This window comes from Chrysoperla carnea, chromosome 1, assembly GCF_905475395.1.
Source record: "Chrysoperla carnea chromosome 1, inChrCarn1.1, whole genome shotgun sequence".
Lineage (NCBI taxonomy): Eukaryota > Metazoa > Arthropoda > Insecta > Neuroptera > Chrysopidae > Chrysoperla > Chrysoperla carnea.
In genome coordinates this window covers 71,336,474-71,396,545 of record NC_058337.1, presented here as the reverse complement: position 1 = coordinate 71,396,545, position 60,072 = coordinate 71,336,474, and the positions used below count along the sequence as shown (strand labels likewise).

General features: G+C 29.1%; 4 protein-coding genes across 4 annotated transcripts in view; 2 read left to right on the top strand and 2 right to left on the bottom strand.

Annotated features, from left to right (window-relative positions):
* Positions 1–5,012: 5,012 nt before the first annotated feature.
* LOC123290682 (cadherin-23) lies at positions 5,013–18,029 on the top strand. Its single transcript, XM_044870947.1, has 14 exons — positions 5,013–5,019; positions 6,893–7,036; positions 7,393–7,817; positions 8,808–9,023; positions 9,199–11,826; positions 12,736–13,033; positions 13,096–13,619; positions 13,682–13,802; positions 13,859–14,031; positions 14,117–14,334; positions 14,395–14,548; positions 16,291–16,481; positions 16,544–16,798; positions 17,906–18,029. The coding sequence occupies exons 1-14, from the start codon at positions 5,013–5,015 to the stop codon at positions 17,997–17,999; spliced, it is 5,448 nt and encodes a 1,815-aa protein (XP_044726882.1). The 3' UTR covers positions 18,000–18,029.
* Positions 18,030–19,522: 1,493 nt separating this feature from the next.
* On the bottom strand, positions 19,523–22,242 carry LOC123290673 (leucine-rich repeat-containing protein 27-like). The gene is made up of 3 exons (XM_044870938.1): positions 21,954–22,242; positions 21,265–21,600; positions 19,523–20,232 (listed from the first exon to the last, which is right to left on the bottom strand). Exons 1-3 carry the CDS (start codon positions 22,240–22,242, stop codon positions 19,523–19,525), a joined length of 1,335 nt encoding a protein of 444 aa, XP_044726873.1.
* Positions 22,243–24,356: 2,114 nt separating this feature from the next.
* LOC123290664 (transmembrane protein 145-like) lies at positions 24,357–33,503 on the top strand (the record flags this gene model as incomplete). The annotated part of the gene is given in 11 exon segments (XM_044870927.1): positions 24,357–24,425; positions 24,489–24,638; positions 26,394–26,460; positions 27,917–28,050; positions 28,504–28,588; positions 29,066–29,287; positions 31,037–31,209; positions 31,277–31,408; positions 31,541–31,702; positions 32,590–33,177; positions 33,417–33,503. Coding segments are annotated over 11 exon segments (1,869 nt in total), but the record flags the coding sequence as incomplete, so codon positions are not given.
* A 10,434-nt stretch (positions 33,504–43,937) lies between these two features.
* LOC123290655 (elongation of very long chain fatty acids protein AAEL008004-like) overlaps positions 43,938–60,072 on the bottom strand; it is a 19,817-nt gene continuing 3,682 nt past the window's right edge. Inside the window, exons 2-7 of the mRNA XM_044870918.1 lie at positions 53,538–53,651; positions 47,861–47,924; positions 47,603–47,793; positions 44,829–44,909; positions 44,448–44,747; positions 43,938–44,114 (exon numbers count right to left, since the gene is read on the bottom strand). Coding sequence (XP_044726853.1) covers positions 43,938–44,114; positions 44,448–44,747; positions 44,829–44,909; positions 47,603–47,793; positions 47,861–47,924; positions 53,538–53,600 — 876 coding nt within the window. The 5' untranslated portion in view covers positions 53,601–53,651. The remainder of the gene's footprint in view (positions 44,115–44,447; positions 44,748–44,828; positions 44,910–47,602; positions 47,794–47,860; positions 47,925–53,537; positions 53,652–60,072) is intronic.

Here is a 60,072-nt window from a genome sequence, read left to right as displayed (position 1 = left end):
TCACGAAGGCGTGTATTATTACAATGTTTGAAATTTGACCGTTCCTTAATAATCTGAATTTTCCTAATCTTACTTTAGCGAATTTTTTATTTACTTATCAAGGACTACTTCATTTCTTAGAAATCCATGACCTTAGAGTTAGATTTGTTTCATTTTGAGGTAAATAATTTATGTATTCGCACTTTATAGAATCGTTCCCAAAATTCCCTTGCGTAAGTGGACAACCTATGCCTTTATTTATAATTTTCATATCCAAGTAACGGAAGCAAACAAAAAAGCGTTAGAATTGTTGACATTAACAACAAATGTCACTTAAAAATCTAGTTTTACACAAAATTATAAACAAAAAGCCAATTTTCTTTGTGGTTCAAAATTTAAAGACAAATTTCAACTACTTCAAACAAATATTTCAACATTTTCATGAAATAGAAAACATAAAGAGCGCTTAAATATTATCAAAATGGGTTGTTGTCGCGGTACTACTTATTGCGCAATGCCTTGTTGTGTCGTTCAAACCTGTGTTCCATGTTATGTGCCTTGCGTTATGCAATGTTGTGTGCAGTATTGTACTCCATGTTATACTCCATGCGGACCCTGTGGACCTTGTGGACCATGCTGTTGAAGAGGTCAACGATCGATCTTGTCTCAAATGATCGATAAGAATAAAATGATGGAAGAGCACTTTTATTAGGGAAATTATGTATTTATTTTTCATTTCATTGAAAATGGGAGTTCCACTTTTTTCTATATATATTTTTGTTTTTTTGTAACTTTGTAACTTTGTGATCGTGTAATTTATTATTTTGATTAAAAAAAATAAAATTGTAAAACTGTGAAAAATGCAATAAAGAAAACATTGAGACTAAATTATGTTTCCAATTTTGCTATGTGATTAAAATTGTGTATATATTTTTCTATAGGGATAGATAAAAGGGGGCTCAGGTCCACGATCTTAGCAAATCCAAGACTACAAATATATAAATAGGTCATTAAGAATATCCTGCCCAAAATATTCCTCAATGTCTGGATACCTGTTTAAAAAAAAAAAACAAAAAAAAAAACAAGGGTTCCGCACCAAATCCGTATTTATTTATATTTAATCAAAAGTCAGGCTTTTTTTTTTCTCAGGCTCAACACTATCTCTGTATCTTTCATTTAAATCAGGTCAGGTCATAGTTTAGGCGTGATTGCGTAACACATGGACAGACAGACAGACGGAGTTATTTTCGCATTTATTGATTTGTTTATTACATAATGTATTGCTTAATGTGTACATTATTTAATAAAAACTCCATACTTAACTAACATTACTTATGGATTAAGAGTCAGGCCAAAAAAAATTCGTTGAATTTACTAAAGCTGATCATTTGAGGATTGGTTATAGTAGTTGTGTACACACACAAACTGCGGCCAGTCAAGCGAACGATAGAACATGGCTTGGAACAGGGTTAGAAATATGCTATCCAAACGGTTGTTTCCGTGGTATTTATTTATTTAAAGCTGAAAATTGTTATACAGATTGTATATATTATATATAAAAATAACAGTTACAACAGTCAGTCAGTTAAATGTTACAACAGGGTTGGTCAGTCAACCCTTACGTCACATATAAAAGCGATCGTATTTTCAATAATTTCATTTTCTTCAATTGTGTTTAATAAAATATTACATTTACCAAATTATGATCTCAAAGGCAAAAAAAAAAACTAAAAAAGGGAAGGTTTGGGCATCTAATTTAAGACCCACCTAACGCGCAGCCTCAAAAGTTCTAGGGTTTCGTTAATTAACGCTATGTATACATCGAATGTCGTGAAGCAATAGTACTTAGTAATAAGGAAAAGTGTGTTTACTTATTTTGAATCAACTCTTATTAATGTTAAATGAATTTATATTAGGCTTATGGTAGTACATACTAAATTATAATAAATAATAAAAAATAATTTTATTATTAGTAAAACAAAAAAAGTATTAAGTTTTTTTATTTGATCTCAAAATTTTTCGAACTTGCGTTCATTCTCAAGAGATTCAATCAGAAAAACTTGTAGTCATACTACATAAAATCTAACTAGGTAATAATAAAATTATTTTTTATTATTTTAATTACATACTTATTAATGTATTTAGTAAGATTTTACTCTGCCTAGGAAGAGTCAAGAAAAGTCTTTTAGTAAGATTTGACTCTTCCTAGGAAGAGTAAACTCTTACTAAATACATTAATAAGAGTTGATTCAAAATAAGTAAACACACTTTTCCTAGGAAGAGGTAACTATGCTTGCTATGGATTAGTAAAAGTTGATTCTCTTTGTTTTTTTTCGTTGTTCTGGGACGGAAACGAGGCCTTATCAATACCTTAATGTATACTATTATTTGTTGAAGTAAATAGTAGTATACATTTCTATTAGTTTATTAGATTTTTTATAGTAAGGATATATGGACACCACTAAAATTAGATACCATGATATACAATGCATAAAATGTTTGTATATATGTTACAGGTAAAGTTGATTGTTAGTAAGAGTTTACTCTGCCTAGGAAGAGGCAAGAAGAGTCTGTTAGTAAGAGTTGACTCCTCTTAGGCAGAGTAAACTGTTACTAACAATCAACTTTTCCTGTAACATATATACAAAGATTCCATGCATTGTATAGCATGGTATCTAATTTTAACCCCAACTTTATAACGCTTACAAATATTGATGATACAAAACTTTGGTATATATGTTCATAAAATCACCTAATTAGTCTATTTCTGTGTGTCCTGCTGGCCGTCTGTCCATCCGCCCGTCACCACGATAACTGAAGAACTATGTCTATTGTCTCACGTTGATTCGAGGTCGCTGATCACGAACCCGAGGTCAAAAAGCAACTGAGGATGAATGCAACTCCATGTAAACTATCCCTAAAAGTGGCAAAGTAAAGAAAACGAAAAAAATATCGCTTTTTGGGGTGTTTTTAATGGGGTTGTGACCATAATCAATTGATTTTTGACCTGGGATTCATGATCAGCGATCCCAAAACCCCCGAAAGCACCTGAGATGAGATTTAGAATTTTTTTAGCTCTGTTACTATTTGGAGTACTTTGGGTGTGGGAAAACTACCCTGATTTTCTTATTTTTCATAGTAATGCAAGGATTAGTGGTCATGAATATTCCTGAAGGTCTAAGGAACACGTACAAACAAAAATTATGGAAATAGGTGCTGTTCAGTAGCTTTTCCACATTTTATGGTATTTCCCGGCTTAATTACTTGATTATAAGTGTGCTTTTGTCAACAAAATGCATATGGCTAGCGTTTAAATTACACAATTGTTTATTTATATATGTGATATAAAGACGTACAGTTAATTAATTTTTAGCCTACATATCTTCATATGGATCTAGTATATTATTTACTTTCATATTTGAAGTCAAATGGTATATTACTTCAAAAAAATGTTCACATAAAATAGTTCTTCAGGTAAAACAAACACATATTGTATGCGCATGTAAATTCAGACAAATATATATTTAACTAAATGTAAAATGCCTGCTACCTATGTATGTCAGTTGCAAATTGCAATCCAGAAATATAAAGTTGCAGTGGCCAAAAAATCCTCATATTGCAGCTCATCACTGCGGTAAAAATTGACAAACAAAACAATAAGTTTACGAAAAACATAGTTTAAAAAAATCATTTTCATTTAGTGTGGTAAAAGGAAAAAATCGGTTTCTCCAGTCAATTGTAAAATAAAATCTTACTTATTTTTAATTCAAAGTAATTTTCGAAGTTTGAACTTCCTTGAACATTTTTTTATGTGCATTTAGTCTATTCAAAAATATTTCTGGGTTTCTCATGAGACACTTATTCTCATTTACACATAAACAAGCAGACAATGTATATATTATAACAACTAAATAAGCGTATATCTTTGTTATACAAGTTTCCACCGTTTACGCCATTGTTTAAAAAAAGTTATATTAGTCATGTATTTTCCATGAGAGACCAAAGGCTCTAAAGATTCTTTCTACTGGAAGTTACTTTGTGAGTAATATTTTTATGAAAGTAATTCAACTTAACATTTGTCTAGTTGTATAATTATTTGCTTAAATGTATATAGCCTACGACGTATGCACAATCCATGTGAATTGTTTATTCTCAAAGGTGTGTTGTAAATTGTTTATAATTATTATACTCGTGCTCATACAATAATCAACCAACCTAATATATCTGTCTGTACATTAATAGCTCTTACTTAAATAATTAATTAATAAATTGGGACTGAATTAACTCGACTAATCTAGTAATATTCTTGGGCAATTCCAAGTTTATTCACAATAACGGAGATTTACTTGCCTTCTTGACACCAAAGAAAGCTTCGACCTGACTTCGGTCTTCAGAATCACTAGAGTTTGCTTTACTCGCAGTACAGTAAAGATACTGAGGATTAGAGCCCTGCGGTAATTGGAGATTCGTTACATTCGTAATATAGTGTTTAGTCTTAAACGTACAAATGGTATCAATACTCATAACATCGACAGATTTTGGAATTTGAATTTGTCGATAGCAGGCACTAGAAACGCGATGCCCCCGCATTGTATATGTGAGTGATTCTTTTAAAGTATCATTTATTTAAACTGAGTTAGCCGGCCAAAATTTGCTCGCTCACCTTTTTTTAATATACGTAATCCGCCGAGGTCCTCCATTTGTCAATTATTAGCCCTTTCAACAAAACTTTTGCTGTTTTAGGCATGGACCTACTCTGCATACCAGTAAATCCACTTAAGTCAGACTCATAGGAGAGGGGATAAACAAGATGCCTTAGATGTAGGCTTGGATATCTAGACGTATATACTTAGACAAAGATACATAGGCATAGATGTGTAGGTGCAAAGTGCAGGAAGGGGGTCAAGGAGATTTGTCCTTAGACAGCTCTAAGCTTCATTAGCTTACCTTTGGCTTTCAGCAATTGCCTTAGAGCTTTATTCACTTGAAAATTTAAATCTTCATTGGAGGAAATTCTTGTTATTAAAACGACAATGAGAAGTACGAGAAAAATTTAATTATACTCTTTCTCCTTTTTCTCTCTCATTTTAGACCATCATTTTTTTTACCATCAACAACAAAAGAAAAAGGATTCAGAGATTTTTATTTGCTGATGTTTAATTCACATTTAGGTATTCAAGTCATATAAAAAAAATTCGAAATACCTCCATATTTTCTTTAATTATTCTGTCGGGTAAATTAGATTGGTGGAGCCATCAGTAGAAATCAAATAGGCCAGTTATTGAACAGAACCAGTTCAATTAGAGCATCAATTATTAGACAGAATTTTTGGAAACTAATTATTAAAAAAAAAAAAGACTTTCATTTAAAACTTATTGATTTTACCTTCCTTAGCGTTTGTCAGATTAATTAATTTATTTGATCTATTTTACAATTTCTTCCCTGTTTGTTCGGTACAGATCTGACATTTCCCGACATATATATACATAAGATTTTTAATTGAAAAGTAAATTTAAAAATAATTTTCAATTATGGTGGAAGCGCGGGGAAGAATAAAAAAAATAGATCATATTACAATTAATATAATTGTATTATTCTCTAGTTTAATATTAATTTACTTTTTTCCCAGCTCTTCCACCATATTTTGATGTTAATTTCTTAGTTGAAATAAAAATTCTTAAAGAATTCGTTTTATGTAACTTTTGAAATATAATAACTTTTAAAGATATCTTTTTCAGGGTCTGCTTCTTTATTTACCAATTGACTGTACACCTCTATACAGAATAGATACCTTGTTAACAGTTATGCAGGTAACATGGAATATGTATACGAGCAAAAATTAAGCATGTCTTCGTCAGCGCAGCGAGTGTTTTACCTTTCTCTTACTTACCTTTGTAATCATATAATACAAGAATTATTTAATAACTGTGAATGTATAATATAATAGAATCTCATGTAAATGGTGTACAAATTCTTTATACCTACTTAAGTGCAATATGTAAATAATTAAATAAATATATCTAATAACTAATTAACGTTTATTAATTTATAAATTTAAATCGATTATGCAAAATATTCAATCAACAATTTCATATTTTTTTAACTGTGACCTTTCAAAGAAATTTTATGTGTTACTGAATCATTATGTTAATGTGTTAATTCTGTGAAAGAAACCACAAAGTTACTTAATGAAAAAAATAAGTTTCCTAAGCGAAATTATTTTTGATATTTAGTACTAAAAATGTTGAAATAAAAGTACTTAGATCAAATTTATTATGTTTTTAAATGTTTTTATTGTCGGTTAATTTTTGAATGAACGAATATGAAAATTTTATAAATTTTTTGTGTCGCAAAAATGAGCAAAGTTTTAACATAGCTTCAAGAAGTGAAAAGAAATAATAAAGGTAAAAAAAAACATTTTATTTATTTCGTGAAACTATATTAAGCTCAGTTTTAACAGTTTTCATCTGTTTGAGGGTCAATTATTTAATGAATATTTTATAAAAAGTGATTCAGTTTCTTTGCCTATAAGCTAACAAATTTATTTGCACCTACAATGGGAGTTATACCTTAGTCCTGGATATTTGCTATTGAAAATTAAAAAATCATTTGGTTTACTTCCTCACCTAAATGTTATGTACAGAATGCTTCAATCATGTTGAACATTTTTAATAGTAATAAGACGTAAAAACAATTCTATCAATCAGGAAGCATACCTACTGTATTTCGGGAGGAAGATCAGTTTTCAACTTTATCAGGAAATCATTGTGAATGTACATAAAACATAGGCAATGCTATTCATTTTTTGAAATTTTCTTTGAATGTATTTCACATAAGTTATCTTCTAACTTTAGGATTATAAACCTTTTTATTTTTAGCAAAATGTTCATAAATACAAGAAAGATTTATATAAATGTAATTTTGTTATTAAATTTATTACAAACATGGGGTCAACTAATAAATCGTGCCCCACATTTTGTACCTGGAATTGGCGATATGTCCAAATTTAGTTTAAAAGAAAATACACCAGTTGGGACACCTGTATATCAATTAAAAGGTATGTATAAATTTTTGAGGAGTGCATGGGTATTATTTGCGGATATTTATGTTTTCTGGTTAGACCTAGGGCTTATCTTCACCCTCATTCACTGAGTTGAATGGTTGTTGGAGTTCAAATATTTTGAACGAAGAATACAGACCAGGATTGGGAGTAAAGGCACCCTATCTAGTGTATCTTTAAGTGTTATTTCCAAAAATAATCCATTTACCGATACACTTTTAAGCGACTGAAAAGGCGATGAACTTCATAATTAATTTTCCGTTATTAACTTTGGAAACTATAATATCGATATATGACCAATTTAGATCAATTTATTTTTTAATTATTATTAAACAATAAATAAATTTTAATAGGTATGGATCCTGAAAATAGTCAATTACATTATTCTATCAGTGGTCAACAATTTATCGTGGATCGTTATACTGGTGTTGTCACATTAAAACAACCCCTTGATCGTGAACAACAAGATTTAATTGAAGTAATTATATCGATTACGGATGAGGGTATTGCAGGCTCAGAACCTAATACTGTTAGTTTACGACGTGAAATAACGATTTTGGATGAAAATGATAATCCACCGGTGTTTCACAATCGTCCATATCATGCAAATATTAGTGAAGATGCAATTGTTGGTTCTACAGTGATTACAGATTCAGAAATAATTGTTACTGATGATGATGAAGGATTAAATGCGGATATTACAATCTCTTGTTATCAAAGTAATGATGTACAAACAGATAGTGAAATTTGTAGTACTTTCCGAATTTATACCGAAAAGGTAATTCATATTATGTATTATAAAATGTCAAGAAAAGAGGAGTAATGGTTTAGATCGTATTAACACTTGCTTGAAAAATTGTTTATTGTCACGTTTAAACGTAAAAATTTGTTGTCACGTTTATACCATTAAAATATACTCTCATATTTTTCTTTTAAACGATTTTTCACACACTTTCCCCCTATGAACTATTTTATTTATTAGTTGATAGCTTTATTTATTTGGCCTATTAAGCTAACACAAAAATAGCGAAGTTGCATGTTTTTTTATTTTAATTTTTTTTTTTCGAAAGATTAGTAAATATTATTAAAAAAAATTTATTTTAAATTGATTTTTCATGTTATTTTCACATCGCACAGAGAAGATAATATAACATGAATAATGATAAATGGTTTGTTTCTCAGCTGGCTTTCACAATATTTTTTTTTACAAAATTAGCACTAAATATGCTAAATATATTGATTTTTGATTATAATACATTTTTCCTTTTTTTGTGTGCAGAAATTTTTATTTGATGCTTTAATTAAAGCATCACTTAGCTTAAGCTTATAAGCTGGCATACATACTCATATTTTCATTTCACGAAAATGAAAACAATAAATTTATTTTGATGCACTAAATCAGCACTAAATGTGGTTGAATTTAATTAACTGTTCGATTTTATTTATGTGCCGAAATTGTGGTGCTGGCTTAATAGACCTTAGTTTTTTTGATAAAATAACTCAATTAAAGATATTAAAATATGGTGGAAGCTCAGGAACAAAAAAGTAATATTTAATCTTAAAATGTTGTCACTTTTGTATTGTTTTCTGGTTTACATTTTTCCTGTGATTTTCACCTCGCCAACTCCTCGAAGAATAATTTTCAGGTACAAGATTATTACCAAATAGACAAACAGGCGGACAAAGAAGAATGCCAGTTTTTATTTAAATACATATAGTGAGGGTGTTTGCAGATTTTGTAAACGTTTCTATTTTTATTCTTTTCTAGATTCCCGAGGGCTATAAAGCTCAAATAACATTATCACGCCCATTGGATTATGAAACTCGTTCAACGTACTTGTTAACCCTTATGGCAATGGATAGCGGAAGTAAGCCTTTAAAAACATTTGCAAATCTTGTCATTGACGTGATAGATGTTCAAGACCAACCACCAATATTTCTGAATGCACCATATAGTGCAACGATTCCTGAAAACACAGCAGAGGTAATAGGCGTTTAAGCAAAAAATGTGGCGTTTGGTTGACTTTTTAAGTTGGGATTGTTTTTTTCATGTTGTGAATATTATATTATACTCATAAGTTTTCTCAAACTTAAGCCTCACATTTTGCTATCGCACTGTTGTTCCTTCTCATATTATAATCGTAAATTTAATTTTTAAGGGCACATCTATATTAAATATTCGCGCTAAAGATGGTGATATTGGAAATCCACGACCTTTGCTTCTAACTATCGAAGATGATAAATTAGGATATTTTACATTGGAAAGTACTCCACAATCCGCGTATAGTTCTGATTTGGAGTATTATGGTGTGTTAAAAACTTCTGATCAATTATTAGACCGTGAACATCCAGATATTTTACAGAATGGTGGCATTTATACTTTTACGATCAAAGCAACTGAGCTCATAAATAATGAATTGCCTGCTGATTTTACAACAACGCAAATTACAATTGTCATTACCGATGTGGATGATCAAATTCCAACATTCAATCAGGATTTTTATGAGATAAATGTCTCCGAGGATATTTCGAACGATACTCCATTACCAGGATTAAACATGTATGTTATTGACGAAGATATTGGAGTTAATAGTCGTTACACATTGGAATTAAGAAATTTAAATTCATCCAATTCCAATTTATTTGATATTGCACCAAAGTTTGGCGAAGGGCGCACTCCAATTGTAATAAAAGTTACAGACTCATCGCTGTTAGATTATGACGTAGATGATATTTCGCTAAGAACATACCAATTTGAAGTAGTTGCATTAGTAAATGGAACTAGTATGTCGTCTGCAACGGTTATCGTTCATTTAACTGATGCAAACGACAACGCTCCCGTATTCGAACAGAATTCCTATCGATTACATGTTGCAGAAAATTCTGTACAAGGCTTAAAAATATCGGATATCACAGCTACGGACAAAGATAGTGGTGATTATGGAAAAATTGCATATTTTTTACGTGGATTTGGATCGAAAAAATTTAGTACAAATGAAAAAACTGGTGGAATTTATGTAAAAGAGCTCTTGGATTACGAGCAACAAAAAAGCTATTCTTTAACATTAGAAGCAATCGATGGTGGGGGTAAAGTTAGCTCGGTGAATATATTTATTGAAATTGATGATATTAACGATAATGCTCCAATTTTTGAGCAACGTGAATATCAAAGGACCATTCGTGAAGGTGCTACTAGTTTCGAGCCTCAATTATTTGTACGTGCTAATGATGTTGACGGACCAGATCAAGGCGGTGGTAAAATATTCTATTCGATTGTTTCTACAAATAGTATTTCGGAAAACTTAAATGAAAGTAATGTTTTTTCTATTGACTCAAATACTGGGGAGATTAAAATTGAACGTCCCGTACATTCTATGGATACACCTAGAGGACAATATGATTTAATTGTGCGAGCAACCGATGGAGGTGTACCGCCGATGTCAAATGACACCCGTGTAGCAATTCGTGTTGGTATTGCTGGAAATCAAAGGCCAATATTTAAAGGAAACTACAATCCACTGAATATCCCTCTATTACCTGGCACAGGTTTAATGCATTATAAAGCAACGATTAAAGAAACAGCGGGTCCAAATACAAATGTAACTACTGTTCAAGCTACCGATCCAGATGGTTTGGATAATTTATTAAATTATTTTATAGCTGGTGGACATAAAGATAATTTCGTAATAGATTCTAAATCTGGATTAATTACAACTTCATCATATTCGAATTTAGATTTGGAAACAAATCCGAAATTATATAATGTTATTGTTTATGCTGTGGATAATGGTTTACCCGTCCACGAAACCGCTACATCCACGGTGTTTATTAATGTCAGTGATGTAAATAATAAGCCTCCAATGTTTAATGCTACTAACACAACCGCATATGTTTCTGAGAGAGCTCCCATGAATTCCTTTGTGATTAATATTCGTGCATTTGATCCCGATGAAAGTGCGGAATTAAAATACTCAATTGTTGAACCCATTAAGGCGAAAGATAAGACTGGTGTGGCTGCTAAAATGTCTTCAAAATACGATTATAAGCATGCGTTTAAAATCAATGAAAACGGAGACATTTTAGTGAATAATAGTCTAAGCTACAATAGTGCGGCTGTAATAATTTTAACAATTCGGGCAGAAGACTTAAATGCTGAAATTGATCCAGAAAAACAAGTGGCATATACTGAAGTTACAATATTTATTCAAGCGTACTCCGATAATAATCCATATTTTGTGATAAACGCGAATAAATATGAAAAAAATGCTCCAATTCAACAAACTAATTACGATCCAACAACGCAAACAGTTCATTTGCACATTCTGGAAGAGCAGCCTATTGGATATAAAATATTAAATTTGGAAGCCATAGATCCATTAACGGAAGAAAATGTGTCTACTTTTCAACTAATACATTCGGGGACGGATTTGTTTACAGTCTTGCAAAATGGAGAAATTATTTTGACGAAACGTTTGGATTATGAGGCGCTGGATGAGAAATTATTATATCTAGTCGTAAAAGCGATTTCAGTCGATAACCAACGTAGCTCTGAATTGAAAATTTATATACATGTCAAAGATATTAATGACAATGCACCGATTTTTGAACAGAAACAATATAAAGTAAGTGTACGTGAATCGTCAAGGTATCCAGAACAAATTTTGCAAGTAGCTGCTACAGATTTAGATGACCCAAACGATGATTCTGGTTATGGAACTATTAAATACTCATTGAGTGGAGAAAATAGTAATTATTTTGTTATTGATTCGCGTACTGGAATTATTCAGGTAAGAATAATAGTGGCTAAATGTAAGAATAATAGTGGTAAGAATAATAGTGGCTAAGTGGCATTCTCAAAATTCTGCTCATTCTTAGTAATGAACATTTTCAAGTGCAAATAAAAATTTGAGCATTATGAAACAAGGTAGTTGCTTAAATCATAGATTTGTGAGTATTGGTACAAATATAATTCCATTTACTTGTAAGATCTTAGATCCATAAACTCTAAGTCTCTCTTTGTGAATACTTATATCCAAAGATAGTTAGAGAGATGTACATATGATTTACTGATGGTCATGGTAACCGTCTGCTGAGCCTTAAATATGATAGTAGGTAATGTTCCAAGTCGCCCTGTAAGGTTCCTCGAATTTCTATGTGTCATATTACCCTCCCCCCCAGGGGAAGGTTTGAAAAACTGTCACTAAGTTACGGTTCTGGAAACTGTCTGCTTGTTTGATAATTCATTAGATGTGATTCTGAACAGTCATCCTGCAAAGTTTGAGCTCAACAAGTCGTCCCATTCCCGAATTATGCCAAAAAAGCCGAAAATGTCGTTACGCGGTAAAAAAATTTGAAGTGATGGTTCTGGAAACTGTAAAACTTGTTTGGTTGTGTTGAGGGTGTCAAAAGGATCAGGAAAATATGTCTGACAGAAAAGCAAGTGGTCAGGGATTTTTTTTGGCAGCACATTGAAAAACACGAATTATTCCCTGGGGGGGATATGACACATAGAAATTCGAGGAACCTTACAGGGCGACTTGGAACATTACCTACTATCATATTTAAGGCTTAGCAGACGGTTACCATGACCATCAGTAAATCATATGTGCATCTCTCTAACTAAGACTTTTTGAGCAGAATAATTATTTTCAATGTATCATTTGTTATTATTATCCATATTCCATATCCTTTTTTAGCTCTCACCAAATTTAACATTAGATAGAGAACGGCAATCTGTTCTACGATTTACTGTAATTGCATCAGACTCACCAAGGGATAGACCTAGTGAAGCTCAACGCACTACAGCCGAAATCATTGTAGATGTTTTGGATGTAAATGATAACGCTCCTCAATTTACAATGAAATCCTACATTGCAGTCGCTGCCGAAAATGTTATTGTTGGCACAAGCGTAATTAATTTAACTGCTACGGATCCAGATGAAGGCTTGGGTGGGGAAGTTTTCTACGAAATTTTAGATGAGCATGAAGTCAAAGGTAATACAAAGTTTTGTTTAACTTTCCAGAAAACTTTAATTTGTTTTACGAAAACATTTTAGGATTGTTCCAAATTGATAGTCGAACGGGAGAGCTAACCACAAAAAATGCTTTAACTGGCAAAGGACGTACTGAGCCCTATTTAATGACCATACGGGCACAAGATGAAGGTGGTCTGTACACTGATACTGATTTAACTTTGTATATTGGGGATATTAGCTCCAACGATGGTGTTCCTACATTTATACGCCCCACAAACGATCAGATTGCCTACATTAGTGAGAATTCAACAATAGGATCGCCAGTATTTCAAGTGGTTGCAACCGATCCGGATGATCCTTCTTTACCATCTGGAAAGCTAGAATACAAACTTTTAAATGATGGTGTTGACTATTTGGCATTTAAAATTGATCCAAACTCTGGATTAATTACAACTCGGGTATTATTAGATCGCGAAAAAAAGGAATTTTATTCTTTGGTATTGGTAGTTCAAGATAAAGGAGATCCACCTCAACAAACAACACGTGTCTTACAAGTCCAAGTTACTGACGTTGATGATCATAAGCCTCATTTCATTCGTGGAATCGTAAGTCATTCTTGTGCAGACTTTTTAGAGTCTCAGTAATAACTATTCTTTATGGATTTTAGGATGACACACCCTTAACGTTTTCAATTGAAGAAGAGGTAGCAAATGAGACAATAGTTGGAACCATAATAGCAGAAGATCAAGATATTGGAGAAAATGGCGAAATCGATTACATTATTATATGTAAGTTAATATTTATTTGAAGATAGTTTATTTTTTCACACTTAAATAATTTTTAGCTGGTAATGAACATGAATGGTTTGGAATTGAGCGTACCAATGATAGTAAAGGAATAATTCGAACAATTCGACGAATTGATCGTGAGGAACATGCACAATTTTTATTAACGATTAAGTGTTTTAAAGCCTCAACTCGTCAATCTCAAACTACTCGTAAGCTGTATAATCGATTGGTATGACAAAATCCTTTTTTTTTGGAGTTTTTACTTTTTTACAGCACGGCTGATCAATGACAATAATTAATTTTTTTGATTGCAGGATCCATCTGAAATTCAAGTTCTTATAAAAGTAATCGATATCGATGATAATCGTCCAATGTTTGTAAAAGATAATGTAACAATAGGTGTACGATTGAATGTACCAGTTGATACGTCAATTTTAAATTTGGAAGCAAATGATATTGATCCAGATGCGTTACCAATTCAGTATGATATTCTAATGGCTAATTTTACTCCATTAATTGATTTTGGCGACAAGTTAGTTAAAATTTACTTTATTTAAGTCGAATGCAATGATTAAAGAGAATTGTTTTTTAGATTGAACGCAAGCGATGTATTCAGGTTGGATGAAAATACTGGTGATTTACGTACTGTCAAAAGTTTAGTGAATTATGTTGATGGCGTTTTTACATTGATTGTTCGAGCAAACAATTCTATTTTGGTAGATCACTATACGAATACAACAGTACAGGTACATTTTAATATAAATTTAGGCCTCTTACCTTTGGTGGGCAGTTTTAAACATCTTAATTTAATTCAAAATTGTTGAGACATATAAGAAAGATAGACACATATATTGTGTGAATTATTTTCTTTTGAAGTCTTTATTAAACATCATTTTATTCAATCAAATTCACTTCACTTCTTTTGAAGGTATGAGAAAACAATTTTTAGTTTTTCTTGAACATTCATTGATATATAGTGAGAAATCAAATATGCCATCCGTAGTGAAGCAAAACTTCGAACTAAGTCGAGTATTTTAAACCCATTTCTCCAAAATCAAGAAAGCTAAAGTACAATAGATTTTCATTGGCTTCAAAATAATTTGATCAAATGCATTTGATACTCTTCTAAATATTTACTTTGTTCTAATATAACTCTATATAACAATTTTTGACTTAATAAAGCAGTAATTTTCTCTGTATTTGGCTTCATAAAAATGGGCTTGATTTTTATAATTTATGACAATGTTTCAGTCTTATTTTCTTCGAAAATATAGACATATTAAATACAGGCCTTTTAAAAGCTATTTTATAAAAGACTTTCTAGTATTTCTATATCCCTTTTTATTTTTTCCCCGTTTTTAATGCTCTGCCTCTAGAGACCCATTAATTCTAATTTTTATCAGTATCAGTAGAGTTGAATTAGTCTCAATAAAGTTCGTTTTAGGTTTATCAATTTCCTAGCACCATACCCGCTTTTGTATAGCGAAATATGTGTGTCGCGATTTTTAAGGCTTTACGTACCTCTACAGCCCCACCAAACTGAGTTGTAGGATCCAAAATTTTTATGTCAAAAGTAGGTAGTGTAGGGTCAAAAAGTTCTAGAAAATATTTTCAAAAATTTCGAAATTTTCGCAAGTATTTTCTGGAATTTTTTTTTGTTTTTCTAAAATCTTTCACAAAATTCCTAGTTGTAGTTAACCTGAAAATTTTCACCACACTTATTTTATAGTTTTGGAGAATATAGACACCAATATTTTTTGGCTAAGTTTCGCCCTCACGTTTAAACAGTGATGTTCAAGAAAGAATAATTCAAATATAAGTTGTTAATTTTTTTATAAGGAATAACTTCTACATTTAAACTTTGGTTTATCTCTAACGGTTTACAAGATGGATACTTTTTTATTTGATTGAATGAGCCAAAAAAATTCTATTAAAATTTTCATATTTCGATCAATTTTGAAGGTAGAAAGGCGGAAAAAAACGAAAATGTGCATAAATACTTCAACTAGAACTTTTGTTTGAACTCATTTTTTTAATTTAATGCATAGTTTTTTGTAATTTGCAAAAAACTGACTTAAATCCCCCAATTACCCCCCAAAAATGGAGGTTAGGCTTGCCCCAAAGAGGTCAACTTTTTTTTTACGAAATTTTTACAATCTAATAAATAACTGCGGATTTTAAAGATGCATTAATTTTTCTCCTTTATCATGATATTTTATTTAATTTTGTTGTAATGTAGTAACAGTGATGGAGCTCTGTAGCTTACGTGTTTTTAGACTTTAAAGCAAAGGAGGGGTTAGTTCGACCGCTATGCGTGTCTAACTGTTTGTGGCACCATAGAGATCTTCGGGTAAACCGATTTGAATGCGTTTTTTTTTGTTTGAAATGTAGCTTGATAGTGTTCTTAGCAATGTTTCAAGAAAATCAGAGGAGAGGGTTACGAGTTTTTTAAATTTTGTAAATTTCACTTGTTTTTAATTATTTTTAGATATATATTGTACGAGACAGAGATATGTTAAAGTTTATTTTTATAAAGCCACCTGCAGAAGTTCGTAAAACTCTTCGTAAATTTGAAATGGATGTTCAAAATGTTTTAGAAGATCCACAAATTAAATTACATGTATACGATACACAATTCAACTTAAAGCGTGATAACAGTTTAGATTTTAGTAGTACAAGGTATGTTAAATTATCTAATTCTATTAAATCTGGCATAATTATTTTTGAATTTTTCTTTGCAGTTCGTGTTTCCAACTAATTGGACCAACACCAATGTCAACCAATGAAATGATGAATATACTAAACAATGAAAAAATTAAAGATAAATTAGATACAGTTTATCGAGACTATAATATTGTTAAAGTAGATACGTGTTCTCAAAAAAGTTTACTACGAACCGAGGCGACACGTGTCCAACTTTGGGTATTAATTATTGCTACATTTATTGGCATTGCAGCATTTATAGCAAGTTGTACATTATGTTGCTTGCATCGAAGGTATACTTTTTTCTCTAGTTAAAAGTAATGATTGGTAACTCAAAAAAAAAAAAAAAAACAAAGACTTCTTTCTCAACTTTCTTCTTTCTTCAACTCTTCTTTTTACTTTTTTCTCAACAAAGAGTATTTATTAATATAAGTGTTGAATCGTCTACCTCACTGTTTGTATATGACAAAACCGTTAGATCAAGTTGAAAAGTGCTTAAGCAATTAAATAATTATAATAAATACATGTAATAACTCTCTATATAGTTGCGAGTGTTACTCCATATAATAGCTCTTTATACTTTAGACTAACATTTTCCATTCTTTGTTTTTCCATCCTCTGGAATGGAGACAATTATAGTTAGTAGGAAAATGAAAGATTTGGGTGCGTATTTTCTCGCTTTTGTCTTGTATGGAGCTGAAAATTATTTCAATTCAAAATTATAATAGCATATAACTAAATTAGTTTTTCAACTTAATTAGGCCATTTATTTATAGTTGTGAGTTTTTTCCATCACTTCAGTAAAATCGGTAAAAAAAATCGCAAACCGGATTGATTCGTTATAATTCGGGTTTCTCCGTAGATACACTGTGTTTTCAATGACAGATGCCAGATATTATTGATATACAATTTGTAACTAACATTACCTATCCAGAACATGTAAAGTAAATTTAAGATACTATTCTTTTTCATGAATTAATGTATCTTGACACTTAAACATATGTAACCTAAAAACATATTATAAAAAAAGTTTGAAATTTCGCTCTTGGCCTTGCGCAAATCGTCGGTGTTTTGAAAAATATAAAACGAGTTTTTGATATTTTAGCCAATCGGAAACCCTGGAAATATTCGATCATTCTCATCAAAACTAGTAATCTTTTTAGCATTCTTCGAGACAGAACTAAAAAAAATGGAGAATCTTGACCTGGCATTATTTCACGATTTGTTAGTCTGACTTTCAAGCTTAATTATTTACATACTTGCAATACAAGAGAAAAGAGTGATCCACTCTAAGAGGCTGCGCAATCAAAGAGTTTTAAAAAGCAAAAATTTTGAGTTAACAGTTCAACTATAATAAATTGATTCCCATAGACTGATATTATTTTGTATTTGTTTTCTAGGTATAAACTTGCCGTAAAACGATCATTTATTAAAAAGGAACAATTAAATACAGCAAGAATGTATCCAAGTACCGCAACAATTTATGCAAACTAAACAAAATTGAAATTGTGATTTTTAATTTGAAAAAGGATATATATTTTTTATAAAAAATTTTTAATATATATATATTTTGTAATTATTTATTTTTGGGCATAAAATGTCCCTGCCTTATTTTGAGTGCTATGTAAACTACTGATTGTTAGTGCTAAAAAAATTTAGTGGTGTGTCAACAGCTTCCGTGGCATGATATTCTTCCAAAATTGTATTTTTTGTTTTATTCTGTGTTCACGGAAGGTCTAACCCTGGATCAGTGTTAATATTGGTTTCGATCCTTTATGAATGCAAGAATCTATTCTCTACGATTATCGCTATCTGGCAGGACAGTCTATAGATATAGAATATTAGACACTCGGTGAACATAGTATAGAATTTTTGATAAATAAATTTTACACAATTTTTGTTACATTTATTAGATTTATTAAAAAAAAATTTTATAAAAAAAAAATTTACATCAAAGATGTGTATAAAAAAATAAAGAAATTTTTTATAAAAAAATGAGATGAAATGTAAATTTTTTCTCCACTCCGTTAAACCACTAATTCTTGATCATTTTCAAATTTTAATACCGATAAAGTTTTTTGAATTTCATTTAACTGAAAACAATAAATTAATTAAATGGTAATCCTATGAAATATATTACACGGAACTTAAAGACTTTTCTTTTTTTTTGGTGTTGGAAGGTGGGTTTGGATAGTGAAAACGAATCTAAATTACTGTAGGATTTCATAAGTCATCGAAATGTTACTACCCCATAATATGCTACCCGTTTTGATTTTGTATGGCCAATATTCTTACACTATTCAAGACTCTCTCTATATAATTCTTACCAAAATATTATTTCTGCAAAAATTTCTACATAGCACAAACTATAGTAGAAGATTACATAGTTTCCGCTGATATGGTTGGTAAAGAAACTGTAGGTATTTAAAAAGTTAGTAAAGTATTAAAAAATCTGCTGACAATGTTTATGGTATAATGCTTTACGTTTATGGTGTTAAGGTGCTATGGCAGTATCCAGGGTCACAGTTAAAACTACTATATTAAATAAATATACTTCACTATTTTATTCATAATTCCTTCCCAAAAATTAGCATCTGTGTTTCAAATTATTTAACAATTATAAATTTATTTAACAAAAAAATTTTCATTTGAAGAAAACTACGTAGCTTTGCTCTTAACCCCTCCCCCCGTTACGTGGCTCAGCGTAGCATTCAAACTCATCCCGCCCCTCTTGACCAGGCTACGTGGGTTAATTATGGACACTCCCTAATTGAAATGTTAAATGTTATATGTTAGAGGTTTTGTTTGCCAAACACTAGTCGAGCAAATTCATGCAACATACTTGCCAAAACGTTTGATAAACGTATTTGTAAACAATTTAATGCTTGGTGTAAATATTTGATGCTTGATGTCATTGCTTATCAAATTTTGACAATCATGCTTGTTGAAATGTTTGATATTGTATGGAGATTGTAATGCCAAATTGAGTGAAAATTTTTGACCATTTACTTTGTCTTTTATTGGGGAATTTTGTTACTTGGATAAGTAACTGCACTCACCTTTTTAATTTCAGATTCAAGTAATTTTTGTTCTTGAGCTGGAGTAATTAATGTACTATTATTTAATTGATCCAAAGCTTTAATTGACTTTATAATATCATCAATTTTTGTACTAAAATCTTGTAACTTATGTGGATTTCTTGTATTATTCGAATGTGTACGTGGTTTTTGTTTAAACGATGTTGTACTGGCTTTCTGATATTCCAAACGTGTTGGTAATTTTAAATAATTCTCATCTAAATCAAATGGTGGTGTTAATTCTTTATTATTTAATATGTGGAACTTATCAACTTGACTGCGCCAATTCTTTAATGCTTCAATTGTTTGCCGCCGTTGTAATATTGATGCTTGACGTTCTAATAGTATACGTAAACGATTTGTCCATAATTCTTTTAATGCACGCTCTTTTGCACGTAACATGCTACGTTTTAAATTCACGCGTACTAAATATCGATCACTATTACGTTTTGGCACTACTAATTTTGCAACTGTTGTAACTGGTTTCTTTAATAAGATTTTCTTTGATTTTTTATTTTTTAATGATTTCTTGGATGCTGATGCTGTGGGAGGTGCAATTTTAGGTGAGGGTTCACTGTCTCCACGATCCTTATTTTGAGGTTTGTCATTAGTGCCCAATTCGCTCAATTTGCATTCATTCATTAGGGATTCTTAAAAAAAGGTAAAATAATATTAAAATTCGAATGAAGAAAATCTATTTATTTGTCTAGTAAAAGTTTCGTTTTGTAATCCAAAATTTTCAGATTAATCCAAACTTTAACTATAATGGTCAATTTTGAAGAGTAATTTATCGCAGGGAGTATTTATTTATTTATTAACTTTTCCAAAGTGTATCATGTTACATTTCGCTTGCCCTCTTAATTATAACCAAAAGCAATGGGTTTCAAAAAAAAAAAAGTAAAATCAATCGCAATCTTTAAATTTCTGTGATATTTAAATTTTTCTTGAAATTTTTTGCTAAGTATAAAAAAAGACAAGAACTGCACATACATATAATAGGAGAGCCCACGATGTGGACATCTATTGTATTTTTAAGATAGCATGTGATAAAAAGAAAAAGAATTCTAAGTATGCCTAACAATTGATTTTTTTTTACCATTCTATACGCGTTGTTCTGGACACCCGGCCCTACAAAAAGAACTTTATATGATGGAGGTACTCAACAGGATGCAAGGTCTTCATCCTTATATTAATCTCCTAAATTGCTTATTAGAGGAGCTCTATATATCCTAAAATACATTTTCAATATTTTTAAAATTCTTACTTAATAACTTTCAAAAGTAAAATTTAAATTTATTCCTCAAGTTAATCATATTACAGTTAACCCTAGTAGCTCAGTTGGTTAAGGCGTAGCCAATTCCGTTCGCGGTATGTCTAGGATAGCCGATTCGATTCTCGCTGTCATATCCAAAATTAATTTAATTAATAGTTGCGATGCGGGCTGGTGAAGATCATAGTATACCTGTATATACCAAGACCTGTTTTTAACTATCATCACGAATAGTGGCAATGGATGGCTAGAAAAAAATAAAGCCAAAAGATCTTTACTGAACAAAATATTTTCAAAAAAAGTTTCCCTTAAGTTGATAAAATATACAAGTGAGCAAGCCTTTGTTTAAGCTTGTAAAACCAAAAGAGCTTTTATATACAGACTGATAGATATAAATCTTTCTCAATGTTACCTTTAGGGTTAATTTTATTACCACTACTTTCGTCCGCTACACCTGCACTTTGTGATACAATCCTTTTTCGTGTAGAAATTGTTGTCTTTCGTTTTTTTAAGGGACCTTTTAATTTTTTGGAGATGTTTGAAGCGAATTCAATTGTATTAACATTTTTAGATGATTTTGATTTACGTTTTTTCCTAACTTTCAGGTTTTTTTCATTCTTACCAATTGTATCATATTCACCTTTAAGATATTGTATAATGCCACAGATACCTAATTCCAATATTTGTGGACTTGGATATGTTATAGGATTGCCAGATAATAGTAACGTTTTCAAATTTTCAACTAAACCTAAAAAAAAAGAACAATAAAAATAAAATTATTTTTCTTCCGCTTTAAAATAGACTGGGTAAGACAGAATAGAGTAAGTCAGAAGTTCAAGTTATCAAAAATTAGGTTTATTAAATATATTGAGTTTTATGTTTCATGTTCATTAATACGTAAGCAAAATTCGGGTGCAACTTGTACATCCAATACTTATGAAAAGTCTGAAATAATACCTATTGCTATTTTTTTAATTTAAAAGTTTTGGTCCACTTTTCACACAAAAAGTTTTTGAAGGTTGCTTTTTTTTAATGAATGGCAGATGTATTACAGACGGTAAAGTATTACAATAAAACTTTTGTTCAATTTTTTATATTTACCTAATTCCATGGGTAATTTTTCAATACAATTATCTTGTATTAATAATGTTTCCAAATATCGACATTTACCAATTTTTGGTGATAACGATGTTAATTTATTATTACGTACATCCAACCATGTTAACCGATTTAGTGATAGAAATACAATATCTGGTATGGTCGTTAATTCATTATTGTCCAAACATAACATACGTAAATTTTTACACATTAGTATTTCTTCGGGAAATTTTACTAATGATTTACTCGAATAATCGATACATATTGTTGACTCACGCTTGTCTAACTCCATAATTTTTCAATGTTGTTCTTTAATCTATGCGCTCAACGATGATTGAAGTATCAACGATAAGTTAATTATAAATAATTGTGTTTAATACTCTAGCCCCTTAGTTGGAAAAAACTTTTAAATTATACTTATATAAATGGAAACAATTTATTGACTGCTTATTTTTGAACTTCGTTTGTTGTTATAGAAACCATAACGGCCATTAGTTTCTACGATCCCTATTCATTACCGTATATAATATTTGTTCGATACTGCTTTGAAAAGTACTTTTCTGCACGCAAGTGTTAATGAAAAGAAATTATGGTAAAAGTTCAGTTTAGACACTTTTCTTAAAAATTATCCTAGCTCGTCGGGAAAGTAGAAGCTTCAATCACATGAATCGGTATCGAACCAAAGTTATTAAGTAAATTTTTCTTATTTTCCTGGAATTTAAAGAGATCTCTTTTATTGAAATACAATTTTTAGAAAAAATAATTTGTTATTTATGTGCGAGTTATTTATACAGGGCCGGCGTTAGCTCTCGTGAGGCCATGTATGTTTGGAGATAGATATAGAGGCTTAAAAATTCGAAATTCAAAGAACTCTTCACATGAACATCGGAATGATTGGAGGATTTTATGGTTTGTGCCGTTCTTTTCATGGTGGTGGGGCCGACTTAAAGTTAATATAGCTTCATCATTTTTAATAATTTCGTTTTTTTGTTAAACAGCTTGGGCAACAAAATCGGATAAAGCAACTATTTAACATATTTTTTATTATGAAACTTAACTTTTTACATTTATTTCAAATTTTTATGTACTTTTACAAATTGCTCATACATGTTAGATAATACCTTTTGTTATATTAACACATAGCATATCACTTAACATGTGAGAGTGAGACTGTACACTTGAATGGAACACATTACTTTTTTTCATTTGAACAAATAGAAAGAAACGAAAAAATTACACAGAAGCCGGGATTCGAACCCGGATCTCCTGTTCTATGTGAATGACAACAATTATATTTAACCACTTCGTGTCTTTAACGTGCTAATTAGGACATTAATAGCAACAAATTCTGATATATTTGTTTTTTCGGTTGGGACAATTTGTATAGGGTTTGGGTAATTAATTAAAGTATGTATAGGCTTCACTGTATACATAGACTTTTGTTTAATATTCTGCTTCGCCCTTAAATATGAGAAAATCCTTACGCCGTATATTAGTTTTGTATCTTTTATCGATAGTAGGTATATATTGCTTAAATATTCAATTTGCGTAACAAATAAAACATTTTAGTAATTAGTGTTACTCTCTTTCGGATACATACAAATCTCTTATTAATGTTAACCAAATATTTTCTTATGAATGTTAACTAAAACTTCAGAAATATTTTGTTTTTATGGTGCTTGGCGTCTAAACGGCCTTTATCCGTCCTTGTGTAGCCGTGAAATATTTATTTTGGAATTTCCTGTTTCGATAGGTAATGCCTGGTGTCTTCGAGATAGTGTTGCAAACATCAAACTTCAACGTACAAAAAAATTCAATAAGTGGCTAAATTGAGTTCGCACGCGTGGCACCCTGGAAACCCTGGCACCCCGGTCGCCCACCTCTAAAGCCACCAGTGGTTATAATTATGGTACTCAGTACACTTAGTGTATATTAGTGTACTTATCTGAATTTACCAAGATCTGCTTCTTTTAACTGTATCTTTATAACGATTATGAAATTAAATACTCTACCAATATATTCTACAAATGTTAAGGAATCAATTTACGCAAAATATTAATCGATTTCTGGAGCCCCTCACATGCTCTTAAGATAATTATATTTTTTGCGATTTACGTCATTTTGTAGAATATCATAACTTTTCAAATATACAGAATGTATCTAATAAGAAAATGTTACGTGAGTTTCATGCATAAAATAATATTGGTATTTCGATACTATTTGTTTATGGTGCAGTGAATAAATTTTTATCACTTTTACTATTCAATGTTTACGAATTGAGTTGGCATGGAAATATTGATTCGAACCAATATTAAGTTCATTGTGATATTTTTGTAACCTTTTGTATTTGAAAATAAGTTAAAAACACTCAATAACAAAATGTTTAATTTAGATTTTACAATAATTTTTATTTTTATACAATTATTAACAAAATCACATTCCAAGTATGTCGAAGGGCATTTAAAGACTAGCGAGGTGGGTATTTCTAGTAAAAATTAGTTAATATGTACTTATGTTGAATACAATTTCCTTCTTTAGAAATGGGCATTTTTGGCACGATTTTGTTTTTTATCGGAAGATGGTGAATTTAATTACCATATTGAATTTGATAAGAGTCAAGGCGTACCGAATTTATTACTATATTACGATACTGACGATCAATGGCCAGCTGTATATAAAACTGATAAGGTTTGTGTATATTTTATGCTTAAGTAAAAACATTCATGTAGTGTTTATTGCCTATAAATCTATCAAGTTACAAAAGTAAGTGTTGTACCTATCATATTGATATTTATAAAAAAATATAATAAAATCAAACAGAAAGTTTTAAAGTGTCCAGTTTTGAGGTCAAACTCGCTGCCCGAAACAAACAGGTATCGTACACAACTCGAACAAGAGGGATTTCTTCATCTTTTGATAAAGTAGTTGCTAACTAACAAAAACTTTGAAGTAGCTAGCTTTAAAAATCATAGAAAACATAAATAGTCTAACAATAAGGAAATTCAAAATATTACTGTAAATTCAAGAGAACGGTTAGCAGAAAGTGAAGAGAATGGCCTTTACTTATTTTTAACTCTCCAAAATGGAAATCTTTCCTACTAGAGAAACGAAACCTTCCTAGTAAACGGCAATTCGTTGATAAAGTGGCAATGGATTTTGGTGAAAAACAATAAACAGATGTGTTAATCTTTTGATACCTATACAAGGGTACTCGTATGGAGGCAGAGGGTTTATTCAAAAAGCTTCTGACTCCTTGGAGCGGAATAGTGGATTAAGAACTTTACTAGATATTTACATAATATTGTTTCTGAATAATATAAACGTTAATTATTCGAAAAAGGCATTACTTTGAATCCCAAATTTTGATTGCAACAGATGTATTAGATAAGCAAAGAGACATAGGTTAAGTTAGGTTATATTGGCTGTCCACGAAGGACACACTTAGGCTATAGAGCCCATTGTGGTAGAAAAAAGAAAATTATTGACTATTTTTCTGCCTAATATACCTATCAAAAATATTTATTTTTGACCACTATATTGAAACACTTCGAAAAAAAGTGTTTTCCCCTTTTCGAAATAGCTAGGATTTTTTTCGATGCCATGCTACTAAGAAAAGATAGAAATGAAGGTTGCAAGTGAAGGATTTGATTTTTTAAGGAAACTTGGCCATTTTTGGGTTTTAGAAGTATTTTAGAAGCGTTATGCCAATTGAAAGTATGAAAGTGGTTGTCGTTAGACCCACAAAAGTTATTGATCAAGGACCTGGAAAATGGAAAACGAATTTTTCGGTTTGTGAACTGACTTTACTCATGTGAAAATAAATATCAACACGTAAGGCTCCTAGTTTATCTAGTGAAGAGTAGGAACCACCCTTAAAGCCGCCACACGTAGGACTAAAGCCCAAGCAGAGCTAAAGGCATATCAAATGATTTAGATGAGCACTATGTCAATCCGAAACACACCTACTTACACCTAGATAACCAAAACTATTAAACATACTCACACACGTACAAAATCACTATAAAATTCTGCTGAGCAAATATCCATGTTTCCAAAGTAAATTTGATGTATGAACCGGCAATCATTCGACAAAAGAGCGAACCTTATCTCAAGTCAGACGATAGACTATTTGGCATGTAAAGCACTCTGCGTCTGCGTGTGCGGGGCCATAACTGAGCCTTGTAGGACTTAGTGCCACACCTAGCCGATACCGAAGTACTTAGAGTCGGTATAGGTGTACGTACCCAAAATTTTAATTAGTTGTGTGAGTCATTTGGACTGTTAATTCACAATAACAACAATAATAATTTTAAAAATAATAGACCTACTGACACTGCGTATATGACCATAGTAGTTAAACACGCAGTATAATATTAAAAAAAAAAAATAATAATAATAATAGGAATATGTTTTTGTGTAATAGATTTTATATTTAATTTATAGACTTGCGAACAAAAAGAAAAGGTATTACGAATTGAAAATAATCAATTAATTAATTTAACCGTTCAATATCCTTATAATGAAAGAGCTGGATGTTTATATAAAACTGCTGGAAAACCAAATTCAGGATTTGGATCATCATCAAGTCCTCGCCCAGTTACATACAATACAACCATACGTGAACTGATTAATAATAGTATGTTTGGTAAGTAAAATTTATTCTAGGTAATATAATTATTTGAAGAAAGTTAAATTAGAATAAGATATAACCGAGTGGGAATTGGGCTGATATTTGCTTGATAACCAAAAGAAATTATTGAGTTCGCTCAAAGTCGTTTAGCCTCGAATTCAAAATTTCGATCCTAAATTAATCTAGTAAATGAAGTTTAATTCTTAATATAGGTTTTAACTGTTTATATTGATGATGTCCGCCTGGGTTTAGATACTCTTGTAAGGGTGTTTTGAAGTTATTAGTCTATGTCGCAGCATTCCCAATGGGATTTGAACCTCCTTTTTTCGTATTCTCTGTTTTAGTGCTAAATGAAAGAAAAAGGTGATCTACTGGTCTGCAATACAAATTATTTAAATAACTTCATCGACCTAAAAACACAATGCAATATTACTTATTGTTGTTGTTTACTTATAATTATGCATACGATATTTACATCAAGGTCTATTCGATTATTATTGATGTAATATGCTACATACAGGTGTAAACTAAATATTGACAAATATCTTGTCTAGTAATCTTAATTAAAGAGAATTTAAAAATTCTCTGAGTCTGAGCATAGTATCCTCCTTTAGGAGAAGTATTTGATACATATGGTAATAAATTACTAAAACCAGTGGTAAAGATATGGGTGGGTCATCACCCTATTTCGAGAAAAAATCTCTTGTGCCACTAATTTTATGGCAAATACAATAACGTTATGCATGACTCTTTCTTAGGGCATTGTGTGCTATTTTTAAAAGCAGCCGTTTTTGGAAATATTCACAAAATTTCAACAGCCTGTATCTAGAAAAGGACGGTTTCCCGGATAGAAGTATATAAAAAAATTCTCACATTATTTTAATGTTGTGTACCATTTGATGAAGTTCTAATGTTAACACTTAAGTGTTTTAACTTGGACCATTCTATATAGTACGCAGTCTCTAAATTCTATGTATTATAGTAGGGTTGATCTTGGTATTGGCTAGTAATTACTAAGTAAAATTGTCATTTCAGCGCCAGCATAATACTTTAGGAAGTTTAGAACATTTAGCCCTTTGTTAAGGTAGCACTGCGCGTTCATATCCTTTCAATGATATTTTTTCCTTTATTGGGAATAGTGCAAGAAGTAATATGATATAAAATCTCTAAATTTCAGGTATAAAATGGGACCATAAAATGAAAATTAATAATTCAACAGATAATATGTCATTCAATGATACTATCGATGATTTGGAAGCTAATATCACGACAACAAATGAATACGATTTTGCAAATTTTACAGAAACTACAACAATTTCATTTAGTGAATTATTACAAATGTCGTCAAATAATCGTGAAAAACGTGCTGTATCACAGAAAATCACAGTCAGTTGTCATAATGCACGTAAATTTCGTAGTGCAAGAGAACGTTGGTGGTTCATTGCAATCAGTAATTGCAATAGTACAACGGTAAGAATAGGCAATTTCAGATATGTTCTGCATAAAACATAATTTTCACCATTATCAGACTCATATATTCGACATACCTAAACTATAGTTATTATACAGATTTTTTCCTAAGTAAGTGCAAAAAGACCATTTCTTGAATCAATCTTATAAGAAAAAGTTCATGTGAATATGTGTCCGCAAATGCTTCGTTTCCAAGGTACTTTGCATAAAATTGGCTCAAGAATATGCCCTTAGATTTTTGGTATTTACTTAGGAAATACCAGTATAGCCCAGAGTCAAATACATTCTTTTAAAAATGGTCTAAATAATTCAATATTATGTTAAAAATTGTCCACTCAAGTTGTGGGTGAGTCCCAGCATAATGTGAAATTTTTTTAATTTTCAATTTAATTTTCTCAACATTTTTAAACTCCATTCTTTCATTTTTTAACTCCATATTATTGATTCTTGCAGGGTATTGATATAAAATATAAGTTATTAATGACTAATGGACAGCACGGAGACTATTGGCATGAGCATTTTTCTGCTGATGAATTTTGTAAGTTTTATTGAACCTCTGTGAATTTTAAAAATGTTTTTTGCTTTATTATAAGTAACATAATGTAAAAAAATTTGCTACAAAAATGAACAAAAGAATATGAATTATACGAAAAATTAATTGGATATCTTCCTCTCTGATTCTTCGCGACTGATTAAAAAAACCTTTTTCGAGTTTTATAAATTCTAGCTTGGGTATATTAACTAGGTTTATTTCAATATCCTACGAACGGAAATGAACATAGCAGAAATTTGAAAAAAGAAAACTTCAATGAATCACTTTTTAAAATAACAACACAGTATAATTTAAAAGGTCGGTCATAAACAAGATGACAATTTCTTGATTCATTTTAAGAAAAAATTGCGAAAAAATATCCCTTTTGACTGGATTGAGTTAATTATAAGATCGCTCTCTTCATTCTGATTGGATATATAAATTAATCTCATATTTATGGTAATTATTAATTATTACTTTCAGATGTGCTTCCCGTTTTAATGTGTTATTGTATAACATATTCATTTATAATATTAGCAGTTATAATGTGTTCGATAGAATTAAAAACTAGACAATTATTACACTCGACATATAAAATGTTTATGTTTTCTGTATTTTTACAATTTTTTGGTATTTTAGTACAAAGTTTAGTATTAATTAAGTATGCAACAAGTGGAATTATTTCACCAAAAGCAAATAATATTGGTATGTATGCTTACATTTATTAATAAAGGAAATGACAAGTAATCTAGATTTAATAATTTAATATAATAATAGTTTTAAAAATACGAGGAAATTGTTATAGTCTTAAGACACCTTTCTTTTTTAACAAGTTCCTATGCTTCTGAAACAGACTGCGCCTGCATACTAACATGATGTTAGGACACAAAAATTACCAAATATAATAATAAACATTTATCTTACTTTTTATGTTTTCGAGGCTCTAATGTAGCAGAGTTTATAGCTGCGATGGGAGTAAGGCCTAATCTGAGTGGTCAGAGGTATAAGGGTAGTTGGGTAGTAGGGTCGAAGCCAATAGTGTATTAATGAGAGAAAATATTAAAATTACGTAAAAAATTTGTTAAAATAGTTTTCAAAATATTCTTTATTCATAATTACTTAAAAAATCACGTCATTCAAATTCATTTTCATTCATTTTCCGTAAAGCCAGAACACTGACACTTGTGGAATTCCCCGAAATAAACTCATTCTTCACTTTATTTAAGTCGGGCTAACACCATTGTAAACTGAAAAATTTCGTTAATTTGAACAAGAGGATCATGAAATGATGACGAGCAAACGAAAAACATGTCTCTATCGCTTAACAAAAATGAACAAGCAAACAAAATCATTTACTGTCCGCAAAAGTTGCAAAAACATGCCCTTTTCCCTCAACAATCTTGCACTGTCAAAATCATCTTTATAAAAATTGAAAATGTTGTCGATATCGATATTTGAATTGATTTCGTAACGACTCTTCAATGGTCTAATTAACTGACCAAAATTTTTCATGTGATTCGATGGCGCAGGGACTCAATTTCTGACCAGTTTATGCGGCCGTTATTGCCATAAATGTGTCAATGTGCCGTGTTTGTGCGTGTTGTATGCACATGCTCGAACCGTGCATGTTTTCCCGCGAAAATTACCAGTTGAACACAGACGATATGTTATGATAATCGATTAAATTTCGAGTGGATGGAAGTACCCATCTCGATTCTCCTAAGTGTAAACGTAGTTTTAGTGAGACCAGTAAAGAAAATATTGACAATAATAGTTTAATTGTTCTGTTAAGGGGCGTCCATTAATTACGTGAGGCATTTTTAAGGATTTTACTCCCCCCTCTCCTCCCTTGGTGAGATGTCGTAATATTTTTGTCGACCTCTTCCCCCCTTCCCCAATTTCACGTAGGATTTTTCAAAACTTATACTTTGGGTATAAAAGTATTGAATTTATTTAAAAAAAGAATAGTTACGTTTTTTACTTTCATTCAACTTTAAGTTAACTTAATTTTCACGCAGCTTTAGAACATTTGCTGCTAAAAAAAATTACGTGATATTTGCCAAGACTCTCCTTCTCCCCGAAGTGAGATTTAGCAAGATTCGGCTCGACCTCTCCGCCCCTAAATACCTCACGTAATTAATGGACGCCTCCTTATTACATATTTCAATAGCATCGTAGTGTGAAGACGGATTGGTGCCAATGTACCATAATCGTTAAAAATTGAAGTTTTAAATGAAATTAACGTTGAATTTTCAATTATATTTTTTTGGAAACGAAAGCATCTAATTTAAGTTACTTTAAGGAATATTTTGCACACAATATTTTTAGTGCAATGTGGGGCTCCAGGTTCCAATTTGTGTCTTTATAGTATATTCATTACGCATTTCTAAATATATTTTTTTTAAAGTGTTTTATTCGATACTTAAAGATAATAATGCATTTTATTGCTTTTAGGTCGTATGTTAATGGGTTTTAGTGAAACTACATTCTTACTATTACTTTTATTATTAGCTAAAGGTTTTACTGTAACACGTGGTAGATTACCGATTCCAGCCATTATTAAAATTACAGTATTTATGTGTTTATATTCATTAACGTATATATTATTATTTATATACGAGGAAAAGGTACTTAATACTTTTTATTAATTTTTATGGTTAATTGAGTAATAATCGAATTATGATTTTCAAATAGATTTTCGATCCAGGAGAAGTATTGTATTTATATGAATCACCTGCTGGGTTTGGTTTAATTACTTTGCGTGTACTGGCATGGTGTATGTTTATATATTCAACGATTTTCACTTTAAAACATTATCCTGAAAAGGTAACAAATTTTTTTCTATCGATATGCTGGCTCGAAATCAATTCGATAGTCAGAATTGGCATTTTCTATTTGGGGACTTTTTTGTTCTGAACAGGAATCTCGTATATGAAGTAATAATATTTTTTTTTGTAGAGTAATTTTTACTACCCATTTAATATATTTGGTACTATGTGGTTTATTTCGGGACCTGCGTTTATTTTAACAGCGAATGTGTATATTGACAAATGGGTCAGAGAGTCAATTGTTTGTGCCATATTATTATTCATTGCGTTTGCTGGCCATATATTGTTTTTGGTTAGTATAAGTTTTATTTAATTAAGTAGTAGTATTCTAATATTTCCGGTAACCCCTTACGTTTTTTGGGAATGCAAAAACACTTGTAGTTTGCTTGACTTAAAATTTATTTACGTTATTTGTTATTGAGTTTGATACCTATTATGCATTCATTATAGATCGCACATTAAGATCTTCGAAAATTGTTCTCTATTCACAAAATTTGAATTCGATTAGTCTAGAAACGGTTGTGCATTCCCCCAAAAAGTGGTGAGGTTTTCCAACCACATATAAAACTAGCAACACAGGCTTTCCCTTTCGCTACTAACACTCAAAAAACAAATTTGGATAGCAAATTTTTCACACGGAGATATTATTCTGGGTTGTCATCGTATCACTAAGAATTTGTTAGATAACCAATTTCTATTTTTTCGTTGTTTTTTTTTTTCTTTTCTAATCTTAATATTCTGCTTGTCATAGTTAAATTTAATGTGGCCTGCAAGTGCTTTCCTAAAGAGCGTTTCGAATATTTCAATCATGCCAGATAATGTTCCTTATTTAAAAATAAGCGACTTTTGTATGAAACATTTTTTTGTAAATACTTTGCTTTTCCATGAGGATCCAAATTAGGGCATAACTTAAGTTTCCATTGGCTCAAAATCTATAAAAGTAAGAGAGTTGTAAATTTGAAGCTAGTTCAAGTAGTGAGTCAGTCTATTGATTCTTATTTCATATTAAACTCATTCAATAATATTCAGGGGGTAAAAGGGGTCAATTTATATTCGAAAAAAAATACCTAGAAAACCTTTAAACAAGAGCTGATATTCAATATTTTCTATATAGGGTATTTCAATAATTAACTCAGTCAATTGTTTATTTTCCCTTTTTTTTTTTTTTTTAAATTACAGATGTTAACATTGCCTTCGTACGCCAACAAAAATTTTCCATATCATGTTCGAACTACACAAATTGGTATTATGAATACCACAACCATGGGCCCAACAGATAATTTGGATGTTTTTCAACATAATATTTACGCACCAGCACAATCAATCGAAAACTCGATAATTATTCCACTATCCACGCGTACCGAAGATATATTCGGCACACATCCAATATCAACGATCAGTCGCCGACAATCTGACCTCGGTCTAAATGGTTCAAATAATAATAATAATAATCATAATAATAATAATAATATTTCGGCACTGTTTACAGTGGCAGCGTCAGCAGCCGCGATTCCCGCAGCTCATAGTCCTGTAGGACGGTTTGATGAATATCACAATCATGTAACGTTATTGCGGTTACCAAATTTAGATACATTTCAACGAAATAGTAATAATTCCTCGATATATTCTAATAATTCTCCGAAAAATATATTTACAGTTACAAAACAATTAGAAAATGGTACAAGCTCAATGGAAAACATAGAAAATCATGTTGAAAATAATGAAAATGATAGTGCGGATTTAACAAAAGTTTTACAATGGTCACAAGTAAAGAGCATTAGATAGGCAGTTTTAAATTTCTTCCCATTTACTACTTATTTGTCTTGAAAAGAAAAATCACCGTTTGAAAAATTGTAACATTTATTACTTTTCCCTTAAAATATGTTTGTGATCTCCTAGTTGAAACTTAAAAATCGGAATGTTCCAATTATGCTCCTCGTACATTATATACGTTTGGGTCGGGACGAATCAAATGAATTAAATTGAATTTAGAAAACTTCTTTTAGTGTTATGATTGTACGGCAGATGACCGTGAAAATCTCGCGCTGCTTTTTGCAGCCAGTATTAAAAAGTGGCTCAAAAAGTGGTGCTAATAGTACATACCTATTAGCAAAAGTTAATTAATAGTATATACCTATTAAGCCTTCTACAGGGTTATTCAATAAAATGTTTTCACGAATTACATGGTAGATATTTTTTAGTTTTTTCCGTTGCAAACTAAATCTGAACACTCTACTGATTTTGACAAAGACAAGGAAAGTTCTTCTCTTTAACAACATCTCTGTATATTACACTGTGTGCGGAGGTCGCTTTTCGAAATAATATGCATTATCCATTTTCGTGTCTTTTTTTTCTTTTGTCCATACCTAGTTATTTCTCAGCCAAACATAAAATTGGAAAGTTTGTACTTCAAAACAGGTAAAAATACTCTTGGCAGACATTTTGAAGATAGTGGAGGAGAGCGTGGCATTGGTTTTTTGTCAATTTTAAAGTTTTGAGGAGAAAATATGCGCTTATTACGAGTTTATAAAGGTTAAAGATAGTATAGATAGCTCTAGTTATATCGGCCGAGACATTATTTAAGATTGTTTTTAAAATATATAATTATAAATAAAAATGATAATACTGAATTTCTACCAACAGACGACTTAAAGCTCCGAGTATCAAAATAAACGGTAGAGCAATTCACATAAAAAAGACATCTCAAACAATTTTTATGCTTATTTTGAAAGCGATTGTCAAAAATGCCTCACAAAACATTACTATTTTAGAGAATTCCTATATTTTGAGAGTAAAAATCCAATTTCCGATACATGTAGTTACATTTCTTTCAGTATAATTATAAGCAGCCATTGCTATTTCATTTCAATAAATATAAGTATAACTAAAGCTATCTACACTATTTCACCCTTTAGAAACTTAGCTACTTAAAAATATCCTAAAACTTACTAATCTATATTTGTTGCCAGCCAATCTAAAATTAAAACAACTGACAATCATGTTTTAGATTAGTTATACCAAAGTAGTCTTTAATCCATATACATATTATACATTATAAAAAAAAATAATTACAACATAATATAAAAAAGTTTGATCGATGTAAATGAATTATTTGAAAAAAGCAGTCAAATAGTTGAACTTAAGTTTAAAAAAGTAGAGACGGGCATTAATTGTTAAAATTTTGCTTGAGGTGCCTAATTTACTCAAATTATAATAATTTCAGTACCTACATTTCCTTAATGTCCGATTCCTTAATCAACCTTAAAAGAATACAATAAAAATTAAATTACAAACTAAAACCCGACTATGGAAAGATAAAAACAAATATAAACTATAGAAGAATGCCAAAATCTTGATTCCATGTTAAAGGTTCTAAATGAAAAATAATTAATTGGAATCGGAAGCTTATTTTTCTAGCACTTTTAAATTTTAATACAGTCTCTTTCAAATGGAATCAGAATTTTGATATCTACATTTTATGCTTGTTTCAATTTTTTTCGCAAACGTTTTTTAGTTTATAGCTCTTATTCTATGTTTAGAAGAAGACTTCTAACGTTATATAGAAGTATAACGTTACATACTTGTATATAGCGCTAGTATATAGGATATTAACATCAAATAGGGTATGTACATATCAAATAGGGTAATATCAAATAGGGTATGTACATATTTTTAAATTGATAGTTTTTTTTTTTTAATTTATTTTTTTTATTTTTTTAAAAAGGAATAATCTTTGAATACAGAATATTCAACTTTTGAAGACAAAAAAATTGATATGTCTCTCTACATTAAACTCACATGTTCATAATTACGTTTACATCAACAAAAATATACAGTATGGCGACTGTTTTGTGGGACCGAGGTGTAATTCGATCGTATATTTGAAAAACTTGCCATGCTTTTACTCAGAAAATGATAAAATGCCAATTATAAAATTTAAACAAAATCCTATTGATATCTTACACCGTTTTGTTTTTATTCCAGTTAAAAAATGTATAACTATAAATAAAGATAAGATCATTCTTTATCTTTAGTAGAATTCTATGCCTAAATGCGCTCCTGCAGGTAAATATGATTGATTTGTCAGCATTAAATTTGTAAGATTCTGATTAACATCGTGACTTATTAATTATTTTATATAATAAATTGTAAAAATAAAAAATATTGTGTGTGAAATATTAAAAGAATAAAAATTAATTTTATTTTATTTGAAATTGTAACATATAATAAAATTATAATACATAAGTAGTATTATATTGAGTAAGAATTGATATTATTAATATTACCAATGATTTTACAAATAGGACATAAAAAATTTATTTATTTTAATGAATTCGAATTAATAAATAAATAATTGTTTTTGTTACGTTTGGAAATTGTAATTATTTTATTATTAAATAATTTTTAAAAGTTTATTTATACATGATGTTTATTGTTTATTCAGCATAATTATTCATTTTTATATAAATAAAAATGGAACTGTATTTTTTTAAGATAGAGAAATATTACCTAATAGATTTGTTTCTAAAAGCCTACACAGTTAAATAATAAATGATCGGTGGCAACGTCAGTTCATTGAAACATTCCTATTTGCTATCTATTTTGTACGAAAATGCCTGAAAAGGACTAAGAAAAAATTTTGTTTCCATCATCGTACACTAAAAAAAACAGCAACTTTTTGTTTCGTTATAGAAAATACATTTGTCGTATGCGTGTGAACGTATATGTTGCTCCTTAGTTTGTATACTTAACAAATTTTTAGTTATTAATTTCATATTTTTTTATCAAGACACTTTCTACAAAAAAAGAATTATTGTCCCAAAATTGTGTTTAAATAATTTTTGTTTTTGCAAGTTGTTATTGGTCTATGATTATTTGAAATTTTTTTTCAATTGTTTTTTGTAGAAAAGATGAAAAACTGTTTCGATTTTATCATATTTGAAACATTTTCTAAAAACACAAGGTATAAATAACTTAAAGTAAATTATCATTTGAGTGTTTGTTTATACCAGTTGGTTTTAAAATCATGTGATGAAGATAGATAATTAGATACGCATATAGGGTGCTAAAAAAGTATCGACAGTTGTAGGGGGAAAATACTTGTACGAAGGTTAGACTTTGAACTCGTGCTCGCGATTCTGTCAAAAAGTAATGAGTTCTGGCAGAAATTGATTTCGAAATTCTATCTGTACTTGTATTTTCATTCGAAATATGTTAAATCTAATTAGTTTTCGGAAAAATTCATAAAAATTATTCTTTCTTTTTGATCTGCATAATTAAAAAATTTACTTTACCTTTCTTTTGCCTGAATATGAATGTAAAAACTTACTTCCATTTAAAAATAGAATAATTTTAGCATTCGAATTCTGTGTAATATATTATTTTCTAGATTTAAATTTGTTTCTTTCTTTCCGATGGTAAAATTACAAATATTTAATTTTGATATAAAGTTTAGTTTGAGTTTATTTAACATCATCTTTAATGTTGAAGTCGTATCTACAGTCCTGGATTATAAAAAAGTCTTAGGTACTAGGGACGGGCTTATAGCCCTCAATTAAAAACAAGAGCCACAAAACAAAAAACATAACAAAAAATTTTTCTTTCATCATCATATACACTAAACAAAACTAAAGCGACATTTTTTGTTTCGCTATAAAACTCAATGTTTGCAGAAAATTGTTAGCCTGAATTTTTTTGGGATTTTCCTAGAGTTAATTTTATGGACAAAGAACAAACATTGAACTTTGTTTCTTTGTTTTTTTGTCCAATTGTTGAGCAACATTTGAGAAAATAGGATAATCTTCATGTTTACCTTTTTGGCTCAAAAAAGTTTATCACAATTCGGCATCGATATCGTTTCGCAAAGTTCGCTAATTATATCTCAATATTTACGATAATATATAGAAGGAGTAAATTCCGTAGCCAATTATGCTTAGGTGCAAAAAACTTCCATTGTCGCTGTATAAACTTACTTATACAAACATTTAAAACAAATTAAGCTGTTTTCTTGAATTTTACAACCATATCCCCGAAATTTTAAGGCAATTTTTAAATAAATTTTTACTATACAATTTACTCTAATTTTCTAAACATTAAATTCATTTTAGTGAAATTCATCCCCTAAGTAGGCCAGCACCAAAAAATGCCTACGACCCGTTCTTCAGTTAATCTGGGACTCACTAACACGCAATTAGAAATAATTTCGAGACAACCGGTATAAAAATTTTAAAATATATTTTAAAATAAAAGTTTTTTATAATTAAAAGTAGGTATAAAAAGTAATTAATTTATATGTATACAATAAAATGATTAACTTAATAAACTTTTTTGGTACTTTTATAAATTGTAATTGGACTTGAATAACGTGTAAAATTAATTTGTTTATAAAGATCAAGTTTGATTAATATTAAAAAAATATAATTAAAATTACACTTGAATGTTATAAGATACTTAAAAGAAACAAATTTTTTTAATATTTCATTAATCTGAGTGATTGAGGTGATTAAATACCTACATAGATTAATTATTGACCACTAAATGTTCAACTAGAAAATTAAGGATTTTTTAAAAGTATTTTTTCTCTTACTTATACGAGATAAATCCTCTCCTACGGTCCAAAAATAACTGATTGTCAATTATAGTGTTACTATATACGCAACCATGAAGTCAATAAAATAGATTAGTATGCTAAAAAGTTAAGGATGGTAAAAGGTCAATTTTCAAAAATCAGTCTTTCGATTTTTTGTTTTTATATGAAAAGAAAAAATGAATTAAATCAATGAAATCAAAAGAAAAGTCTTAGCGTACTAAACCAACCAAAAAAAAACTTGAAAAAAAATTGTAGAGTTTGATGGGGGACATCATGTTCTGACATCAGATTGAACTTTGTTCTTCGGGTTTTTTTTAATAACCAACTTAGATCGTAATCGGTAAAAGTAAGAATAACACTTTAAATTAGAAAGTTGATCCTCATAAAAAAACTAACATTTGTCATCTCAACCGTTTTTTCGAAAATCGTCAGCTTTCGGAGGAAATGTGGGTTACAAAAATGCCATTATTATATTTAATCGAAACAAAACACGCTAACTATGGAAAAATGCTTTAACCAAAAAATTTTAAGGTCAATAGAGGAAACTTGCCTCTCCCATGACTTTGACCTACAATTATCGCTAAGCTTTAAGCGAATTTTCTTTTGATTAAATGCAATAATGATATATTTTTAAGTCGCTCCTCCAAAAGGACAAAAATTTTTAGTTTTTTTATGAGAATCAACTTGCTAACTTAAAGTGTTATTCTATCTCTTACCGTTTAGAATCTAAATTGGCTATTAAAGCAACCCGGAGAAATGTCCAATCTGATGTAAGTATATGATGCCTCTCATCAAACTCTACCAATTTGCTTTAAGTTATTTTTTGATTGGTTAGCTACAAAACGAGCTATTAGCCGCTATAGATTAAAATGACCCACCCTGTATACAGCAATATGCCATATACAGGATGATTTATTTAAATCGAGTCAGACATTTTTTCTCAGGGCTAAAATTTATTTTTAACATGTTCCTATGTCAAATGTTTTGTCATTTGGAGGTGGAAAGTACAGTCACTATATTAGGGTTTTGATGAGCGGGTGATTTCACGGTTAAATGAGGGTTAACTTCGTTTTTCAAAATGTTTATCTATTTTTTTAGCAGATATGTTTTTCTTGACTAAAACTATGAAAATTTTTATTCCTGGGTGTTAATTTTTTGAAATTTTTTGTATGGAAAACGAACAAGTTCAGAATTTTGTAAAATTTTGTTATTTTTTTAAACATTATGGTATTGAAATCTTAACTGGAAAATTCAATACGCTAATTTGTCTCCCTCCATTTGGTATACCCTCCATTTGTTAGACCTCCATTACAGCACTGCTTGTTGGAATTTTATCTAGGGAATGGATATCAATAAATATTGAACAAATGAATTCGAGTTTTCCTTTTATAAAATTTATTTAATTAATTATTAATATTTACACAATCTTATTAATATTTATCATCATCCCTGATTCTTTATTTTATTACCTGAGAAATATTTCTAAATATATAAAAATATGAATCAGCAATTGTTATCTAACTTATTTATTTTTTTACTTAATGAATACAAAAATTTAAATCACTTTAAATTACAAACTAAAACATATTCTAAAAGGCTTTACTATATCATCAAAGTATTTTTAATAATCTTTTCTTGGATTTTCTCGTTTCTCCGTACTCAATTTAAATTTTATTTTACTGAATATCACTTAGTATTAATCATTGCTAATTTGAAAAATTTAAAAAATAATATATTTTAATAAATTTTCCAACATAATTTTTCAAATACCGAATATACAACATAGTATCCTCGCATATCCATATTTATGCATATTTTGAAGTTTAGAGTTTGAAAAAAATAAACAGTTCTGTAGAATAGGGTATTGGACTCTCTTCACTTAATCATTTTTATTATAAATGTCCGACTAAATTAAGTAAACCCCCAGTGAAATATTTCAATTCAAAGAATTATAGTTGATCAGAATGGCCCAAAAATTCAGGATCCATTTTAAAATAGAATAATTTTTCTTTATGATTTAATTATAATATTTTCATCTCAGATTTAAGGTGTTAATGCGTTAGATTGGGAAATTGTTTTGATGTTAAACTAGTTTGTACTTCAAATTTGTACCTACTCTTCTTTGTTTCATCGAAAAAAGAAGGTATGAATAATATATATTATAGCCAAACTATTCAAAATATGGACGCATACCTAAATTTACGTTCTGAGGTAACCTACCTCAGGCAAATCAATTAAGAAGCTTTGAAATCTACAATTTCTTAAGTATTATGACTCCCATAAAACTCGTTAGAAGTTTCGAAGCGATAACCTCTCTAGTCGAAGCTATGTTTTTTTAATTTAAAACTACGTTTGATAAAAATCGGGTTAGCTGTAGGAAGATTATAATTTAAAACTTATATTGAGTCTGATTAAGGAATTCCAAAACCCTATATTTTATTTCGTTCGTTGAATTATTTATCGTTTTACGGAGATAAGTCATGTTACATCATTATAATTCATTATCAAATCCATCCTGGGTCAATTTTCTTGACCTGGTCGAGCAGTTTACTATCATCAGTGTTTTTTTATGGATTAAAAAATCTATTTGGTAAATTTTTATTCTTACATAAAAATGCCAAATAGTGTTTTTTTTTTAATACCTTTAATTTTTTTTTTTACAATTTTTGTTATTTTAACTAACTTAAATTTTCTATGAATTAAATATAATTTTCTACAAATAAAATTACTATACAATTTCTATATAAAATATTGTATTAATGGTTAATATTTATTTATTTTATTATATATATATATATTTTTAAATTTAATATTCACATTATTTTAGCACTTTTTTTGAAAAAATCTAATACTATTTTTTATTCATTTATAGTTCTAAAAAAAACTTTTGTTATGTAATAATAAGTTTGTAATAGTTCTGGACCTGAACTGCAGTCCTGAGGTATAATTTGAGTACGGAGGATTTTTACAGGAATTTTTAGGTGTTGTCAAAGCGACTATTTTGTAGTTGGGTAGAAGTACGCAGTTCGTGAATCTCAAATTCAGATTTTCAAAATGTTTCAAATTTTATAGATTGTGGTTCTTATTTTTTATCTTTATCTGCTTAAATTAAATTGTATGTTTAAATTTCCTTGAGATAATTTCAAAAATAAAAATTTTACACAAAGGGTTTCATTAAATTGATAAATTGTAAAAGGTCAAACAATACATTTTTTTACATGAGATCTCTGCAGTTTATGTAGGTATTTTTTAATCTCTAATACTTTGCTATTTATACTTTGATCTCTAAGCTTAGGCTAAATTTTTTTTGAAATAATCTAAAAATACCCAAATTAATCGTCTAGTAACTGTGTTCGTTGGAGCTTTGGATCACCTGTAAAGCGATATTGAAGCTATTGAAAAATGGTCGTATAAAACATAGACATGTATAAGAGCTTTTAAATAATAAAAAATGTGTAAAATTGAATGAGTGGTTCACGAAACGTACGTCTTAAAGTAACTGTATCCTGCATGAATTTTTTCCCGTCACATTATTCCCCACTTCCACTGGACTGCAGCCAGACATAGAATTTATAATCTAAGGCTGCCAGGCCTTGATTTATAAAGGATTCATATGTTTAATTCAAATATCGTCGCAATATTGTTCTTTAATTCTTTGGTTAATAAATATTTAATGCTCTTTTTAAAATGGGCAATATTAAATTAGGTACATTTTCATAAATTTTTACTAAGTGCTTTGCAAAGTTTGTTAAAATATACAAAGTAAGTAAAAACAAGATAACTGTAATTGAACTAGCAGGAAGACGGATTTAGACTTTAACGGGTTAAGAAGAAATTCTTACCTGCTACTATTATATGTGGTGGAATTGGCCATTACACGCTAACCAACGAAAAGTGAAAGTCACCAACTGAGAAATGGTGATTTTCACGAAAGTGTCCACAGCCTTGGTAAGAGAATATTGTACGGTAGAGTAATGTTAATTTTTAGTCTAACGAAATTTTGTTTAAGAGACATTAAGCGTACGTTAATCCATAAAGCATCGTGAGGAATGGAAGTCGAGCTTAAAAAATGTAAAAATAGGAGAACAAAATTAGGTTTCTTGCTTAGCACAGCACTGAGAAAAGTGAAAGCCTTATTACTAAAAGTTGAGAGTCCGATAACAATGTAGATAATTAGAACTTTTACTTTATTTTTATAGCTGTTCCACTTTCAATCTTCTTCAGTATTATGTAAGGTAATGAATGTTAAGAGAGGAATGGACTAAGGTCTAAAAGTAGGTTGTACTCAGAAAATTGTCTCACGCCTATATAAGAAATGAAAATCGGTGAGTTTTTTTTGCTATATATTCTTGTGTATCACAATCCATTCCTGCATTTTGCCCATTTTTTTTTACCAACTCTGCATAAATAAAATCAGAAAAGTATGAAACTATTTGCACGCAATTTGTACATAGAATTGAGGCTTTATGTAGCAATACAATTTATGCACAATTAAATAAATATATTCATATTTTACCTATAGAATTACTTGCTGGCCGGATTGTTAAACATAATTTTAATTAAATAATTAATTTATTATTGATAGTATTATTCTGTCAATTTTTATCAATATTAACCTATTTTAAGAAGAGGTACCTACATTGTAGGTTTATTGGACTTTTTTTTCCAATTTGCAACGTTTTTAACACTTTGAATAATTGCCTTCGTCAGACTGTGTATTTCTGTGTTCTAGTTAGTTAAAAAACACTATAAATTAAACATTTTACACTGATTTTTCCCAACGCTTCCACTACCATTATATAACTTTTGTTTCGTTGCTTATTATTGCCAAATTAGATCCACGGTTATTATGAATTTTATTATTTGAAGGGTATTGATTAATGATTGGAGTATTATAACTAAAATTATATGAATTGAACTACGTATGCTAAGCACGGTAATTAATTTATTTTATGAAAATGAATATGTGAGTTCCATAAGATGGCTAATTAATTTTTTTTATTGTTCTTTATTTTTAACTTAAGTATCGATTTAATTCACAAAGATCACCACAAAGGTAAGTAGCCAATAGTTTTGCGCTGCTTTATGCTTTCAAATTCTTTATTCAATCTAAAAATATATCTGATTTGAATTGTAATTCGAAAAATTCAATTTTACAAGCTAAAGTTACGATTTAATACATTCCAATCATAAAGCAATGCCTTTAAAATAATAAAATTTTCATCATATAAATCTTGAAAGTGATTGTCGGTTTAAGCTTCATTAAGAGAGCCGTTGAATGGTATTATGATACAGTTTTTCCACTAAATTGCATTTTGCAATTTACTGTATTGTCAACAAAATTGCAATGAATAAAAATAAGTTGATAAAATTAGCGAAAACTGGATTTTAATCGAAAGATATAGTGAAATTGAATTACAGCGTTTATAAATACTTTAAAGTAAAATTAGTCCTATCAAGACAAAATAAAGTTGTTGAAACGTTGCAAATAGCCTAATTTTTTTGCATTTTTGAATATAACCTCTTATTAAAAGATTAAAATTATTTTTTTTTTTTAAATATTTAATATCTACATGTTTTTGAGCAATAATTATTGTCTTCTAAATTCTAGGTCATTTTTAATACACAATGGCAAGAACACATTTTTAAAAACACACTGATGTTAAAATCGTAAATGGTTTTTAAAAATTTTCATTTACACACAATATGAACTATGTATTAATTTACTCTACAGATTTATTACACTTAAGTTTTTAATAGAAATATTATACTTTACTAATTGTTCTTCGACTTAGTTTGCGACAAAAGAAAAAAACTAATATTTTTTTTGTTGTTTAATATAATTTTATTGGTGAAATTCGTTTTTATAAATTCCATAAATAATTTGGAATTATAATTTTTTAAATTATTTTGTTTTTATAAATTATTTTATTTTTCTTTAATGTTGTTTGACAGTCTTTTCGGCTGGTGGTACATATTTTTTCGCATAGAAGTTTGAGAATAATGCGAAGAATATTACACTATGAATGATTAATAATGGACCAAGTATTCTTGGGTATCCACAATCAAACCATAATAATTGTGCAGAATGTACGAATACAAGGGCAAATTGTAACTGTAAAATACAAAATGTTAATATTAGTATTTCATCCGAAACTTCGAATATTATTGGACGTTGTCATAAATATATTGTAATGAAATTAGATTTAACGTATTTGTGATATTATCCAAACTTTATCATAATTAACTTCAGATTAACTTCTACCTCCACTTTTTTGTGGAATTAATTTTTATCGTTTTTGGTTAAAATATATTGATTATACAAAAAATTCTGGGTAAGCCATTCCGAAGAAGATCTAAGTAATCGAAATTGATTTGGCGGAATGTTGATGAATTTAGTCTTGTCCTCAAGGGATGGATAAAATGTATAAAAATCTATTGAACTTACCAATTGGATAGATGTAAGGTATTTCTTCCACCATAAATATTTTTGGTATTGTGGTCCCATTGCAGCAACCAAATAATATGCGTACATAATAACATGCACAATATTATTTAATAGATTACCAAATGTTCCATGTCCACCTGGAATGAATTTAACGCAGATCCAAGTTTCCAAAGGTGTAATGCTGTGATGGTATAAATGTAACCATGTGATTTGACTATCTTTTTTACGTAGTACAAAGAAAATCGTATCAGCGAATTCACTTAATTTTGACATGTAATACCACCAACATAAATTAGCCATCTAAATTAAGGAGAGCCAATTATATATTATTCTATTATTCTGAGAAATTTTGAATACTTTACTCTTAAGATAAAAACTTACTCTTAAGGCTTGTTGACTATTTGAGTAATCTACAGGTTGGCATACATAACTATAACCAACTGCCCATCCGGCCATGAAGTGCTAAAAAACCAATTAAATTGTATAAAATTTGTCAATATTATAAAAAAAGTTCGCCCCAAAAATTTTTTCTGAGCAAACTTGTTTATTGTTATTTAAATTTTTTGAAACGAAATTTTGAATATAGAATTTTATGGTTCAAAAAAATTCCAAAAGGAAATAATATTCAGTTACCTTTATCAAAGTATTGGATTATCTTATTTTGATAAAGCTAATAAAAAATTAAATTTTGACCTATTCCATTTTACTAGAAAGTAGAGCACGGTTATTTCGACAGTAATAAATTGTATCATGGTCACACAGATCGATGATCGTACAATGCCCACAAAAATACTTAAATATTTGGTAATACTTTTCAACTAAACCAAAAAAACATTTATCAATTAAAATATAATTAAATTACAAATTATTTTAGAGTGAGTATTTAATTAAGTATATATGAAATGGGTAATCATATTGGTAAAATATAAAGTGGTTTTTACATGACGAAGAAAAATATACCGTTGTTTGCAAAATTCAAATGTATATGGAGCATTTTCTGGAAATTAGACACTACATCCCTTAGATAATTTAAAGCTAAAAAAGAGCTCGAAAAGATAGTAAAAAGTATCTATTCTTCAAATTTAAGTGATACAAGTAATAATTTTGAGCTGCTTAGACCAGTTTTTAAGATTCAAAAACAAAAACTTCATTATTGTTTTACTAAAGAAGGATTTATTTTAAAATTAAAGAAGTCTGCCAAATCTCGCACGCATTCTTTAGTGAAATCTAAGTATTGTTTTAAATTCATCAAGAAATTGTATTTATTTGTAGAAAATTTTATAGTTTTCCAAAAATGGTTTGTAAAAATAAATTTTGAAAAAATGACACATTTTTTTTGGTGAATTTTAAGTGTAAAATTGTGAAGTTTTTGTTCCCAATATTTGGCTAAAAAATGGCCAATCGCCAATAACATGAACATTATCTATAGGTATTTATCCACCTGACAAAACGACACTTAGAATGTTTTTAAAATTTTTTTTGAAATTTCTTAATTTAGTTGGAAGTGGAAATGAAATAGAGAATAAATACTCTTGTAGGAAATGAAAAATTTTCTCCTGAAAGTTTCTTTTGCCTCGACGAATGTGCAATTTGTAATTATTATTATTACGTTATTAATTAACATTTCGATATTATATCCGGATTTTATGAGAGCGCAAGAAGTACTTTTTTAATTTTTGAAACTTTCTATACTATAATTAAAAAAATTTAAAAAAAAGTCCGAACAGCATTTTGGTCACACTATTCTTATAAAGGACTATATATACCAATAATTACAGCCAATTATTGTTATTGGTACCAATAAACAATCCATGCGATTTTTACTACATAGAAGGTCACCGGTTTTTGGTCAATACATGGAAAGTATTCTTATATCAAAATAATTTACATAAAAATTATTACATCAACTTTAAAAACTTCCATTAAATGATTGTACAGTGAGTAGGGTAATATGACTCTAATTACATTTTAAGTAAAGTATATCTGAAACTCGCTGAAAAAAACTATACTTTGCAACAATAAATTTTGTGTTAGGTAAAATAAAAATAAATAATTAATTGATTGCTAAATCCATCCAAATGAAAGTAAATTATTATTAACAAACATGAATTTTATGTTCGAGTCAGTAAATAAAAATTACATTTAGAAATATTTTATTTATGAGCCAATGACTGATGTTTTATTTCAATGATTTGAAATAGTTTGTTCAATTTTTAGGTAAAATAATATATGTGTCTTAGGAAACTTTTTTTTAAGTAAGATAAAAACTATTAATTTCATTAATTTCAACTCTTTTTAATCATTTATTAAACGAAATTATTATTTATGCGCGCGTCTCGTAATATTAATAATAATCATTATATTGACCAACATGTTTACTGGTTTTTTATGGTTTAGAAGTAAATTAAATACCTACTCAAAAGGAATTTTGAATATTTGTAATTAAATTGTAATTTAGTAGATCTCTTATTAATATTTTTTGGTGCAATTGAAAAAGGATTACCAAATATCTTAGTAAATTATTTTTTTGTGGTCATTGCTTAATATTTTAATAGGAATACATTTGGCTTGATTGGTTTTACCTTAAATCACACCTCGAGAAATATTTACTTGCGAAGAAAACTTGAATGAATTCTTTTATTATAGTTTAGAACTATAAATTCTTTTATTATAGTTGTAAAGACTTGTCCAATGGTAGTCTCACACGAAAAAAGCTATCATTATTAAATACTAATTTTTATAGACTTCCCGACGAAATATTTTAATTCGCATACAAACTATTTTCCTATTTTATTTTTCAAAAGATGATTTTCCACAAATCTTAAGATTTCTTAATTTTTAAGAAGATAAGTGCTAAATACCTTTTTTCATGGTATTAATTACAAAAACAATGGAATTTATACACTCATTAATCTATCTGTTTAAACAGTTTATAGAGGGAATTTCGGAAAATTGTTTCTTAATGTATCTTTTCACACAGAGAAATGTGATGACGGTTAATTCAAATTCAACTTTAAAGATAGGTTGTGTTACAAGTGTTAATTGTTTAACGTATTTAATAATTTAAAGAAGAAGGCGCGTGGAAGTTGTCCAATCATTTGGGAAGAGTTTTCCACTACTCATTTCCTAATGAATAAAAATTAACTACAACTTACCTCGTATACCATAATTGCACTCATCACAACTTGAAATATGTTATAGACCAATAGTATTTTTGTTAACTTGAAAGGTTTTCGATTAGCCATAATTCTTGGTCCCAAAAATGTGACGAAATATAAATATGTTGCAACCAATAATAGCGATGGAAATGGACTTTGCATCATTGGCCAATGAGCGGTACGTGGATCTAAATTTGAAAAATATTAAAACCAAGATATTCCAGGTTTTTACCAAAAAAGGTGTAATATACATACCGCTGTAGGAATCAAAAACGTCCACATATCGATCAATAGCCATTTTCACAAATCCGGCCATTGTCTGCAACAATTATTAAAAAAAGTAAGTGAATGGTCGGATGGATCGATCGATGGTGTTCAATAAATGGATATCATACGGATATAAATACTTAAATGAAACTTGGATAAAATTGATAAATATCAGACATTTTATATATCCGATTTTTAAACTTGTGACGTGAAATTAATAATTTTCTTTTAATATTTGTTAGTTAAATATCATAAAAATTAAATTGGCGTTTTCTGTATAAATATTGATATTTTATCTTCGTTTTTGTCTATATATTTTGCAAACCACGTAAAATATTTGTGACGGAATTTAAAAAATGTTACATTCAATTCGCTCATTTCTTTAATTTCACATCCCAAATTTTTCTCTTTTTACCCCGATGAAGGCGAGGGTTATGTGTTTGACCGGTATGTATGTATGTATGTATGGATATTTATCTCTCATCATAACTTTTAAACTACATATCACAATTTGACAAATGATTATCGTTGAAGGCGTCTTGAACGTCCACTGTCTAAAGGCTATTTTCTTGTTTTCATACTTTTTAGAGCTTGATTTTGTAGCCGTCAGGGTTTAAGTTTGTTGAACTTTCTTTTTTTTAAATTTTTTTTATTTTCCTACTTTTTAGAGCTTGATTTTGTAGTCGTCGGAGTTTAAGTTTTTTGAACTTTTTTTTTTGAACTTGACCAGTTAAAAACTATTAACCAAAAGTGAGAGTTACAAATTGATTTTAAACACCAAAATTTGATAAGCTAAAAAACATTCGATTTTTTCTAGAAAATGTTTTCTTTTGCACCAGAAATTATAAATATACCATTTTTCATACTTTGAATTAGGGGATTTCAATTCTGGCGTTTACAAGGCAATTTACAGAGTACTCAAAACCCAAAATTCTGAATTTATTCACTAAATATTAAAAAGATTGGACTTTTTATAATAAGCAAAATAATTTTGACTTCAGCTACTTTCTTTTTTCACTAAGTATATAATATTTACAGAGATTTACAATTATTTCTTTTACTAGGATGCTATGTGGTGCCTACACAAATTTTTTAAATTAAAAATCTTTGTTTTTAGCCTTCAAACCCCCTTAAAATTTTTGAGTATATTGAAGCGACAGGATAAGGTAACATTGAGTAAATGTATTGAGAAGCAGTGATTAGCTATTGTGTCAATTATAGTCTAAAATGTAGCCTGCATCGAATTTTTTTAAAACTTTATGATATTTGCTAAACAATATATCTTTTACCGAATATTTTGAAAGATAATTCAGTTAGGTTTGTGGCCTAAGTAAAGTAGTCAGTAAAGTAATGACATCGATGGCCATCGTTTTATAAAATATTTTTTACCCATAATCAACATCAAAAGTTAAATTTTCTTCAAGTAATTCGCTAAAAAAATCAGAACTATTGTCTTTCAAATAAATATTTAATAAATTTGATTGACGAAATTTTAGGTAACAATTTTACAAGTAATAGATAATAAATAATTTTACAAGTAAACTCTCTAACGGCCTTTTATCGATAAAAATATATATGTATATTTTTGAAAAAAAAAACTTGATAGCATATATATCAGAATAGGACACTCGCTATCTTGTTACGATAACGGCAGCCGGAGATATTAAAATTGAACCACTTTTTTTTACAATAGGTAGATATTATTAAACTCTTATACGTTTAAACTAATGCCTTTACCATATTCCGAGCCCACCGAGTTTGGAAACCGAAAGCCATCTAATTTTCTGAGGAATAGAAGTAAAGTTAGAGCAAAGGGGGCCAGCTAAGCGGGAGCATTTAGCGGATTTTTCTTTACAGTTGTCATTGTCAATGTTGCGAAATTTATAAAGGGTCCAAATAAAGTAGGCAGGTGCCTGCTAGTCTACAATAAACAAAAACAAATCTATAAAATTATTCTTTTGATGGATTGCGTATTTCATTTTTTAAGTTTTGGTCTGGATTCAAAGATTAAAAATTTATCTCCGAGATAAGCGCCATACGTTAATAGCCATAAAATTATAAAATTTATAGTTTTAGTAATAAAAAAATTATCATAGATATTGTACGCCTATAATATTTTATTGTATCGACGCATCTGTAGGACTTTGAACAAATTCAATTCGTAATATGCTTTTTATCCACGTGATATTTATAATTTACGCACGTGGTTCATTCATTGATAAAAATTTGTAGGTAAATGTAATTGTTACTTTGTGTACAAATTTAAGAAATGTATTTTTATTTTTATTATATATTTTTACAACTCATTTAAAATCAGTGCTTGAATTTAAGGTTTGATATTGAAAACTTTTTTATTTTATTTTATGGTAGTTTTCGACAAATTTCTAACTGTATTTAGTCACTCAGAATAAACATTCCAGAGACTTCTTAATCTAGAGCTATCATTTTAATTTAACAAAAATTTATTTGACATCGTATTTTGGTATTTGGAATTTTGGTCGGCTTTTAAAAACAGCAACAAAAAACTAACCAATAAAAGTTTTTGTAAAAATTTCAAAAATTTCAAATAAAATTATTTTTAATTAAAATTTTTTGTATTTATTTTTTATTTTTATCGTCGTCTCGTGTGCCTGCAAAGTTTCAGCTCAATTGAATCACCTTAAAAGGATTAAAAGTCGACCCAAAGTTTTTCGGCAGGCACTACAATGTTCTAAATTAATGGGTTCATCCAGCTTAACTAAACCGTTTGCGAAAGTGTAATTATAGTTAAATTCATCAAAAGTGTAATTTAAAATTTTGAATTTTTTTATGTTTGTATTTTCTATTATTAAATACACTTTTAGTCCAAGCATAGTATAGTACAAGATCCGAATTAAGGTCGACCTTCACCCATCTGTTTACCGAATGAAAGTTATTTTTTATGAAATGTAAAATATTTACAAATATCCCTGTTGTGGGTTGCCTTAAAAAATATGGTTCAGACAACTTTTAATAAAAATATCAAAACTTGGAAAGCTTGTAAAACTTGAAAGCTTTAGATATGTGAGTCAATGAATTAACAGGTGAACTTAATTACTATTCATAACTTGTATAAATGCGAACGAAAAGAGGCAAACAACATAGCTGCTGCATATTCTTTATGGCTTTTACTTTCGAGTAGATCAATATTCGTTAGATATGTAAGTCAGTGAAAAATTTCAAAAAATTTTACTCTTGATATTTTCACTAAAAGTAGTCTTGACCACATTTTTTTACGCAACCCATTGCAGGGATATTTGTTAACATTTTATATTTCATAAAAAATAACTTTCATTCGGTAAACAGATGGTGAAGGTCGATCGTAATTGGGATCTTAGACTAGTACGACAAAAATGATTTCCGAAAATAGCTTCCCCTAGATTTTATTCTTTTAGTGCTTCTTTTGATGTTAAAAAAATTCATAGCTGCGTTAGCTAAGCGAAATCCCTCAGAAATTGAAATAAATAACACATTTTTCTAAAAATCAAATGTTGCATTTTTAGTTTTCCAAGAATTTTTATTTCCAAAATGCGTCTAGATAAAAAAAATCACAAGAGTACTTTTTTGCTTAAAACTGATCAAAAAATTCAAAAACATTTTTTATTTTGAAAAAAATCAAAATTTTGTACTTTGCGAGACAAAATTCCATCATTAATACAAAAGCAATAGCTCCATGTCCTTCGACAATTCGCTAATAAAAGCAACTAATCCATCAGCAAGTTATGGAAGGTAAGGAGAATAAGGAGTTTATTAAATAAAAAATATGTTTATTCAAATTTTAAATATAGACATAAAATTATTTATAAAAAAATAAATTAAAATAAAATAAGGAAAAAAAAATTTATTAAGTACATATAAATCAACTTCCGTAAACATAACTGTTTAGATGTCAATATTACATAAATCAAGTATGCTATTTAGATCATCAAATTAATTCTAGATCACCTTGGATTCGATAAAAGTGCAATAATCTGGAATAGTGGAAGTAAATCACAGTGATAAACGTTTTTTTTATTAAAAGGTATAATGTCATGGCTTTTGGTTATATCTACCTTGTAATCACTCTTGTTAGACGAAGAAAACCATGACATATTTTTAATAATATGTTTTCTGATTGATACATGTTCGTTGTCCACCATTAATCTTAATTTTTTGATTTATCGGGTGGAACAAAGGTCAATGGAAGTAATAATTATAATTATAATTTTTTTATGACCTTAGAAGTAAGTTTTTAAGAACATATGATTAACCGAAATTGTTTATTTTTTTGTGGGGAATTGTATAAGTTTTATTTTTTAATTTGATTGTGAAGAAATATTTTGGTTAATCTGTAATAAGGCTAGATGTATGTTTAAGATTCTACCGCATATTAAAAAATAGAATGAAGATTATTTTAATTTGCATGAACTAAAAAAAACCAATCAATTTATGCCTAATTGATACAGTTTTTTGAAATCATTTTTTCAAAGAATCCGTTAACCGGACCTTGAAAAATGCATCTTTCTGTTAAAAGATTGCAATTTTTTCAAAACAGATACAGATATCCATCAATTGGTGATCCATCGGTTGATAGCGTAATTAAAAATTTTCTGGGCTTCGTTTATTAAGTTAATAGTTGTCCAGTAGGACATTAAGTACCCATGTCTCAAATGTGATATAATCACTAAATAATGAAAAGTCCGAAATGTAATATAATCACTAAATTTTTTGTGTGGGAACTTGAGGATTACTATAAGCCATTTAGATTATCAAAGATGGTTCCTGAGTAGGATAAATCAAGGTAATTTACCTCTCCAAAAAGCTCGGATGTCACCTTTTTTTAAACAAACAACTTACCACTTTATAGTATTGTGGGAGTGGGTAACGAAACTGCAATTTAAAAAGTAAGATCTTCTAAAGTGTAAAATTTATTAATGACTCCAAAAAATCTTAAACCCGCGGTTCATCAACGGACTACTTGTTATTCTTGACAAAAAATTAATAGTTTGAAAAAAAAGTGACGGCGATTGTTTGTATGTCTGTCTGTCTGTAAATTCGAAACGAATTCCCATAGAAACAATGAAAACTGACCCAATATTGGCTTAAACTTAACCCGCTAAAAATTAGCCCTACCAATAGATGATTTGTGAGGCCCATAACGATGTCAAAATTCAGTGATTTTTGCACCTGTATTTTTGGGTTTTAATAAGGAGTTAGTTTTTCTTCTGCTGTTTACGTTTAAATAGGCCATTGATAATACAATAAGTACGTCATTAAACGTACGCTACAAATTTGGTAAGGACACAAATTTGATGTTGTCGAATTTCTGCCGAATCTGTTGGATTGATTTTTATGAGAAACATTTTTGTTATTTAAAGCTTCGCTCTATCTCTAAAAATGTTGTTACGTTGAGATCTAGTTTGGCTCTTTCTTTAATAACTTTGCTGTATCTTTCATAATCTATTAAAGATATAATAACTTTAACTAGAAGAAATGTTTTTCGTAAAAAAACTACTTTTTTTTTCGAAGACGGATTTAACATATGGAATTCGACATGATATGCCAAATATCCTACACCTGCAGCTCTGAAGAGAACCGATTATACGGTATACGGTATATTGTAAAATATTGTTATTTATTCAAGAAGTATATTGTTAAATTTAATTACCTTATTGGGCTTGGGATCTACGAATTTCTGGAAGACCGCTGGTCGGATGGATAGCGTAGACATGTTGGTGAGCGTTATGTTATTCAGTTTGAACAGCTTTGAAAAGACGCAAGTCTAAAAACAGAAAAATTGATATTAAATTAAAAAGAAAATTCGCTATAGAAAATATAATAAACCTATATAGGTTGCCCTGCAAATTAATAACCATGTTGTCCCTTGACCGAGCTGAAAGTTTATCTTGCGATTTATTCCCGAAGTTTATTTTAATGATAATTGTGGCAAAAATAAAAAAATTCGAGAAAATTGATAATAAATAAAATCCGCCCAGAAAATTGTTAAAATTATATTTAACAGGAATTATTGCATTTCTATATTCACGATATAAATGACCTTTTCTCGTTGAACTGTAAAATTAAAAATTAAATTTTCATTACCCCTTAACTATAGGCTTTGGACAAAAGTACGTGGCGTTATTTTTCACTTAATTTTTTAAGTAAAGTAATTAAGGTCAAGGAATACGCTGTAAAAGATGGTGATGTATTCGCGGGACATATTATTTAGGTTCATGTGCGTACCTATGATGGCTAATTATGTGAGTGAAAATACTGGGAAGCTTATGAAATTTCTAGCCTAAAAATATCTTATTTGCCCCCGCTGGACCAAAAATTTCTATTTACCCCCTTGGGATAAAGGCTGAGTACCCGCCTGCATAAGATTTTATACACTTGTTGACTTAAAAAAAAACACTGAAGGACGGTTATCGTTATTATATCAGTTTGAAGAACAAGTGTAGCTTTTTTATGAATATAACTAAAAACTGCAAATTTGACTATTTGCTGTAGAGATATAGCTGTTTAAATTTGGATAAAATTTGGTGTGTATTTAATTATCCTTTAATTATTTTGCTGAGTATATTTAAAAATAGGATAAAAACAAATTGATTAGAATATTCTTGAAGATTGAAGAGAAAAAATAAATTCAATTATTTATAATTTTTAAGCCTAAACAATGTAACAAGTTGTTTCATTTTTCGTTCTCAAGGTATGAGTGCTTTTATTAGTGGTGATTTCAACATAATTTCTAAGATAAGTGTATTAGTAAATTAGTAAAACTTTAATATTTCTCACTTTAGAACCAAAACCAGTTATCAACAAATTAACCTAAAGAGAAATCGCCTCAAAAGAAATAGTAACAATAATTGTTAGAAAATATTTTATTACGTTAATGATGTAACAAAATTTAATTTTTGTGAAAACAGTTTCCTCTAGTTCAAGGTAAATAGTCATAATATATTTAACCTACTTAAAAAGAACAACGTTAATTTTTGAATGATTATTTATTTAATTTAAAAGATTTATATCAGAACAACAGAAATTCTGCTACAAATCTTTAAAAATCTAGTCAAATGAAATATGATAATAATAATAATTACTTTTAATTAAGTAATATAAAACGTAATTGCATTACTTATTTTTATTATTATATTATTATTAATAAAAACCTCATCCTGTGCAATATAGCTAGCTAGGTATTTATGAAGTAGCTACTTAAGTAGGTAGGGTGACTGTGCCAATTGTTGGAGCATAAATAAGATACGTAAATACTGGCGAGACCGATTTTTATATATATGTAATATATATCTGAATCAAAGGTTAATTTGGAGATATTCTCAAAAAAAGTTCTTTACGTACGAATATTAGTTTTGGAGAAAATGAAATTAAAGCTTTCAACTCAATGAAATTTTTCTATCGGCTTATCTTGTCTCTATTTTATTTTTTTTAAATCTTTTTAAAATTCAAATAAAAACAAATGAAAATATACAGTTAATTGTTGAAATACCGTGTATGGACAATTTTCATTGTAAATGTTAGTATACGTAACGACATTGCAATATTTAGGTAAAGTAAGTTTAGTCTCAAGTTTGTAACGCTTAAGAATATTGATGCTATGAACAAAAATTTGGTATAGGTGTCAATAAAATCACCTAATTAGTCCATTTTCGGTTGTCTGTCCGTCTGCCTGTCAACACGATAACTCAAAAACGAAAAAAAAAAATCAAGCTGAAATTTTTACAGCGTACTCAGGACGTAAAAAGTGAGGTCGAGTTCGTCGAGTTCGTAAGACCCAATTAACCTATGAACAACATAGGTTAATTGGGTCTTGGATCGGTAGGACTCATCTTGTAATGCGTTAGAGATAGAACAAAAATTAAATATAAAAAATTTTTCTTATAAAAAAATAACCAGCCTTTTGTTTGAAATTTTTTTTCGTAAACATCACTGTTTACCCGTGAGGGCCCAAATTAGGCGTAAGTTGTATAGTATGTATATTATATGGGAATATCAGTTATGTATGTGTGACATGTATGTATGTGTAATGTGATAGAGTAATCCACACTGCCTATGCATGGTATTTCAACAATTTACTCAGCTAATTGTTTGTTTTCACTTGTTTCATTATATTTTTAACTTTATCATGAGAATATTCTGGAGAATTATCTGTAACATTATATGAATATTTTAATTGTTCAACATTGGGTGGTATTACCCTGCATACAGCTTAAAAATATATGGAAAAAAAATTATAAGTTTTAAACCTAATTACATCAAAAATTATGTAATATTCCATGTAAAAATTAACATATGTGTTATGCTTGAACAGGTATATAATTAATATTTTTATATGTAAGTATGTTAAAATTTTTGAGGTGATTCATACCAAAAGAAATATAACATTATCCATATAACATGGATAATTTTGACATATTTTTAAAATTTATATGACATTGACAATTATATAAGAGCTATGACATATTTTTTAATCATGGTTATTTTAAATTACATAAAATTTAATTGATAAAAAATATACATTTATTATATATATACCTATATATATATATATATATATATATATATATATATATATATATATATATATATATATATATATATATATATATATATATATATATATATGTATAATATATATTTATTTTAAACAATCATCTTCGTTTTAACCATTGAGCAACGTATAGAAAATATATGAAAAATAATTAAATAGTTATATTAATAAAGTTATCTGTATAGAAATTATTCATTAAATTAAGTAATTTGAAGTCATTTGTGGAACTGATAAATCATGAAATATATTAGTCCCAAGTTTTAAGTTTAGTCCCAAGTTTGTAATGCTTAAAACTATTGATGATACCAACAAAATTTTTGTATAGGTGTTCATTAAGTTATCACGTTTAATTACGGTTTGTCCGTCCGTCTGTCGGTCATCACGAATACTCAAAAGAAACAGAAAGAGATATCGAACTGAATTTATTGTAGCGTGTTCAGGACGTAAAAAGTGAATTTGCGTTTGTAAATGAGCAACATCGGGTCCATTGATAGGACAAAAGTTGAAATATAAAATCGGTTTCTTATAAAAAAGTAAATAACCGTTGTTTGAAACATTTTGTGGTAAATATCTCTACTTTCCCGTGAGGATCCAAATTATGACAAAACTTTAGTTTCTATTTTCTAAAAAACTACTAAATATAGAGTTATTAATTTGTAGATAGCTTGATATAGTGAGTCTATTGATTTTAGTTTCATACTTAACCCATACGAAAATGTTAAGAGATTCAAAGGGGTCAATGTTTGGGTTACATATGTATATATACTGTGGCTATCATGTCCTACGCACATAACTGACATTCCCATATAATAAATACTATATAATGTTCTAACTTACTTTGTGCCCTCGCGGATAAACAGTGATGGTTATATGAGAAAATGTTTCAAACAATAGTTGTTTATTTTTATATAAGAACATTTTTTACATTTAAACTTTTGTTCTGTCTCTAACTTTTAACAAGATGTGTCCTAAGCCTGGACCCAAATGACCTATGTTGCTGATTAAGAACTCAACCTCAATTATTACGTCTTGAGCAGGATATAACACAGGCGGACAAACGGGCAGACAGACAGACAGATATTCAAACGGATAAACGAAAATGGATTTTATGAACACCAATACAAAAATTTTGTTCGAAGGATCAATATTTAGAATGGGTACCTTGATATATTTCATATATGTATACATATATGATATAAAAATTTATACATAGAATAAAAATAATGCAAGAACTGCTCTTCAGCACTGCCTATACAGGGTATTTCAACAATTAATTATGGAGAATTTCTCATATTAGTTAATCTAATCATCCTTCTTTCATCTCATCTTTATATTTACTATTTACTCACATTTCATGTACTTTAGGTCGTTGAACGCAGATATTCCTGCGACTATTCTCCCTAAATTCTTTCTCCGTTAAATTAAATATTGAATTGTCTCTTCCAATTTTGACAGTGGGTCTTAGATCTAAAAACTTCTAAAGACTTCTCCAATTATTTTACTTTATGTTTGGTCCCGATGCTGTCATTACTGAACACTCTAGATAGTCATCATACTTAGACATCATAGAAGCTTGCATTTTATAATATAGTATTTTTTATTCAAATTTCAATTAAGACTGAAAAAAACATTTTGAATCAATGAAGTTTTCTACCGTTTTTACCATATCTAAAAAATTTTTTCTTTCATAAAATTGTGTTGTCATCTGATTTACACTTCCATAGAATTCAGCTATCTATCTCAACAGGAAGAACCTTAATTTTCAAGTAAAATATTTGATTTTATGCATATTAATAATAGCTGGTGAAGTTAAATAAATAATATAATATAAAAGCTGGTAATAAAAAACCACCAGATAATTTTTTTTTGCCAAAATATTGTCATTTAACATAGATAATGATAATAAAAAGTCTTTTTCTTAAAAACAATTTCTTTATATAAGTCACTTTTATCAAATTACCAAATATAGGGTAGGTTCTGAAGGTGATTGAGTATGAAAAAATTGAGGAACAAGATCAAATGACTGATTCATGTACTTGAGACCCTCGGTAAGCTCCCATCACTTTTTACAGCCGTTTTTGAAATATTGAAATAAAATTGTTAATTCTAACCAACATAAACTTTGGATTCACCAAAGAAATTTTCGAAGATTTTTATGCTTTTTAAGTAATTGAATAATATCCAGCTCGAAAAGCAATATTCAAAGATTGTTCATATTATTATGAACGTACAGATTATTATTAACGCAGTTTCATCTCATTCGAAAGTTTGCATTGCTTAGAATTAACAAAAAATAACTGTTTTTACGAATTTCACGATGAAATATCCCGAAAACTACCATGGGCGTAGCCAGGGAGTCTAGGTAGGGGTAACTACACCCTCTAGAAATTGCAAAAAATTATTCGAAGTCTACTCATTTGATTACAAAATGTAATATTCTCCTGAATTCAAACTAAATTCCAAAGAATCATCAATAAGCAAAAAGTATGTACATCTGTAAATCTGTCAAATGAAGTCTCATGCGTAAATAAAGCACGAAAAATCCGTTTGCCCTTTTTAACAATTCTAGCTAAATATCCATTTAAAATTATTTTTCTTATAATTCATATTATGTATCTTTTAAATTTCCGCTTCCGGTCTATTAGCTAGCGACGCCCGTGGAAACTTCTCTAGTTCGCCAAAAATCCTACACGTTAGTAACAAAGATTGCGTATACAAGTTTTCTCGTCAATCAAAGAAAACACGAGTTTATGGTTTCTTAAGGTAGTACCAGCATGAAATCACTTTTCGACAGATTTGGCCGAATTTTTTTTCTCGGGTTTATAATAGCTTTATTTATGAATTCCTAAAATTTCATAATTTTTGACCGTTTAGATCGCGAGATATTTAAAGACAAAGTTCGCGATTTTGAGGGTCATGTCCCATTTAAAGCATGTAAAATGTCCGGTCTCTCCAACTATTTTTTATGATATTATTATATATTGAAGAAAAAGTAGAAAAAAATGTTTATACAATACAATTCTAAAAAAAAAATTTAGAAATTAATTTTCACTTTCGAGATATTAATTTTGACGTAAATTGATCGAAATTGGGACGTTGGCATAATTATTTCCCATTTTAAACGGTCAAAATTTCTGAAACTTTGGGAATTAATAGCAAGCATTATTAAATTCTTAAATTTAATTTTTCGTTAAATTCTGTCGAAAAAAAAATTGTACCATTGCTTTAACATAGAAACTGCAAATACCATGCTGGAACATCCTTAAGAGTCTCAGGTATACGAATCAGTTAAAAGATTTCGTTCCTCATATTTATACTTACTCAAGTATATCTAGATCCTGCTCTAATTCGTATAAGTGGCATACACGTGATTGATTTAATTTTCTTTTTCATAATAAAATTATTGTTAATATTTATTTATTAATTATGTAAATAAAAGAATAAATAAACAAATATTAAATAAATAAATATGTATATGAAATAGGGGTCAATAAAATGTATTTATAATTATTATTATTATAATGTGAAGTAATTGTAATTAAAAAATTTTTATTTGTATGTTAGGAGGTAAGTGATAAGAGAATTCTTTACAATTATTTTCACAAATTCAATTAAAAAAAAGTAAAAATGCAAA

Coding starts and splice junctions, on each gene's coding strand:
- LOC123290673 (XM_044870938.1), bottom strand. CDS start 22,242: ATGGAGTTAGACAAGCGTGAGTCAACAATATGTATCGATTATTCGAGT. Junction 21,601..21,953: donor AAAATTACCCATGGAATTAG/GTAAATATAAAA, acceptor CTTTTTTTTTAG/GTTTAGTTGAAAATTTGAAA. Junction 20,233..21,264: donor TAATAAAATTAACCCTAAAG/GTAACATTGAGA, acceptor CCTTTTTTTAAG/AATCCCTAATGAATGAATGC.
- LOC123290682 (XM_044870947.1), top strand. Junction 9,024..9,198: donor TTCCTGAAAACACAGCAGAG/GTAATAGGCGTT, acceptor TTAATTTTTAAG/GGCACATCTATATTAAATAT. Junction 13,034..13,095: donor AGATGAGCATGAAGTCAAAG/GTAATACAAAGT, acceptor AAAACATTTTAG/GATTGTTCCAAATTGATAGT.